Below are 72,089 nucleotides of genomic sequence, written 5' to 3'. Positions count from 1 at the left end.
GTACAGGCTAAGGGATGATCAAGAGGATGAAGATCTATCACAAAGAGTAAAGAGTCTTTTGTAGATAAGCTCTTCAAATCTTGAATTTGCTCAGCAAATGAGCAAGAGTAGCAGTCCCTCTACTTCGCTTTTGATATAGTCAAAAGCTTTTCGATTTGGTACTCTTTTCTTCAAGAAATGAATAGCAAAATACTACAAACACCAACAAGATACTAGGTTCCCCAGCGGAGTCGCCAGTTTGTTGTGGGGAAAAGTATCCGATGCGGATGACCCTATCCCTACTCTAAAGGTGACAGTCTTTAGCAACAACTGAAAGTAAAGCTTTGATGATTTCCTTTATGAAAGTACAGAGAGAATGAAAAGAAGGCCAACCAACCTGGTGTCTTTCGCTTAGTCGATCCTTGGCCTCTCTCCTTGTCTCTTGTTCCCAGCTCCTTGCTCTCTTTGCCGGTCCAGCTACACACAGATCCTGCACAAAACAAGAGAGGAAACTACAAGATACATGTACTCATAACTGATGCATGGATTAGAGTGAATCAAATATACAAGTAAATACAATACATCAATGCAATACAAGTATATAGGAGAACATGCAAAACTTTATTGATAGAAGTAACAGGGTTCTGAGAAGGTTACAACCAATGATGGCTCCAATCCAGCAGCACCTCCCCAGCAGCAAGAACTCTCCTCTTCACCTCTAGTAAAACAATCACCCAATAGCTCTAACTGTAAACCAACAGCACCTCCTTGCTTTACACAAAATTCCAGCCTCCCTAGACCTCATAGAAGAGCTCTATATATAGGAGAGAAGAAGAGAGGATGAGTCAGCTTGAGGCTGGCATAGAGCTGACTAGTGTCCTCTCCCTCTTCAGTTAATCTTCAGTTCTTGAGTCCACTTGGAGATCCTTGCTTACACATGGTGATCAAGTACCTCTTACTCATCACAGGGTGAATCTCATGAACCAAGTGTCAGTTTGGAAGCTTCCTGGGCAGTTGACACCTTGCAGAATGACTGTGCCACTTGGCCAATCTCACCCAGCGCAGGTAGCCTTCATAAGATTTGACTTCCAGCATAGGTACAAGGAGGAGCAGTTGCATTCCAGCGCAGATGCTCAGTGGAGCGGCTGACATGATCCAAAATAAGCCTGTTTTGAAGTTTTTTCAGGTGGAGAACTGATTGGAAGTGCTGTTGTTTGATGACCTTGTTCTTTTAGGGGTAAGAACAACATATTTAGGGACTGAGGATCCCTGTGATTATTGACATTTCATGCTCCATGATGCGAGGCACAAAAATGCCTATAACAGATGTCCACAGTCTTGGGACCTTCCTTGTGTTTCCCACCAAGAACTCCGAGCTCCAATCCATCTCCCCACCGAGCTTAGAAGCAGCCAGCTGTTCTACAGGAATAACAGTTATAACTGTTCTACAGGAACAACAATTACGACTGTCCTACAGGATCAGCAAGTTAAACTTTAGTTGGACAGCCGAGCTCCTAAAATCAAGGACACTTGTTGGATGATCGTTTTGCATAAGTATGGAGGCCGTAGCCTTTGATAGGTTTTTGAAACTTTCGCATTACTATTGTAATTTTTGAGCACAGCTCGGTGTTAGTTCTTGTTGTAAGCCAGTTTTGGCATAACATCAGATTATGAATAAAGAAGGCAGATTCTGATCTAGTTCTGAGTTTTCTTAAGGAGACTATAGCTCTCAGGTTAGGGCCCAACCTGAGAGCCATAGATCCCCTCTGCTGTAGTGTTGTTTGCATTTCGTTTCAGCACTCTGAGTTTTCATTTTCACATGCAATTTGAATTACAGGTTGTTGAATTAGTCTTTTTCATGAGTTTAGATAGGATTTGCTTATGGTAAGTTTGGTTCCAGTTTCTTAGGTTAGCAGAGGATAGATATAATCTATTGGAGCTCCAGCAAAAAGGTTGTTAAGGCTCACTGCCATCTCATTTGGGATTGGGGTGCAGTCCATAACTAACCACCAAAAATACGCATTTCTTTACTTGATGATTGCTGCAACACAGTCACGGTTATGTTAGATGCTTCCACATGATTCACACCTGCACCACACACCTTCATCACAGCTTCATGCACATTCTCCTTCGCGTTTTGGATTGCTGTTCATTGAATTTATACGCACAGGTAGTTTAGGTTAATGCATTTTCGGTTTGGTGAGAGTCATAAGCATTTGTTTCATTTACACTGCTCTCTCTCGTTCCATTACCTCATTCTCCATCTTGATCACGCATGCAAACACATCTTTGACCCCTGCTCTGCTCTGTTATCCCCCAAAGTCTTTCACTCCTCACGTACTTCCATTCTCTAACCCTTTTGTTGACCTAGCCCTCTATCTTCCAACCTACTTCCTACACTCACTTCCTATCCTATTCCTCCACTTCTGAGCCATCACCAGCCTTATTCCTACCTTACACATCTCCCCCTACCATTCCATCACTCCTCCATCACTTCAAACACTCACGGTAGGTCATCCTGTAGCAATTCGTAGACATCCTGTAGAAATCTCTGCGTATCCTGTAGGATCCCCTGCAGACATCCTGTAGGAGGCCACTCACTCGGTTGCTGAGCTTCTGAATGCGAGGAACTTCTGTGGATGGATGCTAAGGATCCCTAGGGACCTCTCCTAGCCTCCCCAACCTGTACCACGCTTTCCTTCCTTCTCCATCCCATCTGCACAACCAAACCCTAGTTAGCACAAAATCACAATCATTCCATCCACTTAAAGGAAAAATACAAAAACATGTCTTTTATGATGCAAGTAGCTTAGATCCATGCATTTCCACTTATTAGAGGTAACAGCAGCATTGGTAGAGGTTTCATTCACATTCTTTGCATTATAGAGGTTAGACTAGTTAAATTAGGGTTTCCTAGGTTTACATGCTTTGATTTGCTTTCAGTCCATTTTGTCAAGTAGAGTAGCTTTCCTTTGAGAATAGCTTTCGTCCATCAATTAGCAAGCTTCTTCTGAGAGCCTATAGAAGTTGGCTTGAGCCCTAGCGGACTTGTGCCAGCTGACCAAGTGATAGCTACGACAAGAGCTAGTACTTGTGCATATAGCACCGTCGCTTCCAAGTTTGTACAAACTACCGGGTTGATAAAATGAGAGACAGGAAGCCCCAGGAGTTGTAGCATCATTGCTACAATACTGGAGCCCACCACTCACCTACTGTAGCCCATCGCTCAACTATTTCCCAACTCAAAAACTAATTTGGAGAAGTATAAATAGACCTCCATGGGAAGGCCTAAAGGAGGAGAAAAGATTAGATATTAATATTATAGTTTATTACATCCATGATCAGGTTTGAAGAAATCCCTGTACCTTCAACACTCCTAAGTAATAGGAAACCTTTGTTTCCTTCTTGAGATGTCCTTCATCCCTTTATGACATCACTGTGTATACCTATGGAGGAGGATTGCTGAGGCCTGGGTAGGACGGATCCAGAGGACGGTTTCGCTTGGAGCTAGCGAATGAATCAGGTTGTAGTTCTTCCATACTTTCTTTAGTTTACATCAATAAAGAGGCGTTGTCTTGTTCCTGGAGTTTATGATCTTAATGCATTAATCTATGTTATGATTCTCTTATGTAATCTTATGTTAATTATTATTTTCTTACATTCTTATATGACCTAACACCTATATCATGAACATGATTTCTATTACTGCTATTGTATATGCTTTGCTTGAATGAGTTGCAGGTTCTAAGGCATTAGAAGAAGCAAAGGGTTTGGACCCTATGGGAATGACCTCAAACATAGGACCTCTGGGTAATACCTCTTCTTCCTAGTTTAGTAGTTTAAGTATTAGGATTGTCTATTTGCATGTCTCTTTATGTTGTATGCCCTTCGCTTTGTTGGGGTTCTCAACCCAAGACCCTAGGGTGATTTTACCCGATAACGGAATTGGCGACTCCATTGGGGAAAACATTCTTATTTTTCCTAGATTGGGTTGTTTCTGCTTGATCAAGGCTTGTTTAATTGGTTTCTTTCTTTTGTAGTGTCTATGACCTATTTTCTTCCTAGGCATCAAGTCTGATCTTTTGGATCAGGCCTGTATTTTTTGTTTTTCTTGATTGAGCTTTATATACACATTTATCAGAGGATACAGTAGCGTATGCACGCTAGTTTCTTCAAATAGACTTGCGTATACGTGAGTTTCATATGTTTTAGTCGTGTATACATGCTTTTGTGTCTTTACACAGTCGTGTATACCTTATTTTGAATTAAATTTTCAAAATATTTGGCCCAGTTGAGATTGTTGCTTGGTGATTTTTACTATTTTCTGGTCATTCACTATCAAAGAAGAACTGCTTTCTTGCAAGTTATCAATTTCTAATATCCTTCTTGTTGAAAAACCTAGTTAACCTAGGGTTTTCTTTTTAAGTAAGGTTTCAGTTTGGGCTTTGGGTTCAAGGCTTCTTGTGAAAGTTCTTGGTTGTTCTGACTTTGCGGAACAAGAAACTGATTGCAGTTTTGTTTATAACCCAATTTTTAGATTTCTTTGCTTTGCTTTTCTTGTTTGGTTGACCTATTTTGTTTTTCATGGTTTTTTAGTGCCTCTTTTGCAATCTTGAAAGTCTTTTTTTTTGACATTCTTTTGGTTTGCTGAATTCCTTTATACTAATGTTCAGATAAATCTATGCAAGTTTGTAGTCCTTTGTCATTTCGAGTTTCATTATATTAATGATGTGCATAACTCGCGAATTTGGGACTCTTTGTGCTTTTTTTTGGTCTTTGAAGTTTAGTAGTCTTTGTGTTCGCAAAAAATTCTTTGGATTCTTTAAAAAAAGAAAAAGACAAAAACATAATTCTTGCCTTTCTTTTTCTTTTTCAGTTTTTATTTTTGGTTTCTTTGTTACTTTTGAGCAATTGTGAACTTTTTTCGATTGGTTTTGCTTGGTTTCAAGGGAGGATTTTCATTGAATTTATGCCCTCCTTGTAGTCAAGTTGGCCTATTGATCTTGTGAAGGAACACATTTGCTTATTGTATGAACAAGAATCTTGCACCATAATTCTAGTTTGCAGTGCAAGCATTTTAGTCTTTTTGTTAAATTTTGAGTGTGTGGAGCGTGTTTTCTGGAAAAGGGACTTTTTTTCTTTTGTAAGTTTTTTAATAGAACCTCGTATAAATCTCTTTTCATCAAAGAAAAATAGTTGCATTTGCATATATCTAAATTTCTATTGATTTCTTTTGCGTCAAAACACCATAAGTTTCACTCTCATTGTACTTGTGACCTAAAGAACAACCCTTTAAAATCAAGCGCTTAATTAAAAAGAACTAGAACATTTTTTTTAATTTGTCATTAATTACACCAACAAGTCTAGCTCTTTAGGGCCTTGGAATAGGTGAGTGGAGAGTTAACTCTCCAAGGCCACTCAAACTATTAAACATAGATGTTGAATAATGAGTGAAATCTAGTGTCGTTAGAAAGACCAGGAAAGCTTCGTGACTAGGAGTCAAGCATGAGGGAGAGTGAAGATAAGGAAGAGAGATACCCCCTCTCCTACTTGTTGGATCCTGACCTGAGACTGTTCCACCTGGCTTTTGATATGAACTGGTGTCCATAGTTTCTATTCCTAGGGACCACATAGGTGGATGCGGAGGGAATCTCGTGACACCTAAGGCAGACGTTCTATCATGTTCATTAGTACTTCTGGAGGGTACTCTTGCGAAGCTCGGGTACTGACACTGGAAAAAGTTTTTGTCTGGGGTCAACATAACTATTTCTGTTACCTTCACTGGTAGGCTTGGGTCGTTATTATCCCAAACTATCTTTGGAAGGTCCCTAACTTCACTTTCTAGTATTTTGGTGTCCGGTCCTCATTACCTAGAGTGGAAATACTTGGAAGTTACTTGATTGGTTGCATATTTAGGGAATTTATAGTCTATTTCTCTTTTCTCTTTTTATTTAGTTGGCTTTAGGTGGATTTGTCTTGTCACTTTCTGACCTTAGATTCTAAATGACTGACCTACCACTCCACCGATCTTGAAAGGATTTTGATATTTCTTATTGAAAGTTGTGGAGTTTCCTCCTTAAGGGAAAAGGTTTTGATTGTGCATCTCTATTCCTTGGAAAGTCATTTGTACATTCCCGTAAGGTAAGGATTTGAGAATAAATTTGGTATGGCCAATATTAATGTGGAGGCCAACCAAGGAACCCTTCCAAAAGGGGATCCTTGTGCTTTTCCTTTCTTTGGAAACATTGGTACCCGTTGATGGCCACTTTGAATATTCCTAGATTGAATGTTGGACTACCGGTATGGCCGTGGTCCACTTCAAATATTCCAGATGTACTTGAAGCTTCTCAGATGAATGCTTTATTTCAAGGGAATCAAATGGGTTTTAATTGTTCATATTCTTCAAAAGAGAAATCTAGGATTCCTCTTTCTCCTCCCTCTTGTAATAAGAGATCTAAAAATAAGAGAAAGAGGAAGAAGAAGAGGAAGAATAGTTCTATCCATGAATCACCACCAACCTCTACTAGTCATGTTGGAGATGAGATTTTAGATGCTACGAGTCACACTGGGGGCATAAGTCTAGTCACTGTAAGTCATACTAGCAATGAATCATCACCAACCTCTGCTAGTCATGTTGGAGATGAGATTTCAGCCACTGCAAGTCATGTTGGGGGAATAAGTCTAGTCACTGCAAGGCATACTAGCAATGGGTCACCTACCTACGTGAGTCATATTTATGTTGACTCACTTGCTTCTGTGATTAGGGCTGGGGACAAAAATCTTATCTCTCTTGAGAAAGAGCCACTAACCTTTGCGATACTTCATGTTAGCGACTCTCCACTAGCCATTGCTATTCATGTTGGTGGAATGGATGTTGATCAAAAACTTAGGCGTAGAATTTTTAGGCCTAAGTTCCCTTGTAAGATACACAAGGGAGACCATCTTACTCATTTGTGCCCTATTATTCTAGTGGTACAAAAGATATTGTCCGAATCTGAAGGTTCTTCTACTCCTGAATCTGTTATGGTTTCTCAATAGTCTCATCAACCATTCATTGATGATGTGGTTGAGCCGGTGCAACCTCTAGTTGATTCCACTCCTCTTTTGGGGGATGAAGTGCCTAATAATAGAGTATTCTTGATTTTTAGTACATAGTTTTCTGGTCTAGGGGGCATTCCGGTCTCTTTGAATGTACTCCCTCCAAGTTCTAGGAGTGTCTCCTTTGATTGGGATAATCTTCTTGAGCCTCGTCTTCCTTCTTCTACACCTTTCTAGATAAAGGTTAGATTTAATTCCACAAATTTCTATCGATGTATGGTGGATGAAGGATCCTATGCAAGTATTATATCCTCTTTGACTTGGAAAGCTTTGGGTTCTCCAAAGTTGTTGGCAACTAATAGTCAGTTGTTAGCCTATGATAGAAGACCTAGTGAATCTATGAGTGTTCTTCCTTAATTTCCTATTACTTTAGGTGGGAAGACTATATTACTTGATATGATGGTGGTTGATCACCCTTTAGACTTTAATATGCTACTTGGTCATGATTTTGTCTATGTTATGAATACTGTGGTGTCTTCACTCTTTCGAGTGATGTGTTTTCCTCATAACGGAAACATTTTCACTATTGATCAGCTTGCATTTGATAATCACACTCCTAGTTCGAATTTACTACAGAATACCCCTTGGTATGTTCCAAGTGTTCAGGTAGACTCTACCTGGACATAGGTGAACTATGTGGCATTGAACCCTCAATGTTAAATTGCTTTTGAGAAGGATCTTCAAACTACTATCTTCCTTCTTGGTGCTTGGTCACGGCAGTTGACCGAGTGATTTCTTCTATGGGGATATGGGACCCCTTAATTCCCTCTTTGGATCATTCTAGTTCTCATGATTTATTGGAAGTTGATTTGCCTTCACAGGAGGAACTTTTTGAAGTCATGAGCTTTAGCTACCAAAGGAGTCCTTGGCCTAAGCCCCGTGAGGGGCTTGTCCTAAAGAACTATTATGCGTAAGCCGCAAGGCATTGTACATATAAGGTACACATTTTCAAGTTTTGTATTCTATAACAAAATATTTATCGGAAGTTTATATATGGGATGTATTAACTTCTTTTCTAGTGTTCCTAATTATGTCTACAGAAGTTGAAAGACTTTTCCTTTGGGAATTTTTATGGTTGATCCACTCTGACAGGTCTTGGTTCTGGAAACTGACATACAAGTTAGGTTTTTCACCTGCATTCTACATTTATCAGTTTCCTTTCCCATTTTGGCCTTAGGATCAACCCCACCAAGTTTTGACTTAGAACCTTCTCATTGCTTAGAAGTGTCATAACTTGTGTGTTAGAGCCTCCCTTATCATGGGCACCCTAGATAGTACCTTGTTGTCACTTGGCACCCATGCTAAAATTTTGTTCTTAGGCTTGGGAGTCCTCTTTAGTCTCGCCACGACTTTTGCGATGAAGCTTCATTCTCTTAATTCTTCGCTATTTTTCTAGCTTTATACCCTAGAGGCTCCTTTGTGTTGAGTTGTACTGCAGCATTGCATGTTGACTATTTGTACCTTTTGGCCTTAAGCCGGCTTCACTTGGACTCATGTATAAGCCACTTTTTAACCATGTCTTTCTACAAAATCAACCTTGAAATCACTTAGCCTATGCAACATGACACCATTTTCCCATGGAAAGAACATTCCTTTGAGTTTCATTAACCAATTTTGTCACCTTTCATTGAGCATAGGAATTTTCCCCTCCTAGGAACTAATGCATCTGTATTTAGACACTCATTCTTTCCATTGTACCATAGGCATTATTTTATTATTTTTTTAGGCTTTCTAACTATGAAAAAGACAAAAAAATTAAATATTTCAAAAAGAATGGGAACAAGACATTACTTCCATGATTGATGGCAGCTAGAGTCTTTTGTATCACCCTTTAACAAAGCACTCAAAATTAAGTATTTCCTCCATTGGGATGGGCTTTAGTATGACATAGGAGAACCTTAACCTTGTTATTGAGTTAATACTCCTCTGGTTGGTTATTTATTCCAATCATATGGAGAGTTTGTTTGTGCCTCTTGCATGACAAACTTATACAAAGTGATCATATGCTACCATATTATCACATTTGGGTCGTGCTTTTGTTCAAGGGAAGTAAACCTGAGTCGGCCTTTCTGTGGTGTCCCTTGACTTATTATCAGTCAACCATCCTTGGTTGTCGGAGTCATGTTCACTATCACATCAACTATTTGGTTCTTTTCTCGTGTTGGTTTAGGAAGGTCTCCATTGACTTCTTGCTAACGAGTCTTGCTCTTATTGACTATGACAAATTTCTCTAAGAGTATACCTAGAGCCGCACCTTGGCCCTATTTTCATTATTGATAGGTCACCTTGTGATCGACATTGATTAGTATCATGGGTCTTTGACTGAGTGGTTTCCCTTATGTTCGACGTCAGCTTTCATTATCACACATTGGGATTCGCACAGTACCTTGGTTTCCATTTGACCCTATTGGTGGATTCCTCGCCTCCATGTCAACTTTCATTATTGGTTGGTTCAAAGGGTTTATATAGTGCACTAGATACATCTTGTGTACGCTAGAAACGTGCTTTAGTTTGGTTACTACATCTTTCTTCGTTTTATTCCTTCCACATTATTGGCCTATGGGTTACATTCGTGCTGGATTGATGAAGGATGCCTTAATGCCTTCCTTCCAACAAATCTTTTCCCATCAACTTCAACTCATTGCTCTGGGAACAAGGTCTAGAGTCCATTTGGAAGTACCTTAGCGTTTGCAGTCATCAATCATAGACTCCTTCGCTATCGATAGTGGGAAAACATCATTGTCTCCTAATTGATAGATTCTTTCAAGTGTTCGACTTCAACTCATTGTACTGGGTACCTTGGCTCTGATTATCATTATCAGTGAGTAGTCTCGTGTTTGTTAACGATATACATCAATGACCAGTAATCAAACAATTTCTCACATGGTTGACTTTAGATAATTTATTCCCATTGTGTAGAAATGTACCACGACAATCGGTGAATACCTCGAGTTTGCATAAGCATTTGTTGGTTCACTTGCCAGTCCCTCCTGTTTCTGCCAGTGACACCATCCACCAAATATGTTGCAGTTCGTTACAACGACATCCTATATGTTGGAACCCAAGTTGCGTGTGATACCATTTGTTCCACTATTTGACTTGGTACTTTTTGGATCAGCTTTATGACTTCAGTGATCAGATTTCTACTTTAATATCATTGATCAGTTTCTTATATGTGATATTGAGACATGTACTTCTATGGATATGATCAGATGATCCACTATGTATTTTAAATCTTTTTATACTTGTATATGTATTGGATCTACTTTTGTATTTGATATGTGGACATGCTTTATTATCTTTGAGCATGTGTATGCCCACCTCAGACAACAACTCTCTTTCTAATCTCTTTCATTGGCTTGGTAGGCTGAAATATGGTGAACTCCTCTAAGGTCTTGGCATTATTCCTTCTATACACTTAATACGTTTCGGCTATCATGTACCCCTTCTGACCTCATATATTAGGGGCATATGTTATAGCACCATTTACAACCCTTGGTATATTTGATGCTCTGTGTTATGGCCTAGGGAAATCCTTCCTTTCTAGACTTGGTCCAAATTCTAAAGAACGATGTTTTAAATCCCATATGCTATTTTGTCCTGTACAAAGAGCGTGTACACATGGGTCAGTCTATACTCAACCTGCGTATATGTGTTAAAAGATTAAAAAATATATTATCTCCTTAAATTCGGGTGGAGTTTACAAGTTTTACCTATTACTCACCTACTATAGCCTTTGGCCCAATTGTTTCTCAACTGAAAAACTAATTTGGAGAAGTATAAATAGACCTCCATGGGAAGGCCTAAAGCAGGAGAAAAGATTAGATATTGATATTATAGTTGATTACATCCCTGATAAGGTCTGAAGAAATCCCTGTGCCTTCTGCACTCCCAAGTCATAGGAAGCCTCTGTTTCCTTCCTGAGATGTCCTTCATCCCTTTATGGCATCCCTTTGTATACCTATGGAGGAGGATTGCTGAGGCCTGGGTAGGGCGGATCTAGAGGACGGTTTCGCTTCGAGCTGGCAGACGACTCAGGTTGTAGTTCTTCCATACTTTCTTTAGTTTACATCAATAAATAGGCACTATCTTGTTCCTAAAGTTTATGATCTTAAGGCATTAATCTATGTTATCATTTGCTTATGAAATATTATGTTAAGGCTTATTTGCTTACATGCTTATATGACCTAACACCTATATCATGAACATGCTTTCTATTACTATTGGTTTACATGATTTTCTTGAATGAGTTGCATGTTCTAAGTCATTGGAAGAAGCATAGGGGTTGGACCCTATGTGAAAAACCTCAAATGTAGGACCTCTGGGTAATACCTCTTCTTCCTACTTCAGTAGTTTCAGTATTAGGACTGTTTGTTTGCATGTCTATTTATGTTGTATGCCCTCCGCTCTGTTGGGGTTCTCAACCCAAGACCCTAAGGTGATTTTACCTGTAACAACATGCACTCCATTACATCATGACAACAAAGGAAGGATGAATTGTATGCTGAACATATAGTGTCGATACTTCTTAAGTTTGTACGAACCCTAGGTTGATAATTAATGTTGGTAGCCTTGGGAGTTGCAACATTCTTGTTGCAATATCGAGGCTCATCCATGGGTGAGGGTTAAGACCATAGAGTCTCTACAACAAATGCCCGGGGGGAACAATGATGTCAGGATAAAGAAGACACTATAGGCTATAGGAGAAGTATGAATGAAATTAATAATAGAGAGAAAGAAAACACTATGTGCAGTGGTGAAAAGTGCAATCTAACCATTATGTAGTTCTATTATAATTCAAGTAAGCTCATCCTATAAACAAAAAAATGACTCCTAGCCTAAAGGTAAACTACATCTCAAACAAACCCTAGTACTATGTTTCTTATGGCCTTCCAAAAAACTTCTTACTTTCTAGACCTTATATCCTCAAGAAAAACTATTGAGTGAAAGGTAGGGTAAGAGGGATGGTTGCTTCCCAAAACCACCCCTATAGGGTGTTTTGATCCTAGGAATGGAAACTAATGTTACCTTCATCCAACGGGGGTAAGTGAGTCTCATCTTCTGGGTGTTAGCTTTGAACCCAAATTGTTGACCATGGAGTGGGAAGCTCCAAGGAGAACTTCCAGTATCCTCAGACTAAGCCCTACCCCTTTTAATGGTTTTCTATCTCAAGCATCAGGTTTGACCATTGGATGATGGAGGATCTTAAATCTCCCTAATTGGAAAACCACTATGTCTCATTGTACAATTATTGGTGGGTGTTATTGGTATGCATACCCCAACAACCCTAACCTAGCTAACACTGAAACAAATCCCTGTGATTAGATTCCTCTTTAGCTCCCTTTTTTGTTTCCATTGACTGTTTTAGTGTATTTTTATCCACTTTTTGAAAATTCGGTGTTATTTATGGGATGGTGCTAATTTTGGCATTTTTAATGTCAAGCATAGACAATAAGCACTAAAGTAGGCACTATTTAGCATATAATTTAGCACCCAATTTAGCCTCTCCTTTAGCTCTTAATGTAGCTTCTTGTCACAACTTCCTCTGTAACGTCTTATTTTTCTCCTGGTTATTGCATTTTTTTTATCATACATTTTAGCTTCCTTTTTAACTTTCTTTGTAGCTTGCTCTATAGTATTGTATTTTTATGCCCATTATGGCATTGGATATGACTTTTTCTGTTACATATGCCACAAAAAACTTTTTTAATTAAGTTGGGTGGAGGAGTGTATGGTAATCCAAATTTAGTAATTACTGTCTAGCATATGCACAATACACAGATCCTAAATTAGTAATTACCCACTTCCACCCTTACTCCTTTTTTCATTTATGAAAATAAATGTGAATACTCATAAATTAGTCCTAATAGTTGTCATTTATCATTGAAATATTGAATTCATTGAAATGGTGACCTTAATTATTCCCTACCCATTTCCAAATTTCATTCGACTGATATTCTCTACCCAAATGTTTGTATTTACCAAGTGCCACCTTATAACAGTCTCTAAACAGTTCTAAGTAGTAACAGTCTCTAAAAAAACCATGGGAGGAGTGCTTGTCTATCATGAACCAGACTCCATTGATGTGCTACTACACCACCTAGAAGCCCTAGAAATATTTAGAAATGCAGGGTGGTTAGTCTACTTTGAGAAGCTGCAGGTTTTCAGGGAACAAATTTCTATGGAATTCACAAAGGCTTTACACGAGAAACATTCAGAGGTTAGAGTACTCATAATTATTGTTACAAAGGACATAATTTCCAGTGTGATAGGTTTACCTTAGATAGGGGCTTGCTAGTTTTGTAGGAAAATAATTATTCCAGCAGCTATGGAAACATTTTTACAATGAGGAGAGGAAGTGAGAAAGGGGAGAGGTATTGATAGAACATCCCCTCCTCTCCCTTAGGATGATGTGGATTTATTTATTCATATTAAGTTCATTACTTGTGAGGGACATTTTTCAATAGTATTCAATTATCATTTTCAGTTATTCACACATTTTCATAATGGACAACTAATAAATTTTCCCTCTTATTTGCTAAAATGTTTACAACATATGGAAAAGTATCCGATGCATATGACTCTGCTCATGAAGTAAATAGCTCTAGTCCAATATTTTTCATTAAGATGGTTTCAAAAGTACAAAAGTGCAAGCTTCCAAATCCTTCTTCACAAAACTTGAAGATGCTGATCTAGTCATTCTACTAAGACAAAGTTTAAAAGTACAAAAGTGAAAGCTTTTAAAGAATTTATTTATAAAATTGGGGACCTTTTCTTCATAGAAATGAAAGGGTTTATATAATAAAAATAAAGTACAAAAATAGATATTACATGGAAGTTCTGAGGAGGTTTAAATAACTCATTAAAATAAGTGATAGAAATACAAAAATAGAAATTGTTGCAATGACAAGCTCAAGAATGTAATGGTGTCTACTCTTTCATTCGTTGTATGAGCTCATAAATCTCCATCATCGGCTTAACCTCAGGAGGCTGACTTGTCCTCATGTGCAACTTGTTGGGTGCAGGAATTGCACTTAAGCAAACTCCTCAACACTTAATTGTCAACCCGGGGGATTCGTAAACTTAGAGACGAAGCACAGGCAATGCCAGAGATGGTATGAATATTTATAATGTCAATCCCTACTTTCTTTAAAGGAAAGATTGTAGAATCAAACTAAAGAAAGAAAAAGGGCAACTTGAACCATCAAAATAATCTAAGACTGGAACAAGGAAGAATGCAGTTGCAAAAGAGATTTAGAAATAAAGGAGCAATCACTCTAGCTGACTATTGATTAGATATTGAGTGTGTGTTTTTCTTTAACAAAGACACTTTAGAAGTCTCAACAGATGGGCCCTTCAAACCTACTTATATAGAGATTTCCTTCTTGCACTAATCTATCTTGCATTGGTGCAGTCTACTTGCACTAGTGCAAGAACAGAAGTTTATGCAAAGGGTATAAATGGTGTCTGTACTGAAAGTGTTTTCCTTCGTGCAAGGGCTTGAACTTTATCAAGTTCAGAGCACTCAGATCCCGTGGAAAGAAACTGGCTCGTGAACCAAATCAGAGCTTCTTACACTTAATATTTAATTCTTGAAATAAAAGCTTAACTACTGCAAGTGTTGTGAAATCAAATTGCACACGTAAAAATGAATGTTTCCAATTCTCACAGAGTGCAGAAAATAAAGAAACAATCCTTACAATTTATCCTATCATGAAGCATTAATGAAAGCAAGAAAACTGTTGGAAGTAAACTAAAAAGACTTACTACATCACACCAACGTGCACTGGTGTAGGTTCATTTCTCCTGCTTGTACCAAGCGGGAAAACCAAATCAAACAGAACTGCAGAAAGTGAATAGCACACCAACGTGCACTGGTGCAGGGTGATTTCTCCTGCTTGGACCAGGCGAGGAAAACCAAATCAATCAAACTGCAAGAAATGAATAGCACACCAACGTGCACTGGTGCAGGGTGATTTCTCCTGCTTGGACTAGGCGGGGAAAACCAAATCAATCAAAACTGCAGGAAATGAATAGCACACCAACGTGCATTGGTGCAAGGTGATTTCTCCTGCTTGGACCAGGCGGGGAAAACCAAATCAAAATCAGATGTAGGAAAATAAATTCTAACTACTTCACACTGTGGATCCGCTTTCATTCAAACAGGAATTCATGTGCTGTACATTAAAACACACTTAGCAGTATAAACATGAATTACAAGAACAAAAATAGGGTAAACGTGCTAGGTTGGCTGGGCCCTAGCCAACCAGTGCGTTTCCATTTTTAAATCAAAACACTGCTCAACACTTTATCAATACATCAACTTTTAAACAAAAATACGATTCATGAAAACATAAGGCGGAGCTCCTTTCTTATTAATTCATAGAGGCAAATACATGCGTGATTACACAGTCCAGCCCAGATTTGGGTGATAACAAAAATACAAGCCTATTACTGCCTTCCTGGTTATATCTCTGTTCTATACAAACTTATCAGAACTGTCTCGTCCTATTTACATTTCACATTATATAGATCCTTGGCCGAAGGCCAAAAGGATCGTTTAACTGATTACATAACTAATATGCAGAAATTAGCTTTCGACCTTCAAAATTAGGCAATTTAACAAAACTGGCCATAGCCAATGTCCAGTTGTTCGTTCTTCATAAATCTGATCTCAGCTACCTTTAGATTGCCTTGCTGTCGTAGCTGGAGCTCGGCTGCCTTCAGATCTAACCTGTTGTCGTGGCTGAAGCGGCACAAAACAAGGTGGTGATCAAGGAGGTCCAGATTTGCTGTAAAGATTCGCTGTGCTAGCACTGGTGCGAGATCCGATCCTGCACTAGGATCAGCAGTCATGGTAAGCACTTGACTATCAAACAACATTGGAGATATTGATAAGTTGCAAGAGTGATTATAAGCAAGAAATCATGTAATAAATAATTAATTAATGCTAAGTTAAGTTAAAAATATGAAATATAAAGTTCATGCGAAATATGTCATCATTCTTGGACTAGTGCAGGATGAGGGTGTGTAAGAGAAGTAAAACAATGGTAAATGGTCATGATTTAGGAAGGGAAAAATGGTAAAAAAGGAGCAAATTTGGGGGCTAACATCCTCCCATCCCTAAACTATTGTGTGTCCTCACATAACTCTTTACCTCTGCAAAAAACTTCAAAAATTTAAGCACTCCCTGCTCAATCCTGCTCTGGCATATTGTCATCACCGTGCAAAGTTTCAGACTTCTTCTTTTTGGCGCTTTTTAACATCTTGGTCACCTTTTTAAGCCGCCTGAAACATTGCACAGCTCGGTACTTCTAGAATTTAACTTCCCTTTTCTTCTTCTGGATTTCTGCTGTCAATTCTCCTCTGTTCTGTTCTTTGTCCTCCTGTGCTTTGGCTACAAGCTGCTCTAAATTATGTAGTTTGGAGTTCTAACTCAATTACCCGAGCATCAAGAGTCACCAATTCCTTCTCTTTTCCTATTTCGGCAGGAGCTATGTCTTCCTCAGGGAGCTCCATATCTGCCATGGTTACATTAGGAAACTCTTCTCCCTTTGGCCCCTTTTCTTTCGGTTCCTCCTCCTCTAGTTCTTCTTCTTCCGGTTCTTCCTCCTTTGATTCTTCTTCTCCTACCTCTCCTTATCCTGCTTCTTCTTCAGATTCTGCCTCTTCTTCTTCTTTTTTTGCTTCATCTTCTGTAGGGTCTACCTCTTCTTTTTTGGGTTCCGCCTTTTCTTCTTCGGATTCTGCTTCTTCTTCTTCTGTGGGTTCTTCGTCGTCTGGTTCTTCTCCCTCTGTCTCTTCTTCTTCTACTTCTTTGTTTTCTGCTTCTTTCTCTGGTTCTTGCACTGGTTCTTCTTCCTGTACTGGTGCAAGAGGGGATTCCATGCCCTGTGGGGATTGTGGTTCTTTGCTTTCATAAGAGACTCTACTCTTTTTCCAGGGCTTCTTGATAAAATCGGCCAACAGGGCATCATCCTCAACCTCTACAATCTTGGTTGGGTTTGCAAGGACCGACATGTTTTCCTCTTCGGGGGTCAAATTGGTCTCTTTAGCTGGTGTGCTAGCTGTCTTCTCATTTGAAGGTGAAGCCTTCTCTACTTGTTCAGATCACTTCCTTTTTGCACTGGTGCAAGAAGGACTTCCCTTTTCATTTTTTCTCGAGCTCTTGCTTGTGTCAACCTGGTTTTCCCTACTGTCTTGTATGCTTTTGGCCATTTTCTCCAAGCTTTTGAGCAGGAAATAAGGGAAATTCATCCTCCACCAGACGTGCCGGCCGAGTTCAATATGTTGCAGCATCCTAAAGTGATATACCAAGGTGTAGGTATATCTTCCTTCGCAGGTCACAAACTTTTGTAAAATTAAGAGGAGGTCTTTCCACTAACCCAGTAGGGTGCTGCATGGAACTCCTACTTTCCAGTCTACCTCTATCTTTTTATCAACGATGAAACACCTCCAGCGTTTCCTTTCTAGCTTCTGGTTCTTAAACCATTGTTCTCCAGTATTCTCTAAGCCTGTCGCTGCTGCTATGAATTCCTCTGTGACTTTGAATTTGAGAGGCCCAATTCTCACTCGGCCGCTTCTAAAACTCCTTGTGAATTGTAAAGCCACTTCCCTATCATACCCATCAAACTTCTGCAGAAACGAAAGAAAACCCAAGTCTTGCAATAGTGCAAGACTATTGCGATACTCGACGGTCTGCTCTATTTTGCTGAGAGACAGGGGTTCATTCCGAACAGGCGGCATTGCTGCTTAACGGCTATGAACAGTCGAGTCCTGAAATTTTACATGCAATACCGAGGAAATTGGTCCTTATAAATAGAAATCTAACTGTCCCCCGTCCTTTCCATCAGATCACCAGTTCATTCACCGTGGATGCACGTCATCTTTGAGGTCAGGCCAGGTTGGTACTTATGGCAGCGGTTTAATGGCTAGGTGAGGTAATAATTATGAGAAGGTCGTTTAGGATTATGGCAAAGAGGGGTAATCATGTCCAAGCAACGGTTAAAATATTCCCACATTCCTTTATAATTCAAGAAAAGAACTTAGCATTTATTAAAAAATATCATGATTTCTAACTTAAAAAACACCTTGTACTTTAAATAATTTCTCCTAGTTAGTATGATAGCATAGGTACTTAGTCGGTTAAATGAAAGGATTTCATATAGATTTCATGATGACCACTTTCCTATGCCATATGTTATAAAAAGAACTTGTACTATGTTGCTAACGAGGTGCATTCTTTCACTGATCTGCTTGCACTGCTTAAATCATACTATTCTGTTGGTACCCTTCAGCTTATTTTATCATATAGGACAACATGCTTGCATTAGTGCAAGCATAATATCTAAAACAGAGAATTTAGATAAAACATAGGCTGGAGTTTCACATGACTTCCTCAACTTATACTGAAAATTTTCTTCGACCTTTCTTGATGTTTCAGAGCATATCCTTTTTCTCTTTGTGCGAGATCCTGCAATAAATTCATGAGGGAATAAAGAAGTGGGAAAGGGGAATTTTTAGAATGGGAAGGAATTCTGTTACAGGGATTCCAGGAATAATACCAAAAGAGGGAATAAATAGAAATGGGATAGGAAAAAAATTCAAGTGTAAAGTGGGTTTTCTTCGAAGCGGACAGGGTAAATTTAGAAGAATGTGGGAAGGTTAATCATATGGGATTGAAGAAGAAAACTGAGGGAATATTACGAAAGTGGAATATGAAGAAAGGTAGAAATTTTTCTGGAAGGTCTGCCTACACTGGTGCAAGAAAAATAACTGCAGCGAAAATTGAGCGTTACTTGAGTAAAAACATCCATGCTAATTACCCCAACTGTATCAAGATTGGTTCTGTTGAACCTGCTTTTACCTGGTGGTAGCTAGCATATTTATAGATTAAGAAACATTTTCTTTTTATTAGAGATTTTTGATCTTCTTTCCAGTGAGTTGGTTTTTAGGTCGATCCTTCTGCAATCATGTCAACAAACTGATTTTCATAATTACAGGAAAATATATTTTCTTTACTTTTTTTTTTATTAAGAAGAAAGAGAATTCATGTTTTCAAAAGGTTGGTATTACCATTCACCACTATCGTCCCAAATTGTTGTTGGACTTGTTGTGTAAAATCTTTCCTGGTAGGTGGCTGAAAATACTTCTTTAACCTGTGTCCATTTACCAAGAATACTGAATCTTGTCCATCAATAGTTTTAACTTCTACTGCTCCCATACTCAAATACTCAGATCACTTCATAAGGTCCCACCCAACGTGGATGGAATTTCCCTTTAAAGATTTTAAATCTAGAATCATAAAGGAGCACCCAATCACCTGGTTGGAACTGCTTTTTCTGAATAGACTTGTCATGCCACCTTTTACGTTGTTGCTGAATTAGTATGTTCTGTTGAACAACATCCCTACAAAATTCATCTAACTCATTTAATTGGAGAAGACTCTATCGTTGTGCCTCAGAGAGATCTAGTCCTAACTGAACTGCAGTTCTGAATGTTTTGATCTGGAATTCAATTAGTAACAGAACCTGTTTTCCATATACCAGCTCATATGGTGTATGTCCCGTGCTATTTCTCCAAGTGGTTATGTATGCCCACAAAGCCTCTGGTAATCGTTCAGCCCAGTCCTTCCAATGCATATTGACTATCTTTGTAATAATGGACTCGATCAATTTGTTCGTGGATTCCACCTGGCCATTTTCTTGCAGGTGGTACGGCGTGGATTTCCTATGCTGGATCTTATATTGATCTATCAAACCCTGTACTAGATTAGAAATAAACTGCAGACCATTGTTAGAAACAATTTCTCTAGGCACACCAAATTTAGTAAAGATTTCAGTAAAAAGAAAATCAACAACAACTTTTTCTGTAGCAAAAGAAACAGCTTTATCTTCTACTCATTTTGTAACAAAATCTATACAAACCAAGATATGCTTTTTACTTAATGATGTTGGATTTATTGGCCCTATAAAATCAATAGCTCATTTTTCAAAAGGCTCAATCTTAACTTGAGGGAATAAAGGCATTTCATTGGTTTGATTAGGCTGGCCCATTCACTGACAACTATCACAATGCTTGACATACTGTTTGGCATCCTTAAACAAGGAAGGCCAATAGTAACCAGCACACAATACTTTATATGCAGTCCGCTTATCAGCGAAGTGGCCTCCACAAGGTTCATCATGAGCAGATTTCAAGATGTCAAACACTTCCTCCTCTCTTACACACCTACGGATAATCAGATCTGGACCAGTGTAAAAGAGATCTCCTTGAATCCAGGAATATGCAACACTTTTCTGAACAATACTCTGCTTTTCATGAGCAGACAAGTGGGGTGGTGTTTTCCTAGTAACCAAGTAATTAGCAATGTCAGCAAACCATGGGGAATCTATTGACATAGCAAAAAGATGTTCATATGGAAAATAATAATTAACAGGAGTTGCTTCACCGGGATTATCTAATATAGAAAGAAAATCTACTACAAAATTAGATTTTCCTGGTCTATCAACAATAGTAATATTAAATTCCTGCAACAGTAGTAACCACCTAGTCACTCTACCACTAGTTAATGGTTTATTCATCAAATATTTAATCGTGGAATGATCAGTATGTACAAATACTTCATATCATGTAATATAGTGCCTAAACTTATTAATTGAAAAAATTACAGCTAAAAACTCTTTCTCTGTAACTGTATAATTTAATTCAGCAGAAGATAAATTCTTACTAATATAATAAATAGCATAGGATTGTTTACTTTCCTCTTGTCCTAAAGTTGTGCCAATAGCCAAATCTAAAGCATCAGAGGAAACATGAAAAGGCAGAGACCAGTTAGGACCCCTTAAAATTGGTGCATGCACTAACTTTTCCTTCAATGTTTCAAAAGACTGTTGGCAAGCCGTAGTCCAAGAAAATTCACTATCCTTAGCTAGAAGTCGAAAAAGAGGAGTAGCTATCTTAGAAAAATTTTCAATGAATCTCCTATAATAACCAGCATGTCCAAAAAATCCTCTTACTTCCCTTTGATTTTTGGGTGCACGAAGATGCAAAATGATTTTGATCTTTGTTGGATCAACCTAGATACCTTTACCAGAAATCAAATGGCCAAGTACTATTCCCGCTTTGCACATTAATCTACATTTCTTATTACTCAAGGAAAAATGGGCTTCTTGATAGCGAAGAAGTAATTTTTCCAAATTTTCGAGAGCTTCCTGAAAAGAATCACCAAACACAGAAAAGTCATCCATATAAATTTCTACAAATTTTAGATCAACAAAAATGGCCAGGACTACCCTTTGAAAGGTAGCCGAGGCATTACATAAACCAAAGGGGAGCACTTTATAAGAAAATGTACCCCATGGACATGTACAAGTAGTTTTATCCTGATCTTTGGGTGCAATCTGTATCTGGTTATAACCACTGAAGCCATCCAAAAAAGAAAAGTATTTCTTTCCTACAAGGGTATCAAGCACCTGGTCAATGAATGGGAGAGGGAAGTAATCTTTGAGAGTGGCTTTGTTTAATTCTTGATAATCAATACAAATACACCATCTTCCATCTTTCGTAGGTACTAGCACTAATGGAGATACCCACTGACTGTCAGAAATAGGATAGATAAGCCCAACATCCAAGAGCTTTTGTACTTCTTCCTCCACAATATCTCTTAGAGCTAGACTCATTTTCTTTTGGGGTTGTCGGACAGGTTGGGCTCCTTCCTGAATATAGATGTGATGTGTACAAGTTTCACGGGGGATGCCCTTCATATCTTCATAGCCCCATGCAAAGGCACTAAGATGGTTTTGCAACAAATTCACAAGCTACTCTCGCTGAGATGAGTCCAAATATGAACTAATATACAAGGATTTACTAGGGCTAATCTCAAGAAGAGTAGTATCAGGCTTAGGAGTACTCAAGGGGGTGGCTGGAGGCAACTGTACAAAAGAATGAGAATCACGGTTATCTTGAAAATCTAGGCTGAAGATCTGGCTCAATAGCTCAAAATTAGGCATAGTGTCTAGATTATTCATGAAATTTTGAATCTCATCTTCTTGTGAAGACCCAATATGCTGATGGATAAAGGAAATGGGCCGAGTCTCCTCATCACTGATCTGGTCTAACCATAAAGTATCTCAAAGGTCTTGAATGGATCTGGCAAGGGGGTATAAGGTAACTTTCTTCCTAGCTTCCCCATGTGAAATATACATATCACCGGAGCGACATCCAATATATGCATCGGTTGTAGCAAGCCATGGTCGACCCAAGATCAAGGGATGTCCTCCTACTGGGTTCTTTCATTGAAGCACAATGAAATCAGAAGGATATTCCCAAGAATCTAATGAGATAATCACATCGTCCAGTACTCCTTCCAGCTTAATTTAGATCTATCTACTAATTCAAGCACAGTGGGAGTAGGGTAAAGATGAGATAACTAAAGTTGATCCATGGTTTGCTTAGTCATGACATTAATGGCTGCCCCCAGGTCTATAAGAACATTAGAGACAAGGACATTACCAATCTGAACTGAGACAACAAGGTTTACGGGATCAGTATATTTTTCCATAGAGACACATCTCATCATCAACTTTGCTGCCCTACCAACAAATTGAATGGTTTGGGGTTCCAATCTATTCCTCCTAGATTTCTTGAGATAGAGTTCCTTAATAATCTTAGTTCAAATAGGGATATCTTTGATGGCTTGGAGCAGAGGTATTTTAATGAAAATATTCTGAAGCTCTGATGCCAAACTAGTCTTAGAAATAGGCTCACTTCTTTCCATTACTAGCCTCTCTAGGAAGGGAGGCTGGTTGGAAGAAGGTGGCAAGGATTCAGAGGGTAAGGGCTGCTTAGTGACAAGTTTTGGAGAATGATTAAGAGTTTGCTCTTCTTCTTTCTCTTCAACAATCTCTCTAGGTTGCTTTTGATTTTCTGACGTCACAGTCCTTCCCGATCTTAATTGAATATCATGAACACCAACTGGAATAGACTGGTACTCAAATAAAGGTGGGTTTGTTACATAGATCATTTGCACTTCTTTATTATTGTTAGGATTGGGCATAGGTTGAGCAGGCAATTGAGGAGGTCGAAAAGGTGGAGGTAAGGGTAATGGTGGAGTAGACTGACTTGAAGGTTGAGGCATTAGATAAGGTGCATGTGTAGATGGATATTACTGCATGGGTGGCTAGTAGGAATATGGAGAATGAGTTGGCCCTCTCCAACCTTGTTACCATGGTTGAGAAGGTTGCCCATGCTGATACTAGTTTCCATACTGTCACTGTTGATTAGTGTTAGGATAAGAATGTGCATGTGAATTATAACCAAAATAGTGTGGAGAAAATTCAGGAGCCATACCTGCACCTACCTGAGGCCAATTTATTTTTTCTCCCATAGCATACAAGTATTCAGCTTCAGGCTGTCCCCCTGTAAATATAGCTTTAAGTCATAGTATAGAGGGACATTTTTCTATGATATGGTCTTCTGCACAAATAGCACACTTATTAGCTTCTTTCAAATTAAGAGGACATTCTTTAGGAGCATGCTTGTCTCTACATTTAGGACAGAAAATACTTAATGACTCTTGTTCCTTCATAAGTTTTTGTTGAAATTTTAAAGAGTACAACTGTTTGGTAACAGTATTCATTATATCAATTGTCATGTTTTCCATTTTATTTTCTAGTCCAATAATCATTGCATCAGTAGATTTGGTTTTTCTATTTCTATTTTGAATTCCTCTACCGGATCTATACTGATTCCTTGAAAAGTTCCTGCATAATTCACAAATTTGTTCGAAAGTTTGCTGAGAAATATCACCTTGTCCTAACAGATTTAAATTATTTCTAGCATTATCAGTAAGTCCTCTTAAGGACAAGGTTATAATAGTACTGGAATCAAGCTTAAGTTTCAACCTTTGTAAAATATACATAAATCTTTCTAGATAGTCTTCAAGAGTTTCATCATCATCCTGTATGATTGTAAAAATCTCATCTTGCATGTCCCAAGTTTTTCAATATTCTTGATATTTAGATAAAAATAATCTCTTCATCTGATCCCAAGAGGCTATATTGTTTCCTCTTAACCCCATAAACTAGTGAAAAGCTGATTCTTTGAGAGTAAAAGGAAATAATCTTAGCTTCTAAGCATCAATTGAATAATCATAACTTCTACCCAAAATATCAAACTCGAAAGAAAAGAGTCAGGATCTTCATGAACTTTACCATGGAAATGAGGGAGAGCTGATGGTGGAATGTTCTTCATTTGTGCCACAGTATCAGGGTCCACAATTGGAAACACAAAAGTGGATTGTTCCCCACTTACCTGGTTTTCATCAGTCCTTTCCCCATGATCTTCATGGTCTCCCATTGTTTCCCTTTTTCTCCCAACAGGCTGAACCACACCTGAGCTGTTGTCACCAAAATCTAGGTGGACTGTTCCTGCGTGATGGGTTTGAATTGGATTGGGCTTCCTGCTCATAGAAGGAGACCCAATATGAGAATGGTTTTCAGAATTCTTTCGGCCCTTAGTGGGCTTTTAACCCCTACCTTTTCTAGGTATTCATTTCAAAGAAAAGAAATAAAAATAAGCAAAATAATTTCTAATAAAAAATGCTGTCAGAAATCAATCAACAACAATAAAATTGTTTCAAAGAAGCTTTAAAAAAATACTGCAAAAATGAAGGAAAAAATTAACTCTATAGTATAATCAGAAAATTCTTACCAAATCAAATCGCCTCCCCGGCAACGACGCCAAAATGTTGGGTGTAGGAATTGCACTTAAGAAAACTCCTCAACACTTAATTGTCAACCTGGGGGATTTGTAAACTTAGAGATGAAGCACAGAAAATGCCAGAGATGGTATGAATATTTCTAATGTCAATACCTACTTTCTTTAAAGGAAAGATTGCAGAATCAAAATAAAGAAAGAAAAAGGGCAATTTGAACCATCAAAATAATCTAAGACTGGAACAAGGAAGAATGCAACTGCAAAAGAGATTTAGAAATAAAGGAGCAATCACTTTAGCTGACTATTGATTAGCTACTAAGTGTGTGTTTTTCTTTAACAGAGACACTTTAGCAGTCTCAACAGATGGGCCCTTCAAACCTGCTTATATAGAGATTTCCTTCTTGCACTAATCTATCTTGCACTGGTGCAGTTTGCTTGCACTAGTGCAAGAACAAAAGTTTATGCAGAGGGTATAAATGGTGTCTGTACTAAAAGTGTTTTCCTTCGTGCAAGGGCTTGAACTTTCTCAAGTTCAGAGCACTCAGATCCCGTGGCAAGAAACTGGTTCTTGCACCAAATCAGAGCTTCTTACACTTAATATTTAATTCTTGAAATAAAATCTTAACTACTGCAAGTGTTGTGAAATCAAATTGCACACATAAAAATGAATGTTTCCAATTCTCACAGAGTGCAGAAAATAAAGAAACAATCCTTACAATTTATCCTGTCATGAAGCATTAATGAAAGCAAGAAAACTGCTGGAAGTAAACTAAAAAGACTTACTGCATCACACCAACATGCACTGGTGCAGGTTCATTTCTCCTGCTTGTACCAGGCGGGAAAACAAAATCAAACAGAATTGCAGAAAGTGAATAGCACACCAACGTGCACTGGTGTAGGGTGATTTCTCTTGCTTGGACCAGGCGGGGAAAACCAAATCAATCAAACTGCAGGAATGAATAGCACACTAACGTGCACTGGTGTAGGGTGATTTCTCCTGCTTGGACCAAGTGGGGAAAACCAAATCAATCAAAATTGTAGGAAATGAATAGCACACCAACGTGCACTAGTGCAGGGTGATTTCTCCTGCTTGGACTAGGCGGGGAAAACCAAATCAAAATCAGATGCAGGAAAATAAGTTCTAACTACTTCACACTGTGGATCCGCTTTCATTCAAATAGGAATTCATGTGCTATACATTAAAACACACTTAGCAGTATAAACATGAATTACAAGAACAAAAAATAGGGTAAACGTGCTGGGTTGGCTGGGCCCTAGCCAACCAGCGCGTTTCCCTTTTTAAATCAAAACGCTGCTCAACACTTTATCAATACATCAACTTTTAAACAAAAATACGATTCATGAAAACATAAGGCAGAGCTCCTTTCTTATTAATTCATAGAGGAAAATACATGCGTGATTACACAGTCTAGCCCAGATTTGGGTGATAACAAAAATACAAGCCTGTTACCACCTTCCTGGTTATATCTCTATTCTATACAAACTTATCAGAACTGTCTCGTCCTATTTACATTTCACATTATATAGATCCTTGGTCGAAGGCCAAAAGGATCATTTAACTGATTACATAACTAATATACAAAAATTAGCTTTCAACCTTCAAAATTAGGCAATTTAGCAAAACTCACCGTAGCCAATGTCCAGTTGTTCGTTCTTCATAAATCTGATCTCAGCTACCTTTAGATTGCCTGGCTGTCGTAACTGGAGCTCGGATGCCTTCATATCTAACCTGTTGTTGTGGCTGAAGCGGCACAAAACAAGGTGGTGATCAAGGAGGTCCAGATTTGCTGCAAAGATTAGCTGTGCTAGCACTGGTGCGAGATCCGATTCTGCACTAGGATCAGCGGTCATGGTAAGCACTTGACTATCAGACAACATTGGAGATATCGATAAGTTGCAAGAGTGATTATAAGCAATAAATCATGTAATAAATAATTAATTAATGCTAAGTTAAGTTAAAAATATGAAATATAAAGTTCATGCAAAATATGTCATCGTTCTTGGACTAGTGCAGGATGAGGATGTGTAAGATAAGTAAAACATCGGTAAATGATCATGATTTAGGAATGGAAAAATGGTAAAAAATGAGAAAATTTGGGGCTAACACAACTATACTATATACAGTGCATATGAAAGTGATCAGGTGCTCATGTCCTAAGTGTCTTAAAATGCTCTGAACTAGTTCAAAGTTGAACGACTAGAAAGTGCTCGTCCTCCTAATTCCGGCACCGTGAACGGTACGAAAAACGATCGCCATATGAGAAAGTTATGGCAAAAAGAAAAATTTCTCAGTAACATTGAAATTTTGAATTTTTCAAAAAAAAATTAAAAAAAGAATATTCCACAGAATATTCCTTGGAATATTCTAGAGAATATTCCATTTGAGCAGCCAATAGCAAGCTGCCACATGGCAGGCTCAGAGGCTGCCACGTGGCCCAGGATGACGTCAGCAAGCAGGTATGGGCGCATTTCAAAATTTTGGTGGTGGTGAGGTTCGATCCCATGACCTCCCATTCCACAACCAAACAGCTTACCGTTGGGCCAATGAGGTGGTTCATGTTTAGGTAGCGGACCAAACACCATTTAAATTTTCAAATGATTTTGGGCGGGAAATGAAGGGGGCCAGCCCCCATTCCATATGACCTTATGCCAAGAACCAGGGCCAGAACACTAACCACCAGTCAGCGCGAAATCCGAGGATAACTGCAGTTAATAAATGCGTTCACATGCGCATTAAAGAAACAGTTAAATCCGGCGGTCAGGTCAGGTTTGGTGGCGGAATTGGCGGACCGCCAAAATTGGCGGGCTTATCTGGCCTCCAACTATAGTTAGCTGGAGTTTTTCTAGGGGCAGACTGGAGAAACTTTAAATGGCCATAACTTTGGCTAGGAAAGGCGGTTTTGGACGATTTTTTTTTTTTTTTTTTTTGGATATTTTCAACATTCTGAAGCCATTGGCATAGGTCTTACAGCCATCTGAGGTCATTTGTAGAGGTTTTGGATCCATGGAAGTTCTAGGAGCCACTAGGGCCCAATATTGAGAGAACTGTATAGGGTTGCAGGTATCCATTTGAGGTGAACCAGTAGTCAATCCCGAAGGATTCAAGTGTTCTGAATCCGTTTTTACCATATATTCCACTTGTAGATGCTTCTATTCAGCTGCATATTCAATTTGAGCATTTAATTAAAACAAGGACAGGCCCATTTGGGAGCCTTGGACCCAACAGACGTAGCCCAGGAGGGGTGAACTGCTTCATCAACTTCTTTTGCATCTATGGTTGATTTATTTTTGTAGAACAAATTCGTTTTAGTGTGTTAAACGGTAAAAGGAAATAAATCTGCTATATTTAAATGGGTCATGAACAACTGAAAATTTCATTTGTTTTCTTTCTGCAAGACATGGACATCTTTTAAACATGTATATATCTGAATTGAATACCTCGCAAACCATTTACAAGTAGTTTCAAATTCAGATCAAGTTGGTATCAGAGCTATGTTTTTGCTTCTTTGTATCAAAAGCAGTCAAATAAGCTATAGACAGAGCCTGAAATGAGCCAGGAAGCCTTCGAAATGATCTTGTTATACAATTGCAAAGTAGATAAATGCTCTTTCAGTCAATCTCTGGTGTAGTTGTCTTTTGATTGTTTTTGTGCAAAGATCTTCTAACTGTCTTGCAAGTATTGATGCTTACCAGGTTGAAACTTAAAAGAGGGGAAGGACAGTTGACTAGAGAACGAGAGAATCCTCAGTCAAGGAAGGCCAGAGAGCCATCACCTCCACCTTCAATTTCACCCTCAAGAGTCTCAGTAGAAGCTTCAAGAATGTCTGCACATGAAGGAGAAATTCCTGCAGACATGGATCCAAAAGAAGAAGAAAGAGTCTTCAGAAAAGCTTTTTTGGACCTCACTGAAATGGTGAGGATATTGTACCAAGAAAGAAATGATAAATTGGCTGGAGAAGGGTCCAAACATCCACATGAAGGAGAGGGCTCTTCAGGAGGTAAGAAGGATGATGATCATTCCAAGAAAGGACATGGAGGTAATGGTGATCCACCACCCCCATCGTCACCTTCTTCCTCTTCATCCTCGTCTTCTTCTTCTGTGCATAAGCATAGATCCTCTGGAAAAAGTCCTTTTTTGAAGCTTGATGTAAAATTCAAATTACCTATGTTTAATGGTGAAGTGAATGCAGAAAAACTTGACAACTGGATTAGGCAGTTGGAAGTTTACTTGAGGATCCAGAATATGCATGATGATGCCACAAAGATTTAGTTGGCTTCTTTGAGAATGGATGGAGCAGCATTGGTCTGGTGGGAGGCCAAGACTAAAGAGGAGATCAAGAAATTTGGTAAGGTTACCTTAACATGGCCTGAATTTCTGTTAGCCATTAAAAAACAGTTTTATCCTCTTGCTCACATGCAGAAATCCATTATGAACTGGCAAAATTTCAGACAACTTAAGGGTCAGAGTGTCCAAGACTACACCCAAGAATTCAGGAGAAGAGCTCTCTTGTTAGGGGTAGACTTACAGACCCAGGAAACCTTGTTGAAATACATTGGTGGCTTGCATAGCTACCTTAGACACACCATCTTGATGTTTAACCCTACTAGCCTGGACGAGGTTTGTGTCCAAGCTACACATTTAGAGGCAAGGGGAAAAACCACATTTGAAGAGGGTAGAAACAAGCCCCCCAAGGGGAAAAACAAAGAGAAAACCTCCAAGGGAAAGGGCAAAAAGAATGCATCTGTCAAACAGGAGAGTGAGAAAGTGATCTGTAAACACTGTTCTAAACCAGGCCATGAGGAGAAAAACTGTTGGAAATTACATCCTGAAAAAAGACCTCAATCTAACAAATCCAAAGGGAAACAGAAAACTGCTGCTACTACATCTACACCACAGGATTTAGGGGATGATTCAGGTGATGAAACCAAAATTGCAGCCATGGGTTTGAAAAACTTGAAGGGAAAAGAAATTGAAACTCAAGCCAGCATTAGTACCTCAAACTGCTATGTACAAGCTCCTAATGAGGAAGAAAGAATTGAACTGTTTCATGTGAGGGTGATTTCAAAACATACTAAAATTGACACACTTTTTGATAGTGGGTCACAAGAAAACCTTATATCAGAGGACTTGGTCAAGCAGCTTAAACTTGAGACCGTTCCACATCCGAAGCCATATCCACTTGGATGGATTTGCAAGGATGCAAATTTACAAGTTTCAAGAAAGTGCACATTGCGCTTTGCAATTACTGCACATTTTATTGACATAGTTGAACTTGATGTGGTACCTTTTGATATAGCAGTAATTGTTTTGGGAAGTCCTTACTTGTTTGACAGGAAAGCTATCTTTCATCGCCATGAAAACAAATATCATCTTTTCAAAGATGGCAAGGAGTTCATTGTTAGAGCTCATCGCAAGAAGACAAATATAGCAATGGTGAATGCAGGACAGGTAAAAAGGCTGGTCAATTCAAGTAAGAATTTTGTTCTTCTTATGATTAAGCCCAAGGTTGATGTGAATCATGAGTCATTTGACAATTGTGATCCAAAACTTAAATCAGATCTATATGATGTAGTTGATGCATATCATGAGATGTTTCAGGAGCCAACAGGTTTGCCTCCTAAGAGGGAGATTCAGCATGAAATCCATTTGCATCTAGATTGTCCTCTTCCAAACATAGGCATGTACCGCATGTCTATTATGGAGAATGCTGAAATAAAGAAGCAAATCAAGGACTTGTTGGACAAGGGTTTCATAAGGCCAAGTACTTCGCCATGTGGGTCACCGATTGTATCGATTCCAAAGAAAGATGGCACTTGGCGTATGTGTGTTGATTTCAGGGCCTTGAACAAGATAATGGTAAAGAATCGTTACGCACTCACAAGGATAGATGATTTGCTAGACCAGCTGAAAGATGCTCGATATTTCACTAAGTTAGACTTGCGCAGTGGATATCATCAAGTAAGAATTGAAGAAAGTGACATTTGGAAGACATCCTTTAAAACCAAACAAGGACTTTTTGAGTGGCTTGTGATGCCATTTGGTTTGTGCAATGCACCTGCAACTTTCATGCGGGTAATGGATGATGTCTTGCGTCCTTTTCTTGATTATTTCGTTATTGTCTACTCAGATGACATCTTAATTTTCAGCAAGTCTAGAGAAGATCATGTCATGCATGTTAGGAAAGTACTTGATGTTTTGAAAAAGAAACAGTTATTTCTTAAAATGTCAGAGTGTGAATTTGGAAAGACTTCTTTGGTTTATTTGGGACACAGAGTAGGAGGAAGTGCTTTGAGAATTGATCCTGCTAAGATTGAGGCTATTGTGAAGTGGCCTACTTCCAAATCCATAACCGAGGTAAGAAGTTTTTTCGGTGCAGCTCAATATTGGAGGAAGTTCATCTCTAACTTCTCTTCTATAGCAGCTCCTATGCATGCAGTGACAAGTGTGAAGCATGCTTTCCAATGGGGAGGCGAGCAACAAAAAGCTTTCGAATCTTTGAAAGAGAAGATTAGTTCAACTCCAGTCCTTGCATTGCCGGATTTGAGACAACCATTTGAGATGCAAACAAATGCTAGTGATTATGCCATGGGTGCAGTTCTTCTACAGCATGGTAAGTGTATTGCTTTTCATTCTGAAACTTTTAATGGTGCTGTTGTAAATTATCCTACATATGATAAGGAGTTGTATGCATTGATACAAAGAATCAAAAAGTGGAATTGATGGGCAAAGAAACTGTTATACATACCGACCATCAACCCTTACAGTACTTGCAATCACAAAGCAAGTTACAACAGTCACGACACTTCAGATGGATGGGCTTCTTGCAACAGTTCCATTTGGTAATAAGGTACAAGAAAGGTACTTTGAATAAAGTTGTTGATATGCTTTCAAGGCCTATTATTGGTGCTGTTACTTTACTTAAGAATGATTCCATGGTACATGATAGTTACATAGAACAATATGCATCTGATGATGACTTTAAAGATGTGTATGCTAACTTGAGTAAAGGGAATCATGTAGAGAAAAATGACTATCACATGCATAACAATTTGCTGTTTCATTTGGGCAAGTTGTGTATACCACAGGGGGAGAGAATAAATGTCATAAGAGAAGCTCATTCTTCTCTTATTTCTGGCCATTTTGGGGTAAGCAAAATAGTTGCACATCTACAGAGGTATTGTTATTGGCCTCGCATGGTAGATTCTTTTTCAAGGTTCATAAGAGGTTGTTCATTATGTGCTACAAGCAAGTCTAGTAATAGGAAGCTTGGCTTGTATACTCATTTGCCAGTACCTTCTAGACCATGGGAGAGCATCTCTATGGATTTTGTAGGAGGTTTGCCAAAATCTAGAAAGCAACATGATTATTTATATGTAGTAGTTGATCGTTTCAGCAAAATGTGTATACTTATGCCTTGTAAGAAAACTATAACTGTTGAACAAACTGCTGAATTATTTTTTCATCATGTATGGATTCACTTTGGTTTGCCTACTTCCATTATTAGTGACAGGGATTCCAGATTTGTGGGGAATTTTTGGTCCAACCTATGGGAGATGATGGACACAAAGTTGAAGAAAAGTACTGCTTTCCATCCGCAAAAAGATGGACAAACTGAATTGTGAACAGAACCATTGTGCACCTCTTGAGAGGATATTGCAGCGAGCATCCCAAGCTTTGGGATGAACATTTGCACTACATACATCATGCTTACAACCGTGCCAAGCACTCTTCCAAAAACACCTCACCATTTGAAGCTTGTTTTGGTTACTTGCCAAAATCACCTCTTGATTTCATTCTTGAGAAAGATGTTGCCATTGAGGGACATAGTGATATTGACAAAGCTCGTTCATTCATTGAAAGAATTCAACAAATACATCAGAAAATTCAAGAACAACTTGAGAAGAGTCAAGGCAAGTACAAGGAAAGACACGACAAGCATAGAGTCGATCACAAGTTTCAAGAAGGGGATGAGGTATGGCTGTACATTAGTAAGGAAAGGCTGCAAGGAGAAGGTAAAAAGCTAAAGCCTATTTGTTATGGTCCATTCAAAATCCTCAAGAAGGTTGGAAATTATGCTTTTCAATTAGATTTTCCTTCCTACATGCAAATGTATTCTGTTGTCAATGTGGAGAACTTACGTCTGTATTAACCTCCTTTGATTACTGATCATGAAAGTGTTGTTCAGCTGCCATCTATAGAAGATTTATCACCAAAATTCTTAGATGAGCTGAAAGAAGATACAATCCTTGACAGAAGGACACGCACTTCAAGGAGGGGCAGTGTAGATTATGTTCAGGTTGGTTTCAAAGGCAGCAAACCGAACAAGGAAAAGTGGATGGAGGTGGACAGAGTGAGGGAGTTGTACCCTCACCTCTTTAACAGGTAGTTGAAGGCTTTTGGGGTCCAAAAGCTTCCCAATGGGGAGGCGTGATCAGGTGCTCATGTCCTAAGTGTCATAAAATGCTCAAAACTTAAAATGCTCAGAACTAGTTCAAAGTTGAACGACTGGAAAGTGATCGTCCTCCTAATTTCGGCACCATGAACGGTTCGAAAAACGATCGCCGTATGAGAAAGTTATGGCAAAAAGAAAAATTTCTCAATAACATTGAAATTTTGAATTTTTCAAAAAAATAAAATAAAAAAGAATATTCCACAGAATATTCCTTGGAATATTCCAAAGAATATTCCATTTGAGCAGCCAATATAAATCTGCCACGTGGCAGGCTCGGAGGCCGCCACGTGGCCCAGGATGACGTCAGCAAGTAGGTATGGGCGCATTTCAAAATTTTGGTGGCGGTGAGGTTCGATCCCATGACCTCCCGTTCCACAACCAAACAGCTTACCGTTGGGCCAATGAGGTGGTTCGTGTTCGGGTAGCGGACCAAACACCATTTAAATTTTCAAATGATTTTGGGCGGGAAATGAAGGGGGCCAGCCCCTAAGCGGCCAACCCCCATTCCATATGACCTTATGCCAAGAACCAGGGCCAGAACACTAACCACCAGTCAGCGCGAAATCCGAGGATAACTGCAGTTAATAAATGCGTTCACATGCGCATTAAAGAAACAGTTAAATCCGGCGGTCAGGTCAGATTTGGTGGCGGAATTGGCGGACCGCCAAAATTGGCAGGCTTATCTGGCCTCCAACTACAGTTAGCTGGAGTTTTTCTAGGGGCAGACTGGAGAAACTTTAAATGGCCATAACTTTGGCTAGGAAAGGCGGTTTTGGTTTTTTGGATTGTGGATATTTTCAACCTTCTGAAGCCATTGGCATAGGTCTTACAACCATCTGAGGTCATCTGCAGAGGTTTTGGAGCCATGGAAGTTCTAGGAGCCACTAGGGCCTAATATTGGGAGAACTTTATAGGGTTGCAGGTATCCACTTGAGGTGAACCAATAGTCAATCCTGAAGGATTCAAGTGTTCTGAATCCATTTTTACCATATATTCCACTTGTAGATGCTTCTATTCATCTGTATATTCAATTTGAGCATTTAATTAAAACAAGGACAGGCCCATTTGGGAGCCTTGGACCCAGCAGATGTAGCCCAGGAGGGGTGAACTGCTTCATCAACTTCTTTTGCATTTGTGGTTGATTTATTTTGCAAAACAAATTCATTTTAGTGTGTTAAACAGTAAAAGGAAATAAATCTGCTATATTTAAATGGGTCATGAACAGCTGAAAATTTCATTTGTTTTCTTTCTGCAAGACATGGACATCTGTTAAACATGTATATATCTGAATTGAATACCTTGCAAACCATTTACAAGTAGTTTCAAATTCAGATCAGAAAGAGTCAGAAACATATATGTGGATGAGTCAACAAGACAATGTAGCACTAGCCACTAACTGTGTGGCTTTACCAGATATTTCCAATATATTTCCTAGTCTAGTTTGGTCAGATGTTTAATTGCCTCTTCCCTCACTTTTGAGGTTTCTTTCCATTGTGTTTCTAATACTCTAATATTAGGGAGTCTCCCAGGTGGGCATTCATATATCAAATTAGCATTGTGAAAATTATCATTGATGGTTTCAATGATATTATTTGTAGCATCGGTCGCTCTGGAAACTGCTCTTTCTATCTATTTCAGTTGATTATCCCCATTAGTAAAGAGGATTTCCTTATGTGATTCCTGTATCCCTTGAAGATTTGTTGCTTTTCCCTATGGAGTATCCTGTCCTTTTATGTATCCTAAGATCTTATCATCAATCTCATTAAAAGTCACCCTGAGATCGGATGCTTGATTGATCAGTGAATTGCTTGTCTTGCACATTGGATTGATGATAGACAACTTTTGACAAAATGTTGCTTGTTTCCTTGATAAAAAAGAGTTGAGCTCTAATGCTTATTTTATAAAATCCTAAACCTTAGTATTATCCTTCAACTGATCCAGTGAAAACTGTAGCTATTGTATCTGGATATCCTTAGCACTTGTTTCTACTTGATACTGGAGCTTCAATTGGTCAAAGCTCTTTTGTAATTGGGACATTTAACTTTTCATTTGATGATCAACTTTCTCTCTCTTTTGCCAACTGCTCCTCTAGCTGTTGGATTCTCTCTTCTTTCTCTCTTACCAGTTGTCTGACTTCAGTTGCCTTATCAATAGTAGAAGATGCATAAGTACCTGCAAACTGTGACAATTTTGTCAAATTTTCTGAAGGATCTATGGGGGTATCCTTCCATACTACATCCATAGGTTCATTATCAGGAATTACTATTGATGAAAATTCTATTCTCCTTTTCCTCTGTCTTTTTACCACAACTCGATGTTTGGGACTGTAAAAGACATTGAGAGGAGGGATTTATTCCACCCCGAGGATGATTTTTGATGAAGGGAAGGCCAGGATGATCTCAACTTCCCATGTAGTGACAAGTTTGTCAGTATCCATTTCATTAAGCAAGCTTTGTCAATAGCCCTTTCAGGAAGTGAGCTTTGTCCAGTGTTTTGGGGTGTGGTGAATGTTTTTTCCATCTCAACATAATTTCCCCTTACTGTCCTCTAAGATGCTAGTCAAATTGTTTCCATGCTTCATCCAGCTGATTCTTGAAAGGAGATTCATTTGTATGTAATTATATGGATACATCTTCCACTTCTATCTCCTTGGAAGTTTTTTCTGATTTCTTTTCAGTATCCTTTTCTGAACTCTTCTCTGAGTTGTGCTCTGAGCCCTGTTCTGAATTATGCTCTGAACTATGTTATGAGCATTGGTTTGATTTTTGTCCTAAATTCTACTCAGAAGTATGTTCCAATTTCTGCTCTAAATAATGCTCGGAACCTTGTTCCAAGCCCTTTTTTGAATATTGGTCTTAGCCCTACTCCTCTTGAACAATTGGTTGAGTGATCTTTAACATATCCAAAGGGACATTTTGTAGTCTTTTCCTCCTATACTAGTGGAATTGGGCTAACCTTTGGGGATCTAGTTTCAAAGTAGCCAAATGTTGCACTTGTGAAAATAGTTGAACAAAATCAAATAGGTCATCATAATCGTCCTTTTCATGACTGAGCTGTTTGATTTTCACTTGGGTAGTGACATTCTGTGAAACTTTATTAGGGTCAAACTGTCTGCCAACAATGGTGAAAAGTTTCAAGCATGTAATATGATTGATTTCAAGCACAACATGCTTCTTAGATTCTTCTTAGATTGTTAGATTCTTCTTAGATTCTTTTAGGGTATTGGTGAGCCCATCCCCTACAGTTTGGTAGGCAATCTCCCTAGCAAGCAGTTTATCCGGGACATACAATGGGAGAACATGGGGAGGTGCTAAACTTCCATATACTCGAACATAAGTAAAAATATATTCTCCAAACCACCTTCCTATTGGTGTGAAATCAATTTTGGCCTCATCAAAAAATCTTGGGGCCCTTTTGTCAAAAATGACTTGGTGGATGGGTAGCATAACTCCTTGGAAAATCTTATAGAAATGGGTGTGGAAATTGGATTCCCATAGGATTTTATGGTATATATGGATGGGAGTGGGATCTTGAATAGTCCATTTCCACCCCATGGTTGGGAAACTGGTAGTGAAACAGATTGCATCCATAATGTAGGCACTCATGAAAAATGGTGGGACTACTCTAGTGGTGACATACCGGTGTTGTCTAAAATCCAAGATTTGGAAAACAATATTATTAGATAGGATAGTTACCCAATCAATTATAAATAATTTACTACTGCATCAATTAGGGGAACATACTCAACATACAACTTAGTCATATTGGCATGCCCAAATAGCCTACACATCATAGTTGTGATATAAAAATAGGGAGCAACAAGAGACGATATAGAATACATACCCGATTTCTCATGCTTGTGTTTGTTCGAGTTGGACCTCCATTGCTTAATTGGGTATGATGGCACATCATTTTCACCTGCAAATTGCTCAAGAAATGCTTTTTCATATACCTTATGTGGGTCCGATATATGATACATTCTCTTCAAGTCTTCTGTTGTGAAGGATCCTATAGCTGTTTTCCTTGAAGTCTTGAATGTCCGATTGATAATGTTAATATTTTCAACTATCCATTTTACCATATCGGTGTAAGGAAGAATCTTGGCTCTAGCAACAATTCTATGAACAAAAGATATTGCAACTTCACAGTGGGAGGCTTCAGAAGAGGTAGTAGCATTTGCTATTGCTTCTCTTTGAATTATCTTAGGACCCTTGCTCTCTAGCAATTGGTACATGGTTTCCCATGAGGAAGTTCCGTTGTCGATTGTGCATGTCGTATCTGAGAAAAGTGGGGGAATTTATGTTACATTAGAAGTAGAAGAGTGTGAAGCCTCCATGGTTTTCTTTCCTTTCTTCGACTTAGTCATCTTGTTACACAATTATTTCTCGGGCTAAACCTGCAAATTGAGAACACAGAGGAATGAAGAGCAATAGGTGTGAAATGCAAAAACATACAAACATACAAGGCTTGAAATGATGGGAAGGAAAGTTTAAATGTGAATCAATCTATACAGGCCATCAAATCACCTTGGGCTTTGAAATCATAAATACCGTTAGAATTCTTTAATAATTGAAATCATGGCTTTCACGTGGTTATTTATTACCTCATTTAATATATCGCATCATAGAAACCTTTTCAAATGGTATAAAACTTATTTCCATGTACTCTACTAATATGCGATAGCAATATCAATATATCGGTTGTATGTGAGATGTGTGATGCGATAATCTCAATATCACAATCAGAGGTTTTAAGAGTAGAGGAGGATGGATATAGCCAAAGGTTTTGTGCAATTGTGGAATCGCAAGAAATGATGTGGCGTTATAGCGGGACCAAAGAATTATTAACAAGCGTGAATTTTACTTTTAGTTATTTAGTTTTATGATTTTCTTTAAGCGCGCCTTTTAATAAATAGCTTTATCACAATCGGGGGATCGGAAGTGAAACAAGCGGGAAGCTTTTTTTATAGTTTGCGATTAACTGAACGTAAGATGTTTATAGACTGCATTCTTTATTTTATCGGGTCTGGTTATTTTATCGCATTTTGCAATGGGAATGGTCCTCAACCTTTTCTTATATCGTTTTCATTATAAGATTGCGATGCGAGCAAGTTCCGCAGTGAAGTAATTTTGTCAATACTTAAGCCTTTTAAGGAATATACATGCTTGGTTCTCAGGGGCTATCCTTTATCGCATCGCAAGTTTCGAAAGGGTAAAAACAAAGCATTGTTTCTTTGAGACTTTGTGATATGCGACATCGTCAGGATTTAATTTAATTTATGCTTTATTCAAGTCGTTTGGGCCTGATTGGATTTGTTTTTTCAAAAATCAAATTTTTTCTTTCAAAAACCCTAAACTATGCTATTTTCCTATGTTTTTAAAATTATCTCTAATTTATAATAATGAAATTTCTAAAACTTTTCTAAGTAGAAATAATTTAGGAAAGGAAAAGTATTTTCGAAATATCTAGATAAGTAACATTACTCTAAATATAAAAAATTCACTTATAATTCTTTTTATATCCTCTTATATAGGAAAATAATTTTTGTCTATATCAGTTTTTAATTAGTTGTAAAGATAAAGTAGGGGTATTTTTACAACTTAAGTTTTAATTTACTCATTGTCATAGGTAGAGCCACCACTGCTAGCAACATTCATAGCCTCGACAGGGTTACCTTTTAACCATCAATGATTCGAAACCCCATCCATTTAAGAGTGTAGTCTTTAGAGATAATTTCAAAAGTATATATGTATTTCATTTTTCTTTTATATTTTTCATTACCTAAAAGCCATTGTCCTAGTTTGGTGACCAGAAAGTGACAATTCCATTCCCTCGTTGTAATTGAATTGAACAAGTTGGCTCGAGATGAGACCCCTTGTCTTGATATTATAATAATCATAGCCCATTACCCTGGTTTGGTATTCAGTGTTGGTAATGTCAATCTATTATTTCCCTTTGAATATGGTAAGCAGGTTTTTGATGATACCCCTTATCTTTTAAGGTTAATATATTTTTGAATTACACTAAAAATAGTAAAGTTAATGGATGGGGAGAATCACTGACTCCTTAAGAGTTTTGGATGACAATTTTAGAGTTGGAGATGCTTAGCTGTAAATAATATTTACTTTGTTAAACATAAATTTTCTTGACTGATAATAGATTAAAAGTATTTTATAAAGTTGAGGTTTTCAAAGAATTTACAACTTCAATGGAAAAGAAAATTTCAGAGTTTTATGATACTTAGCTAATTTTCAATGTTGCGATCATTTCCTTAAGAATTCCTACTTTCAAAGCGAAAGATCAAAAATGTTTCAAGAGATTTTTATTGTAAAGCCAAAAGTAATGCTATTTAACATTATTTTCTAAGAGAACTAAAAATAAATGCAATAATGTTATAGTAGAAGATATAATCTTCTAAGAAAATATTTTTTTCAAAATAAGCCCATTGACAAGAAGAGAATCTCTCTTTCTTGATAAATCTTGCAATATGAATGTTGATGGGCCTATTTGTTCAGCAATTTGAAATGGTCCAAGCCACATTTTCTGGAATTTAGTATGCTTTCCTTTTTCCTCATGTGCCTTGTCCCGTTTAAGGACGAGATCTTCGATTTGAAAGGATTTTGTGGAAATAGAACTTGCATCAAAAGAAGATTTGACTAGCTATTGATGGAGAGCATGTGTAAGCTTAGATTTCTCTCTTTCATCTTCTAGTTTAAGAATTTGAGACTGTCTTAGTTGTTGTAGTGTTGTTTACTCAATCCTAATTGACCAAGACTACAACCATTTAATTTTCAACCTAGGGTAGGTATGTTATTTCAATGGAGTTTTCATTATCTGTGCCGATACACTACAACCAAGAGTGAAAATAGAAAAAAGTAAAGAATGTCGTTGAATCAATTGCAGAAACTAAATCATTCATGCAGAAATTAAAACACTCTATAGAAATGAAATCACACTTCACAATTACCAGAGCAAAGGCATGCCACACATTGTACTGATAACTACAACAGCTGGTCAACTACCATATTGCTAATCAAATATGTGTAACAACATAACATAATTATGGAACTGAAGTAGATATATTCTACAAATTATATAGCAACAACAAAAAACCATACAAATAATAAAAGAGAGAAACAATAATATACAGCTACTCTACCACTGCAGTCGTGCAAGAATGAACACGAGATTAGTTAAGGAGTCAACTTGGAAACAACAACAACATCACCGCAGTGTCTTTGATATTAAGAACAATTAAAAGTTACAAGATCAAAATAACAATACTCTCTATGTTGTCCCCTGTGCCTGAGGGATTAAGTTTTTCTTATAGAAATTACATACCCAAAAATTAGGAACATATCAGTCATGAGAATCTCATGATTCTCATGCTGATCATAAAATAGAAATTTTTATAATAGTTCCTAAATATGAATCCTATTTAAATACATCGGTTAAAATCATAACCACTTGGATCTGTCACTTTCTAAGTAGACAATTCATAACTTCCAATAGTTGTTGCATGGAATAGTACCCACGGCTTGATAGCTACGCTGTAACAACATCCTGCAGTCAAGTAATGGTTTGGGATGTAACAGTAGCACTAGATAACAACAACTTGTAATGACACTCAGGGTGTAACAACAATAATATGTAACAGCAACGTGGTGCAACAACAATGTCTGTAACAACATCGTGGTCTAACAACAAGGTCTGTAATAGCACACGGAGTGTAACATAAATCTGTTTCATCCTTCTCTTAGACCAATCAGTGTGATTGTTCATTCCATAACCTCGTCCTTGCGAGCGACACTTGAAAAATAGGAGAGGATCCAAAATACTTCTCCAATGCTTACCCTAGTTAGCCATAAAAAGGAATATTGCATCATTATATCTAGCAAAAATGGAAAAATAACATGATAGCAAAATATGTTGTTCACAATAAGGAAAAAGTGGTTAACATGTAAAGTTTTGTTGGTCTGGAGGGGAAAAGGGTCAAAACTGGGGAAAGAAAGTATAGGAAATAGGTACAAAAACTACACCCAACATCTCCCCCCAACTGAAGCAATTGCATGTCCTCATGCAAAACCTCAGTTTCTCCTGTTATACCTCCAATGCAATTCCGTAAAATTATAAGCACCAGCAGTGTCTTCACTAGTAGACCTGTATCCTTGAGTAGCCATCAGTTGTCGCGGCCAGGATTCTTCTTCATAATCGTACAAGTGGTAATACGACTGGTATTCCTCCACCGGTAACCAAATCAGAGGATATTTGAATCTAAGTCCAATCCAGAAGGCTCCCAGTGTTTGCACCACCTGGGAATATTCTGGTACTCGTGTAACAACCACAAAATTCTGGAACTCAAAAGGATCTCCTTCTTGTAATCCAACACTACAGGCTTCGGTGCGCTTAAGGTACCCTATTAGTGCTCAACTTTTAATTTGTGCATAAATATTAAGGAAAAACCCCACAATCCTTTTTCTGTAAGTGGCTGATTGTTCCCTGATTTTCGAGGTACTCAAGAACAACTTGAACTCACGTCTCAATTCAACAACCATTCTTGGTTCTTCCCTGATCCACAATGTTTCTCTTTCTTCATTAGTCTCAGCCGACTTCATGGCCAAATTCCATTCGATTTGATTCCTCATAAAAGAAATGAAGGCTCGCAACTAAAAATCCCCCATATAAGAGAAAACACTTGCCACCATCTTTGTACTGACATATTCACACATCATATTATGCAAAAAAAACTCATAAAGTAAGCTTTGTTCATCAAAATCAAAAGCATGAAATTTTTTTAGAAAAATGTGGGTAGAAAACCCCAAATAAGGTCTATTTTCAAAAAATTCTTTTAATTGAAACAAATAATATCGTTCCCATAGGAACACTGGATATGATGGGGAAGGCCTCTTGCAGCTTCACAGGTTCAAGGAAAGCTCTCAAAGCTTTGTCTTATCATTTGTTAGGTCTAGAACCCATTGATGTAATAGTTGTAGTTATTCATCTTTCTTCTTCGTAACTTCTTTATTCCTCTGCTCTTCCCATTCTTTCACCCATTATTCCTTTAACAATTTCTCCTAGAGTGAATTCATCATTTTCTTATGTGCCTTGAGCGAGATCATTCCCTCTTGCAGAGAGAGTGTCTGTTGTGTTATATTCAATATTTACATACTTCCACCAGTGATCAAACATGCTCTTATAAAGTGGTCTTAGGGTGTCAAAGTCAAATTTTGTCATTTCAGTGAGTCTTCGAGTAAAATTTGGTCACTAGGTATTAGGTCAAGGATTGATTTCACTCCTTCCTAAGTTTTCCAAGTATTGGTCCATGTCACCATTTGGCTGAGTGTACCGTCATTCAAAGAGTTCTCATCATTATTTCAGGTTCCAATGGATCATTTTACACCTTGTTTGTGCTTCAGTTGTGCTTAGGTAAGGCTCATTTCCCTCTCCCAGGGTTTTGAAGGTAATTTTTCTTGGATTGTCAAATCATCAACAAAATTGTATCCTGATGCTCATACACCTTCCCCTATCCTTAATATACCTTCTTAAACACTTCCCACCATTGATATCCCTCAAATTCATCATTTTCCCACAAACGCTAGCTTATTGCTACAATTTGACACTTTTCTAGGTTAAGCCTGCGTTTTTCCCTTTTGGACCCCTTCCACTCACTCAATACTTGAAATTCCACATTCCCCTACTTCCTAAATTTCCTTCCTACTTCCCAAAATTTTCTCAATAATTTATAAGCCCCTCATCCCCTTCATTTCCCTTTATTTCTACAAATCCCCTGTTCCACACATCGGGATAGGTTTTATTCAAATGAATTTTCTGAGCAAGAAAAGATGAATTTGACAAAAGTGAGAGAGGTTTTTGTCCATCATAGACTCAAGAATAAACACCTCCTTCAGTTTTTACATAGGTCTCATGGTTTGGGAGAAATGTCGAAACAATCATTTGCCATAGGAGAGTTGATGCACTTCTGGAGTGACCTTGGGAACATCCATATTTCTCCTAGCTGGAGTGACCCAATGAATTTATTGATGAGTCAAATGATAACTAGACATAAAGAAATTTCCAATGAGATATCATGAGCTCAATTTGGAGTTGCGGAAGACCTCCAAAAGTTGACTGAAATAGCACTTTGCATTTTGGCAGCCTCATTCTGCACATTTTGACCAGTCTTGGGAGATTAAGCTTTTGATAGGGAAAATGAGCTCCAAATTGAAACATTCAAAATTTTCTGTAAAGTAGACAGGACAAGATTTCCAACGAGATATCCCACACCTAATTTGGACACTGGTAAGGCAATAAAAGTTCGGCTTGAAGTGGCGCTACGTGTTTGGAGGTGGTGCTGCGCGTCTGTGGGTTGGCACTGTGCATTGAGCAGAAGGGCCAAAAAGGCCTCAAACTTCATAAAAACTTCAAGATTTCACTTCTTCCCTTAAATACAAGTAATTTTTCCTCCCATACTACATTGTTGGTTTGCATTCAAACTTTTAAACATAATTCCCCATGGTAAATGTCAAACCCTAAATTCTCCCTTGGTTATTCCTAAATCCTAAACCCCAATTATTCCTCCTATCACCTATCACTAAAACTCTAAAATATTTCCCTATTACATTCCATAACATCCACATCCCTTTATCCCTCTTCCCAAAAAGAAATGTCTCAAATAAACCAAGCCCTCCTCTCATTTTTATGATTCCTACTCCCTCATTCATTTTCTAGCCCATAAGATCATCTCCCATCCTCTCACTCCTAAATCACTCTCACTCCTTCCATTCATACAACCTCAAACCCTAAAAAACATTCCTAAAACCCTCATAACTTCTTTAGCACTCTCACAAGCTCACTCATAAGCTCAAACCATAATGAGCTCACCTCCCCTTCCCTTACCTCTATTCACCATAACTCATTCCTCAATTACCTTCTCTAGGGTTTCGAGGCTTCAAAACTCAAGCAACATGGACACAGAGGACAAAGATTATGAGGAGGAAGAAAATAGTGGCATTGAAAGCATGGTAAATGAACCTCAGCATCAGAGAAAACCACATAAGGGAGGTAGACATATCAGAGGGGCACAAGGAGATTTATTGCAGTTGATAGGCAAGTATTTTCTCCACGGGATGTGGAAGGGACCTTGCCTTCTTCATCAACCCATAGGCAATGCTAGCTCCATATTATGTGGAAGGGGATTTGCCTTCTTCCTCAACACAATAGGTATAGGTGCAGCAGCTGCACAAAGGGAAAGGAAATATGCTAGAGGAGAGTTTTGATGATGAGGAGAAAGAGAGGGACTTTGATTTGACAGAGCATGATGAGCCGGAGCAGCGTTATACTCATCATGGCATGGAAATAATTGACTTAGAGGCTCAGGATGAAGAAACAATAAAGGACATCATCATATAGGTAAAGAAGGCTCAAGTTCAAGCTTTGATGGACAATTTGGAGAGGGCCAAGTATGTCATCACATATTTGGAACAAGAAAACAAGCAGTTGAGCGATAAGAAGGTCCTCATGGAGCAAGAACTTCTCAAAGTAAAACGACAAAGTGACAAGGAGGCACAGGTCACTTTGACTCCTATTGAGAAGGAAATTTTAGATGATAGAGAGACTTGGCTTGAGAGATTCAATTTTCACTTAGAGAAGCTATTGCAGAAGGCCAATAGGGATAATCAGATGATCAGGCACATGGCCTACCATTACAGGACCCGAAACAAAATTTGCAACATGAGGGTCAAAAAGATGAAAGCTAGGCTAAGGTAGGCTCTAAAAGGAAAAAATGAGGAGGATAGGCTTAGGTTTCTTACTGAAGCTTCCTTGGCTCATCAGGATACTTGATGATGGTGCTTCTCACCAATTTTGGAAGAGTTTTTGTCATTTGCAAATTTTGAAATTTTAAACACAGAAAATCAGGCTCAACGCGCAACGCCACTGGCGTTGCGCTTTTCCTAGGGGCACCCAATGCAAAAATGGCTTGAATTTTTGGATTCAGAGCGATGAGTACATGCACCCTATGGATTTTCTAATTTTTTGGGTAGAACTAGTCGACCAAAAGGTCAAAAAGCACCCTAAAAATGACCTTTCTGCCACTTTTTGGACACAGAGAAGCAATATTGGGAGAATCAACTTTTGAGGGGTCAAATGAGATTCAGATAACAAAATTCCATGTGTTTTGGAAATTAGACTTGAATACCTTTCCAATGAGTTATCATGAGATCAATTTGGATGCCGAGAAGGCTTCCAAAAGGGACCTGAAAGTGGTGCTCCGCGTTGGGCTAGTGGCACTGTGCATAGGGCAAATTTTTCATAGGATGGCTATTTTTCTATGTTTTGACTGTCTTCATGGAATTTCTCTAATGGAGGATGTTTTACTGATGTAAATGATTACTTTTCTGGTAAATATGATGGATAATTAGTAGTAGAGGGTAGATTCATTAGATTAAAAGTCAATTTGAGATCAAATGAATTAGTTTTTCACTTTTAGAGGCAAGTTGTTAAGATGCCTATATTCTTGTTTCTTGTTCAATGTTGGTTAGATTAGCTCCTCATCTTAGGGATTCGACCCCTAAGGATGGTAGGAGGTTGAAAAAATGCCTATATATTCTTCTTCTTTCTCATTGTAAAGGGCTGGACTCAGCTAGATGCTCAGACCTTGATTGCACATCATTTTGTAGCAGTTTAGCAAGAGATTAATAAGAATTGTAGCTATTTTTATGGGATCTGTGTGGTATGGAGTTTTAGCATAGTTTTTCCTCTTGTGATCATATGTTAGTATGTTTTGTGTATTCCATTAATCATTTCATTGATTCTAAGTGAATTCTTTCAAGTTGATAGGCAAAATTCATTACATCACTGGCCTGCTTTACGAAAATGTTCACCATTATATGTTTTCTGTAGTTTGGGAAGGATCCATGGTAAATCACATGCTCTTCCTAGCCTCTCACCAGTCTTAAAACATCTCATTCATCAAGCCCTAGAGTGCTAAGACTTATGCCAACCTTGCCCCATTGAACACCTTGCAATTTTGACCTAATTCCCTAGCCTTAAACTGTCCAGCTCCTCCTGATCCAGCAAGACCCCTTCAAAATCCAATCAAAACTTCATGCTACTATACCCAGCCTAATATCCTTTTCCTGATCTAGTCATCTTGGCTGAGATCCTTACGGAGAAAGCCCTCTCCCAGCCTAGTAGGGCTAGCTACTTGGCTAAGCGTGGTTTGTGGTTACCTTGGCATTGCCTTACTTCAACCTAAGGTTCAATCTAGGTGATAACATAGTGGCGACCATACTGGGGAACATAGTTTTATGTTCCTTAGAAAAATGTATCAAGTTAAGATCTGATTGTTAGTGGTGGACAATGATCAGACATCGGAACACTGAAATCATTCACCTGGCAACTCCAAATCAATTTCAAGATCAGATCCAAGGATTCCACTGAAGGATGAACCTGACGAGTAGAAACATGAAAGGACAATATGGAAAGATCAGGTATTCAAGTTGGAATTTAATCTAAGACATTATGTTCTTTGTTATAAATTATCTCTTCTCTTTTCCCGAGAATGTTAAGATGTCTTTACAATGTATATTGTATTTGAGAAAATATCCTAGACCTGCATGTGATTCCTTCCCTTCGAAGATTATGAATACAAAATATTTGCATGCTTTTGATCTTGATCAAGACCCTTCTTCTGAATCTTATGATGACTGTTTTCAAACTGATGATTCTCAAGAGATCAAGAATAATTCTATAGCTTTTGTATATATTCCTATACCTTGTAAAATTCTGGAGAGATACAAGCCTCTGGTTTGACCTCCTATATCCCATGCTTTCCCCAAAAATCATTACCTTTATCTACCAAGATTTGATGGTGAATGTGACAACATCACTTCTGAGAGACATGTACTGAGTTTTGAGTCTCTTCTTGACCTTTTTAAAGTTGATGAAGAGGATGCCAGTATTAGGCTTTTTTCTCTTTCTTTGCAAGAAAAAGTCAAAAGTTGGTTCAAAACCCTACTTGATGCGAGCATCTTAGATTTCCAACAATTCGTCAAAGTTTTCCTCGACAGGTGGGTGGTTAGACATAAGCCTTTCTTGATTCTAAAAGAGTATAACCAGTTGAAAAGACAACCATGGGAGACAATACAACAATTTTCTGCGAGATTTAACCAAGCTTATTGTTCGATGCCTCTTAATATAAAACCTCCTCCTCACTCAACTCTCTTGCATTATCCGAAAACCTTTGATCTGGAAATGGAGTTTTAGCTGAAAGAAAGGAACCTTGCAACACTTGAAGAGATGCAAAATAGTGCAGTAGATGTAGAGGTTAATCTGCTGATCAGGAGGTTAAAGTTGAAGGAAGAAAAGAGGAAGAACATAGATCCAGAGGAATCGACATCTTTAGAGGTAAAGTTGTTATATACCTAGGGGGGATAATATGGGGTACCAAGGGAGGTACCCAAGGTAATAATGTAATAATGGGATAGGCCATAGTAATAAATAAGGTGGTTAACCCATATCATGTAACGGACCACAAGTAGTTAGTAATAAGGTAATGGGCCCATGGTATTAGTTTGATGGTATGAGGGAACCATGGTAATGACCCATGGTATTGTATGTATGAGGCCTATATAGAGGCTAGAGACTCCACATGGAGAATCGTCAAGTAATTGTGTCAAGGATTATTGTATGAACAGGCATATGGCTTGTGGAGTGTTCTCCTTCCTTAAGGAGTGAATGTATGGTGTTGCCCTACCTTAAGGGTTTGATTAATAAAGAAGAATTTCTATCTATTTTGATCTTGTAATTTATTGGGTATATTTTATTCTCATATATTTTTAGATCAGATCTATAACAATTAGTATCAGAGCACTATCTTGGGCAAAAGTGGAGAATTTTTTTAATTTTTTGCAGGATTTCGGGGGCGACGAGTTTGCAGATCAGATTTGTATTTTTTGGTGCAATATCTGCAAAATATAATTGCAGATCTGGATTCTTTGTGAAAAAATAGCTGATTTCAAAAAAAAAATCGGTTGAATCGGAGTCCGGATGAAGGAGATATCGTTGATCTAAAAATCAGTGGGGTTGCAGACAATTTTTCAGGGCAGCGAGTTTGCGGCATAGATCTGGACATCCTGGTGCAAGATCTGCAAAATATAATTGTAAATATGGATTCTATGTGAAAAAATATCCGATTTCAAAAAAACAAGTGGTCGAATCGGAGTCCAGATGAGGGAGATATAGCTGATTTAAAATCAGCTCTTTTTGCAGAAATTTTGGTGACGGCGGGAGAGTTGCAGCACAGATCTGAAATTCTAGTGCCTGGATCAAGATTTCTATCACATGGGTAGATGCAGAATGATTGTTCCATTTCTGAAAACAGGTCATAATAGGGATTCTGAGCAATATTGAATAAACTGTGACAATTTCAAATTTTCGCCAAGTTTTTTCAAAACCCTCTTCATGGCGGGTCTAGGGTTTACCGGAAAAGATAATGCTCCTATTATTGAAGAATACATAAAAGAACAGAAATCATTAGGGAAAAACAATTGGAAATGGTCAGTAGTGGAGCTATTTAGAGAGGGGGCAGTCACATGGTGGGGATTACTTAACAAAACGAAGTGTTAGAACCTGCCCGATGAAGAATTTGAAAAATTACTTTTAGACAGATGGTCTCATGCCAGAAAACAAGATAAGGAGAAACATGTGGGGCTATTTCATACTAGTATATCCTTATTGCAGGTTCAAGGATTGATTCAAAAGGAGAATATCATTGTTTCTATGAATCCTAGTTGCAAGCATAATTTCATCAATGTAAATTTGGCAAAAAAATTGCAAATTCCAGCAAAACACATTGAAAACACACAAGTGGATAATGAGGATGTTCTAGTGTATCAGGATTTGAAGATTTCTATGGATAAGTATGTGTTGCATGGTGATTTTTATACTTCAGAGATGGATAATATGGATGTTGTTTTGGGATATCCTTGGATGGAATCTGCAGGTACTATCAATATTAATGTGCAGAAGAAATTCCTGAAGCTCTGGCATAAAAAGAAGAAAATTACATTATAGGATATTTCCATCAATAAACAGGTAGAGTACATGGAGGCTGAACTAGAAGATGTTCCAGGGACTGACATATCAGATGATGAGCCTTTGATGATCGACAATCAAACACAAACAGAGGCTGAAGCAAAAAAGGTTACAGGTACATCAGATGAGGGATCAGTGGTTGAAGTCATATTGGAAAAGAAAACACCACAACAGGCACCACAACAGGGTGAATTAAAGAAAAAGACACCGTGGGTTAAAACTTCAACATATCATCACCCACATCACCCAGCAAGAAAACAACCAACAATATGGCAACCAATTAGCCACAAGGACAATAACCCCCGTATGACGGATAGCGAGGAGAGAAGATCCACCTACTACACATCAACACAGAAGATCTGCCATGGTCAACTTCCATCTCAAGCGAGCGAGGCACCAGCAAGATCAAGGGTTCACCTTTCTCTTGGATGGCTAGATGCACGTGCATGGTACCAGTGGACTACTCTTTTGAGTAGATCTTATTATTTGTGTTCTTCCCATGTTTCAGGGATGAAACATGCTTAGGGGGGTGGAATGCTATATACCTAAGGGCGATAATATGGGGTACCAAGGGAGGTACCCAAGGTAATAATGTAATAATGGGATGGGCCATAGTAATAAATAAGGTGGTTAACCCATATCATGTAAGGGACCACAAGTAGTTAGTAATAAAGTAATGGGCCCATGGTATTAGTTTGATGGTATGAGGGAACCATGGTAATGACCCATGGTATTGTATGTATGAGGCCTATATAGAGGCTAGAGACTCCACATGGAGAATTGTCAAGGAATTGTGTCAAGGATTATTGTATGAACAGGCATATGGCTTGAGTGTTCTCATTTCTTAAGGAGTGAATGTATGGTGTTGCCCTACCTTAAGGGCTTGATTAATAAAGAAGCATTTCTATCTATTTTGATCTTGTTATTTATTGGGTATATTGTATTCTCATATATTTTCAAATCAGATCTATAACAAGTGGTATCAGAGCTATAACAAGTGGTATCAGAGTTGTTGCCCTACCTTAAGGGTTTGATTAATAAAGAAGCATTTCTATCTATTTTGATCTTGTTATTTATTGGGTATATTGTATCTCATATATTTTCAGATCAGAGCTATAACAAAAGCTCAACATTTTTGTAAGTGCAGTGGAAGAGATGATGCAAAAGATCACCACAAGGAACGAGTATAATGTTCAAGATCATGGCTCGCTGACTGAAGAAAAACAAGTGGTTGATCCAAAACATTTTCTTTCTTATCCCAGTTTTCATATATATGATAATGATTGTTTTATAGATCATCTTGGAGAAGAGAGATCTATTGATCTGACATGTATGCTTGATGATGTGTTTTATACTGATGATTTTCCTAAGTTTAATCAGTATGATGATGATTATGTTCTCCAAACAAAAGCTAGTCTTGCAGACAAAACAAAAGCTGGTTTGTGGAAGGAGGAAGTTCACTTTCAGTAGCTTGGTGATTAGTCGATGCATATCAGCTATGGAAGTGAGGATGAAAGTGTATAAAATTTTGAAGTAAGTGAAGGATCTTGGCCTCTTTGTTTTACTTCATTTCAGTTCATCAGACACAACTTTTGTGCAATCAGAAATAAACCGTCGATAAGTTTTGATATGGACCATCTAGAGGACAATGAAATCCTTGTTCAAGACTTCTCATATCTATATTTGCAGCCCTTGAATGCCATTGAATGTCAGGTTGCACATGAAGACTTGGAAGCTAGAACATATGATCAAATGATGCAAGATGATTCCGTACCATTATGTTTTGAATCATTTCATTGTTTGAAGGGAAATTTGCATAGTATATCTTCAATAAAGGATGAGCAGGCTATAGAAAATCACACAATCCCATTCGAACCAATAGAAAATGGGTTGCAACAGTATTTTCAAGTTTTTCACGATCCACTAGCTGATGTGTTGCATGATGTCTGCAGTCACAATCCTTCTCCATTAGCTAACCGTGAGCTTGAAAAATGTATTGATACAAACTAGATCTGGCAGCTGGGTTCTTTGTCATTTTCAATGGGAGTCTCATCACAAAGCTCAGATGAAAGTTTGCATTCATGGTATGTGGAGAAGCAAAGTAATCCATTGGATGGACTAAGTCCCAGTGCACATGAATTTCGAGATTCTTATGTAGTATTTTTGGAGTCAGATAGAGCATCCATATTATTCAATTTGGTAAAATTTGGATATGTTTACAAGTTTTCATGGGAGTTGCATTTCAATAGTTCTCTCCTATTTCTCATTAACAAGCACTTGCAGAGAATTCAAACAACAACGATATTGCTTACTTGGTTGCATTGGTTGTTTCATTTCACTTGATCAGGTGATGAATGGAACAATTAGAGTAGGTTTTATTGAATAAGCTCCATTTTGAGCATCTTTTCAAGTTTGTCAGTTGTTTTTTAGTATTGAGTCAGTTTTTAGTTGAGTAAAAGTCAATTTGTGTCTTTGAGTCATTACTATTCAGTCATGTATTTTAGATTGAGTTTTTTTTTACTCCATGCCCAATGGATAAGGCTACTTTGTCTACGGTGTTCTTGGCACCTCCAAGGAGCTACCATCCCTAATGGAGCCAATGTTAGAGTCAGTATTTGCATACTTCCACCAGCGATCAAACATGCTCTTACAAAGTGGTCTTAGGGTGTCAAAGTCAGATTTTGTCATTTCAGTGAGTCTTTGAGTAAAATTTGGTCACTAGGTATTAGGTCTAAGATTTCTTTCACTCCTTCCTAAGTTTTCCAAATATTGGTCCATGTCACCATTCAGCTGAGTGTACCATCATTATTTCAGGTTCCAATGGGTCATTTTACACCTTGTTTGTGCTTCAGTTGTGCTTAGGTAAGGCTCATTTCCCTCTCCTAAGGTTTTGAAGGTAATTTTTCTTGGATGGTCAAATCATCAACAAAACTTGTATCCTGATGCTCATACACCTTCCCCTATCCTTAATATACCTTCTTAAACACTTCCCATCACTAATATCCCTCAAATTCATCATTTTCCCACAAACCCTAACCTATTGCTACAATTTGACACTTTTCTAGGTTAGGCCTGCGTTTTTCCCTTTTGGACCCCTTCCGCTCATTCAATCCTTGAAATTCCACTTTCCCCTACTTACTAACTTTCCTCCCTACTTCCCAAAATTTTCTTAAGAATTTATAATCCCCTCATCCCCTTCATTTCCCTTTATTTCTGCAAATCCTCTGTTCCACACATTGGGATAGGTTCTATTCAAATGATGTTTCTGAGAAAGAAAATATGAATTTGACAAACATGAGCGAGATTTTTGTCCATCACAGAGTCAAGAAGAAAAAACTCCTTCAGTTTTTACATAGGTCTCATGGTTTGGGAGAAATGTCCAAACAATCATTTGCCACAGGAGAGTTGATGCACTTCTAGAGCGACCTTGGGAAAAGCCAGATTTCTCTTAGCTGGAGTTACCAAATGACTTACTTGATGCATCAAATGGTAACTAGACATAGAGGGATTTCCAATGAGCTATCCTAAGCTCAATTTGGAGTTGAGGAAGACCTCCAAAATTTTACTGAAACAACACTCTGCATTTTGGCAGTCTCATTTTGCACATTTTGACTAGTCTTACGAGATTGAGCTTTTGACAAGGCAAATGAGCTCCAAATTGAAACATTGAAAATGTTCTGGAAAGTAGACAGGACAAAATTTCCAACAAGCTATCAAATGCCTAATTTGTACACCGAGAAGGTAGTCAAAACTCAGCTTGAAGTGGCGCTTGTGCATTCAGGAGGTGGTGCCCCGTGTTATGGAGGTGGTGCTGCATGTCTGTGGATTGGTGTTGCGCATTGAGAAGAAGGGCCAAAAAGGCCTCAAACTTCATAAAAACTTCAAGATTTTCATCGTTCCCTTCAATACATGTAATTTTTCCTCCCATACTACATTGTTGGTTTGCATTCAAACTTTTAAACATAATTCCCCATGGTAAATGTCAAACCCTAAATTCTCCCTTGGTTGTGCCTAAACCCTAAACCCCAATTATTCCTCCTATCACCTATCACTAAAACTCTAAACTCTTTCCCTATTACATTCCATAACATCCACATCCCTTTATACCTCTTCCCAAAAATCAATATCTCAAACAAATGAAGCCCTCCCTCTCATTTTTATGATTCCTACTCCCTCATTCATTTTCTAGCCCATCAGGTCATCTCCCATCCTCTCACTCCTAAATCACTCTCACTCATTCCCTTCATACAACCTCAAACCCTAAAAAACATTCCTAAAACCCTCATAACCTCTTTAGGACTCTCACAAGCTCACTTATAAGCTCAAACCCTAATGAGCTCACCTCCCCTTCCCCTACCCCTATTCACCATAACTCATTCCTCAATTACCTTCTCTAGGGTTTCAAGGTTTCAAAACTCAAGCAACATGGACACAAAGGACAAAGATTATGAGGAGGAGGAAAAAACTAGCAGTAAAAGTATGGCAGATGAACCTCAACGTCAGAGAAAACCACATGAGGTAGACATATCATAATGGCACAAGGAGATTGTTTACAGATGATAGGCAAGTGTTTACTCCACGGGATGTGGAAGGGACCTTGCCTTCTTCATCAACCCATAGGCAAATGCTATCTCCACAGGATGTGGAAGGGGCTTTGGCTTCTTTATCAACATAGCAGGTACGGGTGCAACTGCTGCATAAAGGGAAAGAAAAGATATTGAAGGAGAGTTTTAATGATGAGGAGAAAGAGAGGGACTTTGATTTGACAGAGCATGATGAGCAGGAGCATCATTATACTCATCATGGCTTGGAAATAATTGAATTAGAGGCTCAGGATGAAGAAAAAATAAAGGAAATCATCATACAGGAAAAGGAGGCTCAAGTTCAAGCTTTGATGGACAATTTGGAGAGGGCCAAGTATGTCATCACATATTTGAAACAAGAAAACAAGCAGTTGAGTGATAAGTAGGTCCTCATGGAGCTGGAACTTCTCAAAGTAAAATGACAAAGTGACAAGGAGGCACAGGTCACCTTGACTCCTATTGAGAAGGAAGTTGTAGATGATAGAGAGACTTGGCTTGAGAGATTCAATTTGCACTTAGAGAAGCTGTTTCAGAAGGCCAATAGGGATAATAAGATAATCAGGCACATGGCCTACCATTACAGGACCCGAAACCAAATTTGCAACATGAGGGTCAAAAAGATGAAAGCTAGGCTAAGGCAGGCTCTAAAAGGAAAAAAGGAGGAGGATAGACTTAGGTTGCTTGCTGAAGCTTCATTGGTTCATCAGGGTACTTGATGATGGTGCTTCTCACTAATTTTGGAAGAGTTTTTGTCATTTGCAAATTTTGAAATTTTAAACACAGAAAATCAGGCTCAAAGCGCAGCGCCATTGGCGCTGCACTTTTCCTAGGGGCACTCAATGCACAAATGGCTTGCATTTTTGGATTCAAAGTGATGACTACATGCACCTTATGGATTTTCTATGTTTTTTGGGTAGAACTGGTCCATCAAAAGGTCAAAAAAACACGCTAAAAATTACCCTTCTGCCACTTTTTGGAGACACAGAAGCAGTCTTGGGAGAATCGAATTTTGAGGGGTCAAATTAGATTAAAATCAAGAAATTCCATTTGTTTTGGAAATTAGACTTGAAGAAATTTCCAATGAGCTATCATGAGCTCAATTTGGATGCCGGGAAGGCTTCCAAAAGGGACTTGAAAGTGGTAATGCATGTAGGGAAAATTTTGCACAAGATGGCTATTTCTTTATGTTTTGACTGCCTTCATGGATTTTCTCTCATGGAGGATGTTTTACTGATGTAAATGATTACTTGTCTTGTAAATATGATGGATAATTAGTAGTAGAGGGTAGATTCATTAGATTAAAAGTCAATTTGAGCTCAAATGAATTAGTTTTTCACTTTTAGAGGCAAGTTGTTAAGATGCCTATATTCCTGTTTCTTGTTCAATGTTAGTTAGATTAGCTCCTCATCTTAGGGATTCGACCCCTGAGGATGGGAGGAGGTTGAAACAATGACTGTATCTTCTTATTGTTTATCATTGTAAAGGGTTGCACTCAACTAGATGCTCAGACCTTTTTTGTACATCGTTTTGTAGCAGTTTAGCAGGAGATTAATAAGAATTGCAGCATTTTATGGGATCCATAAGTTATGCAGTTTTAGTATAATTTTTCCTCTTGTGATCATATGTTAGTATGTTTTGTGTATTCCATTAATCGCTTCATTGCTTCTAAGTTATTTCTTTCAAGTTGATAGGCATAATTCATTACATCACTGCTCTGCTTTAGGAAAATATTCACCATTATATGCTTTCTACAGTTTGGGAAGGATCCATGGTAAATCACATGCTCTTCCTAGCCTCTCACCAGTCTTAAAACATCTCACCCATCAAGCCCTAGAGTGCTAAACCTTATGCCTACCTTGGCCCATTGAACACCCTGCAATTTTGACCTAATTCCATAGCCCTAAACTGTCCAGCTCCTCCTGATCCAGCAAGAGCCCTTCAAAATCCATTCAAAACTTCGTGCTACTATACCTAGCCTAATATCCTTTTCCTGATCTAGTCATCTTGGCTGAGATCTTTATAGAGAGAGCCCTCTCTCAGCCTAGTAGGGCTAGCTACTTGGCTAAGCATGGTTTGTGGTTACCCTGGCATTGCCTTCCTTCAACTTGAGGTTCAATCCAGGTGATAACATAGTGGCGACCATACTGGGGAACGTAGTTTTATATTCCTTAGCAAAATGTATCATGATCAGATTTGATTGTTTATGGTGGACAATGATCAGACACCGGAAGGCTAAAATAATTCACCTGGCGACTCCAAATCTGTTTCGAGATCAGATCCAAGGACTCCATTGGAGGATGAATGTGATCAGAAGAAACATGAAAGGAAAATATCAAAATAGCAGGTATTCAAGTTGGAATTTCATCCAAGACATTATGTTCTTTGTTATAAATTATTTCTTCTCTTTCCCCGAGAATTTCAAGAAGGCTTTACAAAATATATTGTATTTGAGAAAATATCCTAGATCTGCATGTGATTCCTTCCCTTTGAAGATTCCAAATATAAAATATTTGCATGCCTTTGATCTTGATCAAGACCCTTCTTCCAAATCTTATGATGACCGTCTTCAAACTAATGAGCCTCAAGAGATAGGGAATAATTCTATAACTTCTGTATATATTCCTATACCTTGTAAAATTCTGAATAGATACAAGCCTTTGGTTTTACCTCTTATATCCCATGCTTTCCCCAAAAATCATTACCTATATCTACCAAGATTTGATGGTGAATGTGACAACATCATTTCTGAGAGACATGTATTGAATTTTGAGTCTTTTCTTGACCTTTTTGAAGTTGATGAAGAGAATGTCAGTATTAGGTTTTTTGCTCTTTCTTTGCAAGTCAAAGTCAAGAGTTGGTTCAAAACCTTGCTTGATGCGAGCATCTCATATTTCCAGCAGTTCATTAAAGTTTTCCTCGACAAGTGGGTGGTCAGACAGAACCCTTTCGTGATTCTAAAAGAGTATAACCAGCTGAAAAGACAGCCAAGGGAGATAGTGCAACAATTTTCTGCTAGATTTAACCAAGCTTATTGTTCGATGCCTCTTAATATAAGACCTCCTCCTGATTCAGCTCTCTTGCATTATTTTGAAGCTTTTGATATGGAAATGGAGATTCAGTTGAGGGAAAGGAACCTTGCAACACTTGAAGAGATGCAAAATAGTGCAGTAGACGTAGAGGCTAATCTGCTGATCAGGAGAGCAAAGTTGAAGGGAGAAGAGAGGAAGAACATAGATCCAGAGGAATCAACATCTTTAGAAGTAAACCTCAACATTTTGGTAAGTGCAGTGGAAGAGATGATGCAAAATATCACCACAACGAATGAGTATGATGTTCAAGATCATGGCTCACTAACTGAAGAAAAACAAGTGGCTGATGCAAAACATTTTCTTTCTTATCCCAGTTGTCATAGATATGATAATGATTATTTTATAGATCATCTTGGAGAAGAGAGATCTGTTGATTTGACAAGTATTCCTGATGATGTGTTTTATACTAATGATTTGCCTAAGTTTTATCAGTATGATGATGATTATGTTCTCCAAATAGAAGCTAGTCTTGCAGACAAAACAATAGCTTGTTTGTGGAAGGACGAAGTTCACTTTCAGTAGCTCAGTGATTAACCGATGCATATCAGCTATGGAAGTGAGGAGGAAAGTGTAGAAAATTTTGAATTAAGTGAAGGATCTTTGCCTCTTTGTTTTACTTTGTTTCAGTTCATCAGACACAACTTTCATGCAATCAGAAATCAACCATAGATAAGTTTTGATCTGGACCATCTAGAGGACAATGAAATCCTTGTTCAAGACTTCTCATATCTAGCTTTGCAGCCCTCGAATGCCATTGAATGTCAAGTTGTAGATGAAGACTTGGAAGTTGGAACATATGATCAAATGATGCAAGATGATTCTGTACCATTATGTTTTGAATCATTTCAGTTTTTGAAGGGAAATTTGCATAGTATATCTTCAATAAAGGATAAGCAACATGTAGAAAACCATGCAATCTTATTGGAACCAATAGAAAATGGGTTGCAACAGTATTTTCAAGTTTTTGACAATCCAATAGCTAATGTGTTGGATGATTTCTTCAGTAAAAGTCCTTCTCCATTAGCTAAATGTGAGCTTGAAAAAGGTATTGATACAAACTTGATCCGGTAGCTGGGTTCTTTGTCATTTTTAGCAGGAGTCTCGTCACAAAGCTCAGATGAAAGTTTGCATTCATGGTATGAGGAGAAGAAAAGTAATCCATTGGATGGGCTAAGTCCCAGTGCACATGAATTTCAAGATCCTTATGCAGTATTTTTGGAGTCAGATAGAGAATCCATATTATTCAATCTGGGAAAATTTGGATCTGTTTACAAGTTTTCATGGGAGTTGCATTTCAGTATTTCTCTCTTATTTCTCATAAACAAGCACTTGCGGAGAATTCAAACAGCAGCCAGAATGCTTACTTGGTTGCATTGGTTGTTTCATTTCACTTGATCAGGTGATGAATGGAACAGTTAGAGTAGGTTTTATTGAATAAGATCCATTTTGAGCATCTTTTTGAGTTTTCCAGTTATGTTTTAGTATTGAGTCAGTTTTTAGTTGAGTAAAAGCCAATTTGTGTCTTTGAGTCATCCGTATTCAGTCATGCATTTCAGATTGAGTTTTTTTTACTCCATACCCAATGGATAAGGCTACTTGGTCTACAGTGTTTTTTGCACCTCCAAGGAGCTACCATCCCTAATGGAGCCAATGTTAGAGTCAATATTTGCATACTTCCAATAGTGATCAAACATGCTCTTACAAAGTGGTCTTAGGGTGTCAAAGTCTGTTTTTGTCATTTCAGTGAGTCTTTGAGTAAAATTTGGTCACTAGGTATTAGGTCTAGGATTGCTTTCACTCCTTCTTAATTTTTCCAAGTATTGGTCCATGTCACCATTTGGTTGAGTGTACCATCATTCAAAGAGTTGTTATCATTATTTCAGGTTCCAATGGGTCATTTTACACCTTGTTTGTGCTTTAGTTGTGCTTAGGTAAGGCTCATTTCCCTCTCCTAGGGTTTTGAAGGTAATTTTTCTTGGATGGTAAAATCATTAACAAAACTTGTATCTTGATGCTCATACACCTTCCCCTATCCTTAATATACCTTCTTAAACACTTACCATCACTGATATCCCTCAAATTCATCATTTTCCCACAAACCCTAGCCTATTGCTACAATTTGACACTTTTCTAGGTTAGGCATGCATTTTTCCATTTTGGACCCCTTCCACTCACTCAATCCTTGAAATTACACTTACCCCTACTTCCTAACTTTCTTCCCTACTTCCCAAAATTTTCTCAAGAATTTATAAGCCCCTCATCCCCTTCATTTCCCTTTATTTCTACAAATCCATTGTTCCACACATCGAGATAGGTTTTATTAAAATGATGTTTCTGAGAAAGAAATGATGAACTTGAAAAAAGTGAGAGAGATTTTTCTCCATATTAGAATCAAGAAGAAAAACCTCCTTCATTTTTTACACAGGTCTCATGGTTTGGGAGAAATGTCCAAACAATCATTTGCCACATGAGAGTTGATGCACTTCTAGAGTGACCTTGGGAAAATCCAGATTTCTCCTAGCAGGAGTGACCAAATGACTTTCTTGATGAGTCAAATGATAAATAGACACAGATATATTTCCAATGTGATATCATGAGCTCAATTTGGAGTTGAGGAAGACCTCCAAAAGTTGACTGAAATAGCACTCTGCATTTTGGCAACCTCATTCTGCACATTTTGACCAGTATTGGGAGATTGCGCTTTTCATAGGGAAAGTGAGATCTAAATTGAAAAATTAAAAATGTTCTAGAAAGTAGACAGGACTAGCTTTCCAACGATCTATCCCATGCCTAATTTGGACACCGGGAAGGGAGTCAAAATTCAGCTTGAAGTGGCACTATGTGTTCAGGAGGTGGCACTCCGCGTCTGTGGGTTGGCGCTGCGCGTTGAGCAGAAGGGCCAGAAAGGCCTCAAACTTCATAAAAAATTTAAGATTACCCTCCTTCCCTTTAATACAAGTAATTTTTCCTCCCATACTACATTTTTGGTTTGCATTCAAACGTTTAAACATAATTCCCCATGGTAAATGTCAAACCCTAAATTCTCCCTTGGTTATTCCTAAACCCTAAACCGCAATTATTCCTCCTATCACCTATCACTAAAATGCTAAACTCTTTCCCTATTACATTCCATAACATCCATATCCCTTTATCTCTCTTTCCAAAAAGAAATATCTCAAACAAACCAAGCCCTCCCTCTCATTTTTATGATTCCTACTCCCTCATTCATTTTCTAGCCCATAAGGTCTTCTCCCATCCCATCACTCCTAAATCACTCTCACTCATTCCCTTCAAACAACCTCAAACCCTAAAAAACATTCCTAAAATCCTCATAACCACTTTAGAACTCTCACAAGCTCACTCATAAGCTCAAACCCTAATGAGCTCACCTCCCCTTCCCCTACCCCTATTCACCATAACTCATTCGTCAATTACCTTCTTTAGGGTTTCAAGGCTTCAAAACTCAACCAACATGGACACAGATGACAAAGATTATGAGGAGGAGGAAAACACTGGCAGTGAAAGCATGGAAGATGAACCTCAACGTTAGGGAAAACCACATAAGGGAGGCAGACATATCAGAGGGGCACAAGGAGATTGTTTGCAGCTGATAGGCAAGTGTTTGCTCCATGGGATGTGGAAGGGACCTTGCCTTCTTCATCAACCCATAGGCAAATGCTAGCTCCACAGGATGTGCAAGGTTCTTTGCCTTCTTCATTGACACAACAGGTATGGGTGCAATAGCTGCACAAAGGGAAAGAAAAGATGCCAGAGGATAGTTTTGATGATGAGGAGAAAGAGAGGGACTTTGATTTGACAGAACATGGTGAGCTAGAGCAGCGTTATACTCATCATGGCATGGAAACAATTGACTTAGAGGCTCGGGATGAAGAAAAAATAAAGGGCATCATCATACAAGAAAAGGAGGCTCAAGCTCAAGCTTTGATGGACAATTTGGAGAGGGCCAAGTATGTCATCACATATTTGGAACAAGAAAACAAGCAGTTGAGTGATAAGCAGGTCCTCATGGAGCTGGAACTTCTCAAAGTAAAATGACAAAGTGACAAGGAGGCACATGTCACATTGACATCTATAGAGAGACTTGGCTTGAGAGAGTCAATTTTAACTTAGATAAGCTGTTGTAGAAGACCAATAGGGATAATCAGATGATCAGGCACATGACCTACCATTACAGGACTCGAAGCAAAATTTGCAACATGAGGGTCAAAAAGATGAAAGCTAGGCTAAGGCGGGCTCTAAAAGACAAAAAGGAGGAGGACAAGCTTAGGTTACTTGTTGAAGCTTCCTTGGCTAATCAGGATACTTGATGATGTTGCTTCTCACCAATTTTGGTCAAGTTTGGAAGAGTTTTATTCATTTGCAAATTTTAAAATCTTAAACACAGAAAATCAAGCTCAACGCGCAGTGCCAATGGCGCTGCGCTTTTCCTAGGGGCACCCAATGCACAAATGGCTTGAATTTTTGGATTCAAAGCGATGAGTACATGCACCCTATGGATTTACTAAGTTTTTTGGGTAGAAATGGTCCACCAAAAGGTCAAAAAACACCCTAAAAATGACCTTTCTGCCACTTTTTGGACACACAAAAGCAGTCTTGGGAGAATCATCTTTTGAGGGATCTAATGAGCTTCAAATGAAGAAATCACAGGTGCTTTGGAAAGTAGAATTGAAGATATTTCCAATGAGCTATCATGAGCTCAATTTGGATTCTAGGAAGGCTTCCAAAAGGGACCTGAAAGTGGTGCAGTGCGTTTGGCCAGTGGCACTGTGCGTAGGGAAAATTTCGCACACGATGGCTATTTTTCTATGTTTTGACTGTCTTCATGGATTTTCTCTCATGGAGGATGTTTTACTGATGTAAATGATTACTTGTCATGTAAATACGATGGATAATTAGTAGTAGAGGGTAGATTCATTAAATTAAAAGTCAATTTGAGCTCAAATGAGTCAGTTTTTCACTTTTAGAGGCAAGTTGTTAAGATGCCTGTATTCCTATTTCTTGTTCAATTTGGTTAGATTAGCTCCTCATCTTAGGGATTCAACCATTGAGTATGGGAGGAGGTTGAAACAATGCCTATATCTTCTTGTTCTTTCTCATTGTAAAGGGTTGGACTCAGCTGGATGCTTAGACCTTGATTGTACATCATTTTGTAGCAGTTTAGCAGGAGATTAATAAGAATTGCAGCTATTTTTATGGGATCTGTGTGGTATTGAATTTTAGTACAGCTTTTCCTCTTGTGATCATATGTTAGTATGTTTTGTGTATTCTGTTAATCATTTCATTGCTTCTAAGTGAATGCTTTCAAGTTGATAGGTAGAATTCATTGCATCATTGCTCTGCTTTGGGAAAATATTCACCATTATATGTTTTCTATAGTTTGGGAAGGATCCATGGTAAATAACATGCTCTTCCTAGCCTCTCACCAGTCTTAAAACATCTCACCCATCAAGTCCTAGAGTGCTAAACCTTATGCCTACCTTTCCCCATTGAACACCCTGCAATTTTGACCTAATTCCCTAGCCCTAAACCATCCAGCTCCTCTTGATCCAGCAAGACCCCTTCAAAATCCAATCAAAACTTCGTGCTACTATACCTAACCTAATATCCTTTTCCTGATCCAGTCATCTTGGCTGAGATCCTTACGGAGAGAGCCCTCTCCCAGCCTAGTAGGGCTAGCTACTTGGCTAAGTGTGGTTTGTGGTTACCCTGGCATTGCCTTCCTTCAACCTAAGGTTCAATCCAGGTGATAACATAGTGGCGACCATACTGGGAAATGTAGTTTTATGTTCCTCAACAAAATGTATCAAGTTTAGATTTAATTGTTGATGGTGGAAAATGATCAGGCAACAGAAGGCTGAAATCATTCACCTGGTGACTCCAAATTAGTTTCGAGATCAGATCCAAGGACTCCACTGGAGGATGAACCTGACCAAAAGAAACATGAAATGACAATATGGAAAGATCAGGTATTAAAGTTGAAATTTCATCCAAGACATTATGTTCTTTGTTATAAATTATTTCTTCTCTTTTCCTGAGAATGTCAAGAAGGCTTTACAAAGTATATTGTATTTGAGAAAATATCCTAGACCTGCATGTGATTCCTTCCCTTTGAAGATTGCGAATACAAAATATTCGCATGCCTTTGATCTTGATCAAGACCCTTCTTCTGAATCTTATGATGACCGTCTTCAAACTGATGAGCCTCAAGCAATCAAGAATAATTCTATAGCTTTTGTATATATTCCTATACCTTGTAAAATTCTGGATAGATACAAGCCTTTGGTTTTATCTCCTCTATCCCATGCTTTCCCCAAAAATCATTACCTATATCTACCAAGATTTGATGGTGAATGTGACAACATCACTGCTAAGAGACAAGTACTGAATTTTGAGTCTTTTCTTGACCTTTTTGAAGTTGACGAAGAGGATGTCAGTATTAGGCTTTTTGCTCTTTCTTTGCAAGGAAAAGTTAAGAGTTGGTTCAAAACCCTGCCTGATGCGAGAATCTCAGTTTCCAGCAGTTCGTCAAAGTTTTCCTTGACAAGTGGGTGGTCAGAGAGAACCCTTTCTTGATCCTAGAAGAGTATAACCAGCTGAAAAGACAACTAGGGGAGACAGTACAACAATTTTCTGCCAGATTTAACCAAGCTTATTGTTTGATGCTTCTTAATATATGACCTCCTCCTGATTTAGCTCTCTTGCATTATCTGGAAGCCTTTGATCCGGAAATGGACTTTTAACTAAGAGAAAGGAACCTTGCGACACTTGAAGAGATGCAAAATAGTGCAGTAAATGTAGAGGCTAATCTGTTAATTAGGAGGGAAAAGTTGAAGGAAGAAGAGAGGAAGAACATAGATCCAGAGGAATCGACATCTTTAGAGGTAAAGCTCGACATTTTGGTAAGTGTAGTGGAAGCGATGATGCAAAAGATCACCACAAGGAATGAGTATGATGTTCAATATCATGGCTTACTAATTGAAGAAAAACAAGTGGCTGATCCAAAACATTTTCTTTCTTATCCCAGTTGTCATAGATATGATAATGATTGTTTTATAGATCATCTTGGAGAAGAGAGATCTGTTGATCTAACATGTATGCTTGATGATGTGTTTTATACTGATGATTTGCCTAAGTTTGATCAGTATGATTATGATTATGTTCTCCAAACAGAAGCTAGTCTTGCAGATAAAACAACAGCTGGTTTGTGGAAGGAGGAAGCTCACTTTTAGCAGCTCAGTGATTAGCTGATGCATATCAGCTATGGAAGTGAGGAGGAAAGTGAAGAAAATTTTGAAGTAAGTGAAGGATCTTTTCCTCTTTGTTTTACTTCATTTCAGTTCATCAGACACAACTTTCGTGCAATCAAAAATCAACTGTCGAAAAGTTTTGATCTGGACCATCTAGAGGACAATGAAATCCTTGTTCAAGACTTATCATATCTAGATTTGCAGCCCTTGAATGCCATTGAATGTCAGGTTGCAGATGAAGACTTGGAAGCTAGAATATATGATCAAATGATGCAAGATGATTTCGTACCATTATATTTTGAATCATTTCAGTTTTTGAAGGGAACTTTGCATAGTATATCTTCAATAAAGGATGAGCAGCCTGTAGAAAATCATGCAATCTCATTGGAACCAATAGAAAATGGGTTGCAACCATCTTTTCAAGATTTTCACGATCTAATAGCTAATGTGTTGGATGATGTCTACAGTCAAAGTCATTCTCCATTAGCTAACTGTGAGCTTGAAAAAAGTATTGATACAAACTTGATCCGGTAGCTGGGTTCTTTCTCATTTTCAATAGGAGTCTCGTCACAAAGCTCAGATGAAAGTTTTCATTCATGGTATGAGGAGAAGCAAAGTAATCCATTGGATGGGCTAAGTCCCAGTGCACATGAATTTCAAGATCCTTATGTAGTATTTTTGGATTCAGATAGAGCATCCATATTATTCAATCTGGGAAAATTTGGATCTGTTTACAAGTTTTCATGGGAGTTGCATTTCAGTATTTCTCTCTTGTTTCTCATAAACAAGCAGTAGCGGAGAATTCAAACAGCAGCCAGAATGCTTACTTGGTTGCATTGGTTGTTTCATTTCACTTGATTAGGTTATGAATGGAACAGTTAGAGTAGGTTTTATTGAATAAGCTCCATTTTGAGCACCTTTTCGAGTTTGTCAATTGTGGTTTAGTATTGAGTCAGTTTTTAGTCGAGTAAAAGTCAGTTTGTGTCTTTGAGTCATCAGTATTCAGTCATGTATTTCAGATTGAGTGTTTTTTTACTCCATGCCTAATGGATAAGGCTACTTGGTCTACGGTGTTCTTGGCACCTCCAAGGAGCTACCATTCCCAATGGAGCCAATGTTAGAGTCAGTGTTTTCATACTTCCACCAACGGTCAAACATGCTCTTACAAAGTGGTCTTAGGGTGTCTAGGTTAGGCCTGCATTTTGCCCTTTTGGAACCCTTCCACTCACTCAATCCTTGAAATTCCACATTCCCATACTTCCTAAATTTCCTCCCTACTTCCCAAAATTTTCTCAAGAATTTATAAGCCCCTCATCCCCTTCATTTCCCTTTATTTCTACAAATCCCCTGTTCCACACATCGGGATAGGTTTTATTCAAATGATATTTTTGAGCAATAAAATATGAATTTGACAACAATGAGAGAGGTTTTGTCCATAATAGACTCAAGAAGAGAAACCTCCTTCAGTTTTTACACAGGTCTCATGGTTTGGGAGAAATGTCCAAACAATCATTTGCCACAGGAGAGTTGATGCACTTCTAGAGTGACCTTGGAAAAATCCAGATTTCCCCTAGCTGGAGTGACCAAATGACTTGTGTGATGAGTCAAATGATAACTAGACATAGATATATTTCCAATTAGCTATCATGAGCTCAATTTGGACCTCCACAAGTTGACTGAAACATCACTCTACATTTTGGCAGCCTCATTCTGCACATTTTGACCAGTTGTGGGATATTGAGCTTTTGACAGGGAAAATGAGCTCCAAATTGAAACATTCAAAATGTTATGGAAAGTATATAGTAGAAGCTTGCCAATGAGCTATCCAATGCCTAATTTGGACACCGGGAAGGTAGTCAAAAGTTGGCTTGAAGTGGCACTGTGTGTTCTGGAGGTGGCACTGCGCGCGTGTGTGTTGGCGTTGCGCATTGAGCAGAAGGGCCAGAAAGGCCTCAAAATTCGTAAAAAAATTCAAATGAACACCCTAAAAATGACCTTTCTGCCACTTTTTGGACACACAAAAGTAGCCTTGGTAAAATCAACTTTGAGGGGTCAAATGAGCCTCAAATCAAGAAATTCAAGGTGTTTTGGAAAGTAGACTTGAAGACCTTTCCAATGAGCTATCATGAGCTCAATTTGGATGCCAAGAAGGCTTCCAAAAGGGGCCTGAAAGTGGCGCTGTGCATAGGGAAATTTTTGCACAGGATGGCTATTTTTCTATGTTTTGACTGTCTTCATGGATTTTCTCTCATGGAGGATGTTTTTCTGATGTAAATCATTACTTGTCGTGTAAATATGATGTATAATTAGTAGTAGAGGGTAGATTCATTAGATTAAAAGTCAATTTGATCTCAAGTGAATCAGTTTTTCACTTTTAGAGGCAAGTTGTTAAGATGCCTATATTCCTGTTTCTTGTTCAATGTTGGTTAGATTAACTCCTCATCTTAGGGATTCGACCCCTGAGGATGGGAGGAGGCTGAAACAATGCCTATATCTTCTTCTTGTTTCTCATTGTAAAAGGTTGGACTCAGCTGGATGCTGAGACCTTGATTGCACATCATTTTGTAGCAGTTTAGCAAGAGATTAATATGAATTGTAGCTATTTTTATGAGATCCATGTGGTGTGGAGTTTTAGTACAGTTTTTCCTCTTGTGATCATATCTTAGTATTTTTTGTGTATTCCATTAATAATTTCATTGCTTCTAAGTGAATGCTTTCAAGTTGATAGGCAGAAATCATTACATCATTGCTCTGCTTTGGGAAAATATTCACCATTATATGTTTTCTACTGTTTAGGAAGGATCCATGGTAAATCACATGCTCTTCCTAGCCTCTCACCAGTCTTAAAACATCTCACCCATCAAGCCCTAGAGTGCTAAACCTTATGTCTACCTTGCCCCATTGAATACCCTGCAATTTTGACCTGATTCCTTATCCCTAAACTGTCCAGATCCGCCTGATCCAACAAGACCCCTTCAAAATCCAATCAAAACTTCGTGCTACTATACCTAGCCTGATATCCTTTTCTTGATCCAGTCATCTTAGCTGAGATCCTTACGGAGAGAGCCCTCTCCCAGCCTAGTAGGGCTAGCTACTTGGCTAAACGTGGTTTGTGGTTACCTTGGCATTGCCTTCCTTCAGCCTGAGGTTCAATCCAGGTGATAACATGCTGCTTCCATTTTTTTAATTCTTGTATCAACAAAATTCTTTCAGAACACCATCCTTCATCAAGACTCAGTTTTCTCCCACATGCACTAACAATTGAAGGTGTAACAACCTCCTGGGGGTGAAAATGCTCCATTTCTACTGTTGGTTCTTGTGTAACAACAACGTCATCAATGGGTTCTTGTGTAACAACTTATTTTTTCTCCTTATTTAGCTTCCGCTTCCACTACTGGTTCTTGTGTAAAATCAGTGTCATCCATTGGTTCTTGTGTATCATTTTCCCCTTGGTTAGATTTTGTTTCCACCACTGGTTCTTGTGTAACATCAGTGTCAACCATAGGTTCGTGTATATCAACTTCTTCTTTTTCCCCTTGGTTAGCTTCTGCTTCCACTACTGGTTCTTGTGTAACAACAGTGTCATCCAAGGGTTCTTTTGTACCAGCTACCAAATTACTCTTTGTGGAATGCTCTGTTTCAGCTGCTGGTGCTTGTGTAACAACAACGATTTCAACAGGTTTTTGTGCGTCATCTTGCCAGGACTTGGTTTGTGTTTCCCTCGAAAAGGTGTCCATTCTACGGGATCTATACCCCGCTGCCACTAGCTCCTTAGCGCAGGCCCTGCACACATAACCCAAAACATTTTCCTCCCTGGCCCTATCTATAGCCTCAGCCAAAGTATCTAGCTCTGAGGCCCTTGATTCTACCTTATCCTCTGCTAAGTGCTTTCATAACTTTTCATTTTCTCTTTCTAAACTTTCAATTTTTAGCAGAAATGATTGGGTCTCGTTCTTACCTGGTGAGGGAGGTTCCTCCGACCGAGCCTGCTCTTCATCTTCCTACCTCGCTGCCTCCTTATTCTTCTCAGACATGGATGGGGACTCTGGGTGCTCACTAACCCTTACTCTTTGCTTCAGATGTTTATCACCTATTGGCTTATCAAATGGTCTCTTTCCAACCCTTACTTTCGAGGGCTGGGGTTGCTCCTTGGTTTCTGCTAGAGCTTCCTTAGAATTCCCAGCTCGCTTCCTGTGGGTATTCCTAGCCTCCTTTCTCATGAATTCATCCCAACTCTTTCCCTGGTGAATTAGGGTGTCTAACAAAATTGGTTTGATGATGTCATGGTTTGTGATGTAGTTCTCTGGGTACGTAGCTGTCTTCACAGCTGCAACCATATGCCTTATATTCTCCAGCAAAAAGTGTGGGAGGTTTACCATCTGTTGATGTCAGAGGCGATTTAACAATGGGAAGTGGTAATTGAATACAATTTTTACCCTTCCCTCACACGTGATATACTTAATGAGGTAAAGGGCAAAATCTGCCGATGGCTGGGGAAGCGAAAACCTGTCAATTCCTCTTCCTTTCTTCACCAATTGTTCTTCCCCTTAGAGAAAATCCTGCTTCAAAGAGGGGTAATTTATTTTTCTGTTAAAAAACCTTTTTCCCTTTGTTGGTAATTTTTTCACACGAGCAATTACCTCCTCTATAACTTCCAGTTGCAATCCCCTTACCTCTATTTGATTCCTCTTCAAATTCTTGGCGAATTCCATAGCAATTGCTCTGTCTGATCCCTCCAGCCTTTGGAAAAACTCAAACCAACTTGCATCTTTGAAAATTTGGCATGCTTCGGGGTAGTTTTCCAATGCCTCTATTGATCCTGGTTCACATCGAGTTTCCACCCCACCCATTGCTACACTGTTTCAACGTTGTTCTCCTCTCTTCTCCTCTTTAAAAAATTCCAAGGTGGTCGGCACAATGCTCAGCTATTCTAGCTTTGCAAAATGTTCTCCTCCACTTCTGTCTGACAGTTTCGAATGAGGATGCAACGCATTAGCAGTGGGTAATGGTAGGGTGATGCAGTGAGGTTAAAGGCATGGATTTCAAATCAAGGTTCATACTGTGGAATATCATTTCCTTATTAATGCTAAGTTATGGAAGGTTTGGTCTAAGGTACAATTCCTTTTTTGGCATGATCAATAATTATGTTATCTCAAAATCAGACCCTGATAGGCTGCTGGTCAGGTTGACTCTAAGTAACTATTTCAAACCTACTTTAAGCATTTAGATATTCAGAACATAACTCATATAGGACCACCGTTTATAAATGCATACAGGAAATCAGAGCACATTCAGTGAGTTCTGAGTGATTATACATCTATACCACTGTAAAAATTATGGAAAGAACAAGATCACATATTCTGAACAATAGAAATCCCTCATGAATCCTGAGAAGTAAAGTCAAAATTATATTACTGAAAGTGAGTCTTTACATAAGCCAAATACTATGCTCTGTTATAAAGTTTTCCAACCTTCATATTTGTTACAGTTGTTTCACAAGAGTTAGCCATCTTATCTTAATCAAAATCATTAACCCATCTAGAGAGAGCCCTCTCAGGTTGAGGAGGCTAAGCCTCAGCCTAAAGTAGGTTTGAAATAGTTACTTAGAGTCAACCTGACCTGCAGCCTATCAGGGTCTGATTTTGAGATAACACATTAAATGATAATTATTACAAGATCATCATACTTTGGTTTCCGTTTAAATGCTCACAGGTCATGTAAAGGTCATGCCATGATGTAATTCGTCCTCCCCCCCAACTTGTCGTCCTCGGCTATCAAAAGGATATCACATTAAATTGCCATAATTACTAAATAAAAGAGGATAGCGATATTACCATTTCATGATGTACTTGGTGTGACGTGGAGAGAAGACATTGGTGACAAGGTGCGCGAAATTAATTCTGGTGGTCAAGGAAATTGCTCCTGAGTCATGGTGATGTGTGTTGTGTATCACAATAGATAATTTACTTGGATCATTTCTAGAAGTCATCGATTGTTACAACTGTAATAACCAAGATGACTGTTATGTATTATTGGTTTCCACAAAAGATAAAAACAAAGAACTAAAAACAATCATGTAACAACATTATTGTAAGATATGCTTGAAATAACAAATGTTGTTTCAAAGTGTGTAACAGCCACCACAAATTGGTTTTCAATTGTTACATAAATTGTCTGTCTGCACCCAAAAGAAGTTTTCACAACTAGATTATTTTCATTATATATATATATATATATATATATATATATATATATATATATATATATATATATATATATATATATATATATTTGTTTTTCTTTTTCTTTTTTTAGCAGGTGTAACAACCGTCGATAGAGGTTGGTTTTTAGCTATTACACTTATTGAAAAATTAGAATTTTGGCAGGATAGGGGGGTTTCCCCTGCTCATGTAATCTGAAGGTCCGAATTCGTGACAATGTTAACAAATGAATCCCTTGAAGAGAATTTATGATATAACAAGAGAGGGTGCCCATTTGCATGCAATGGTGTCCTCGCAATATCAATGGTAACCAAAATCACAATCCCATTATCAAAGACTGCATCTACCTCATAGGGACCTAGCCATCTAGTGCAGAGCTTACCCTTGAAGTCCTTGAATCTTGAATCATATAAGAGAGCCCAATCTCCTTTCTGAAATTTCTTCTTTTTGATAAACCTATCATGCCACTTAGCTCTCTGCTGCTAGATAGTAGCCTGTCGTTTCTCCTCCAATTCATTGAGTTAATTCAACCTTTGCTTTTTTACTGTAGCCAAATCCAGATTTACTTGCAATGGGTTTCTCAATGTCTTGATTTCAAACTCAAATGGGAATAAGGGATTTTTATCATACACAAGTTCATATGGTGATAATATCGTAGTATTCCTCCATATGGTTCTATATGCCCACAACACTTCTGGATGTTTATCAACCCAATTCTTTCAGTGACTAGCCACAATCTTGGTAAGAATCCCCTCAATGACCTTGTTGGTGCTTTCCACTTGGCCATTTGCTTGTGGGTGATAAGGTGTCGTGATTCTATGATGGATTTTATATTTTTCAACCAACTTTTGGATCATATGAGATGTAAATTGGGGCCCTCCATCTGTCACTATCTCCCTAGGTATCCCAAAATGGACGATGATGTCTTCAAACAAGAAGTCTGAAACAACCTGCTCCATGGCTATGGTTAGTGCTTTTGCCTCAACCCATTTTGTGACATAGTTTGTGTAGACCAAGATGTAGGACATCTTTCTATATGAAGGATTAATTGGTCCCACAAAATCCATGGCCCTTTTCTCAAATGGTTCTAAGACTATTTGAGGCTGTAACAACATCTCATCTGATTGCAACAGTTGGCCCATCCTTTGGAAACTATCACATCCTTTCATGAACTTCTTGGAATCTTGAAAAATTGTTGGCCAATAATATCTTGTTGAAAGGAATTTGTATCCTATCCGCTTTTCCATGAAGTGTGCTCCACAAGGTTCCTCGTGACAAGCCTTAAGGAAGTCAAAGATCTCATAATCCCTAACACGACATCTGATATGAAAATCTGGTCTAGTGTGATAGAGATTCCCATCTATCCAGGTATAAGTAGCACTCTGCTGTATGATTTTTCTCTTTTTCTTGGAGGAAAAGTATTGTGGAAACTTCCCTGCAGCAAGATAATTGGCTATATCTGAATACCATGGTGAGTAAGTAGAAATAGAAAAGAGATACTCATTAGGGAAATAATCCTCAGTAGGAATGCAATTGTCATCAATAGTTAACCTAGAAATAAAAT

Source organism: Pinus tabuliformis, chromosome 7 (genome assembly GCF_031772625.1).
Source record: "Pinus tabuliformis cultivar Carrire ecotype Pingquan chromosome 7, CPIR1, whole genome shotgun sequence".
In the NCBI taxonomy this organism is placed as follows: domain Eukaryota; kingdom Viridiplantae; phylum Streptophyta; class Pinopsida; order Pinales; family Pinaceae; genus Pinus; species Pinus tabuliformis.
Note: the sequence above shows the minus strand (reverse complement) of the source record.